Source organism: Pongo pygmaeus, chromosome 12 (genome assembly GCF_028885625.2).
Source record: "Pongo pygmaeus isolate AG05252 chromosome 12, NHGRI_mPonPyg2-v2.0_pri, whole genome shotgun sequence".
NCBI classification, from domain to species: Eukaryota; Metazoa; Chordata; class Mammalia; order Primates; family Hominidae; genus Pongo; species Pongo pygmaeus.
In genome coordinates this window covers 44,851,162-44,923,250 of record NC_072385.2, presented here as the reverse complement: position 1 = coordinate 44,923,250, position 72,089 = coordinate 44,851,162, and the positions used below count along the sequence as shown (strand labels likewise).

The 72,089-nt window shown below is 41.5% G+C and overlaps 1 protein-coding gene, 1 pseudogene and 4 gene segments (V, D, J or C); all 6 read right to left on the bottom strand.

Annotated features, from left to right (window-relative positions):
• LOC129026530 (uncharacterized) overlaps positions 1-785 on the bottom strand; it is a 4,259-nt gene extending 3,474 nt beyond the window's left edge. The window contains exons 1-2 of the mRNA XM_054473722.2: positions 713-785; positions 108-283 (exon numbers count right to left, since the gene is read on the bottom strand). Of these exons, the coding sequence (XP_054329697.1) occupies positions 108-283; positions 713-761 (225 nt within the window). The 5' untranslated portion in view covers positions 762-785. The remainder of the gene's footprint in view (positions 1-107; positions 284-712) is intronic.
• Positions 786-21,715: 20,930 nt separating this feature from the next.
• LOC129026644 (immunoglobulin kappa variable 1D-33-like) lies at positions 21,716-22,222 on the bottom strand. The segment is given in 2 exon segments: positions 21,716-22,023; positions 22,148-22,222. Coding segments are annotated over 2 exon segments (363 nt in total).
• A 5,840-nt stretch (positions 22,223-28,062) lies between these two features.
• Positions 28,063-37,434, bottom strand: LOC129029990 (immunoglobulin kappa variable 2-28-like). The segment is given in 4 exon segments: positions 28,063-28,300; positions 33,027-33,102; positions 36,645-36,995; positions 37,367-37,434. Coding segments are annotated over 4 exon segments (714 nt in total).
• Positions 37,435-43,450: 6,016 nt separating this feature from the next.
• LOC129026704 (immunoglobulin kappa variable 2D-29-like) lies at positions 43,451-44,346 on the bottom strand (annotated as a pseudogene).
• A 7,142-nt stretch (positions 44,347-51,488) lies between these two features.
• On the bottom strand, positions 51,489-52,013 carry LOC129026615 (immunoglobulin kappa variable 1-6-like). The segment is given in 2 exon segments: positions 51,489-51,835; positions 51,959-52,013. Coding segments are annotated over 2 exon segments (402 nt in total).
• Positions 52,014-56,235: 4,222 nt separating this feature from the next.
• LOC129026516 (immunoglobulin kappa variable 2-28-like) lies at positions 56,236-56,987 on the bottom strand. The segment is given in 3 exon segments: positions 56,236-56,490; positions 56,526-56,572; positions 56,939-56,987. Coding segments are annotated over 3 exon segments (351 nt in total).
• Between the last annotated feature and the right edge of the window lie 15,102 nt (positions 56,988-72,089).

The window sequence follows — 72,089 nt, the reverse complement described above, 5'->3', positions numbered from 1 at the left end:
TAAACCCCGACATCCTCAGCCTCCACCCTGCTGATTTTCAGTGTGAAATCTGTCCCTGCCCCACTGCCGCTGAATCTGTCTGGGACCCCAGAGTCCCGGTTAGAAACCTTATAAATTAGGAGCCTTGGAGGCTGGCCTGGCCTCTGCTGAAACCAATTCAAGTAGGTGTTTCCATCACTGTGTACGAGGCTCTGACTAGACCTGCAGGAGATGGAGGCCGGCTGTCCAAGGGTGACGGGCAGGGAGAGTGGAGACTGAGTCATCACTACATCCCCACTGGATCCTGAAATAAATAGAAAGAAGAGCAAGGTTATGTATAAACTTTATGCATAATTTTCATAAATTTTGGTTTGTTGTTTATTTCAGGCTATATATGTATTTGTTCATATTTCAAGAACATACAATTTCAAAATGGAACTCAAGGGATCCAAGGCTCAAAGAGGTCTTCAGAAGACCCCACACCATCCCCTCTTTCTGTGTCAGTCTTTCCCAGAGCATAGATCCTTGTTTCTTCTTGAATCTCCCTCACTCTCACAGATCTCATCATCACATACCCCATTCTGGAGGACAACATGTGCACGTCCAATACAGGAAAGGAACACACATAGGAGTGTAGTGAGACCCCCAGAGATCACTGCTGATAGAGGCAGTGGGGCCCCCAGAGCTCACTGTTCCATGCCATTCTCCTCCCTCATCTCCCTTCTGCCCTTACCTGGGACCCAGAGCATTAGCAGCCCCAGGAGCTGAGCAGGGAGCCTCATTGTGAGAAGGTGAACTGAGGAGTCCTGATCAGTCAAGGCAAGGTTAGAGCTGAGCTTTTATCTCAGACTCACAAGGAAATTCCTCCCTAAGGGATAATATGCAAATCACCTGGTGGGTGCAGTGGGGTGGAAAGAGGCAAGGACAGGGTAGAAGTCTCTCTTGTGAGCAAAATGACTTAAATATCTTCTCTGTTTGGAGGGAAACCAATAGGCATAAAATCTATGCTGCCTATGTGGGAGAAATTTAAGTATTTCCTTCTGTCTTCTCTAACAGATTTCTTGTTTCATAGCACTTTCCCAGGCACATTTTATACTTCTTGTTAATAAGGCCATGTTTCCACAAATATTTACTAATTCTTATGTTTTTGTTCATTTTTGTTTAAAAGAGTTCAGATTTGGCCCTTTCAATTTTTAAAAAATTTAAATAAAACACACACAAAGTAAAGGACAGAAATGTTAAAAAGTGCAACTGAATAAAGTTTTACATATATTCTCCGCTGAGATTAAACTGTAGAATACTTCAGAATCTCCAGATTCTTCCCTCATGTACCTACCTTTCAGGAAACAGCTGTTCCCCCAACCCAGTCAAGGAAACTGGCATTCTGACATCTGTCCAAATAGATTGGATTTCTCTGCAGGAAACCTCATATAAACGGAAGTAAACACGTTTGTTTGGTCTAGCTCTTTTTTTTGTTCCCTTAGTACTTTTGAGGCCTTCCTTCCTCCCTACAGATTCAAGTTACTGTCCGCTGTCATTTTTTTGTGAATCTGAAGAATTTCCTAGAGAATTTGTTATACAGCATGTCTTTAAGTAATTATTTCTCTTCATTTTTGTTTATCAAGAAATGTTTTTACTTTACTTTTATTTTGAATGCATACTTTCATGGGATATTGAATCCTTGGTTTTGTTTTGTTTTGTTTTCCAGCATTTAAATATGTCATTCCACTGTTTTCTAGCCTCCTTTGGGCATGATGAAAAGTTAGCTGATGGCTTTATCACTGTATTTCTGTATATAGAGAGTCATTTTATGTTTGATGCATTTGAGATTTCCTCCTTGTCGTTGGTTCAGCATTTTAATCATAATATGTATAGTTATGTGTATCATTGTGTTTGTCCTGAATAAGTTCTTTCGATTTCTTTTCTCTATAGATGAATGAGTTTCATTGCTTCTTGAAAGCTTTTGTCATCCCTCCAAAATTTTTTTGGCCACTTTCTGTCTGTCTTCTCCTTTCTGACTCATTGCATATTTCTGGTCTTCTTCACATTGACTTGTAAACCTCTAAGGTCATGATTATTTTCCTTTAGTTGTTTTCTTTCTTTTTCAGATTAGATAATTTCTACTAAATTGTCTTTAGGCTCATTGATGCTTCCGCCAGCTTAAACTCCTGTTGCCCTATCTAGTGAATTTTCCATATTGTTTTTATATTTTTCATGTAGAATTCCTATTTGGTCCTTTCCCATAGTTTCCCTTTCTCTGTTGAGCGATCCCATTCTTTGAGTCATTGTCTTTATGTTTTCCTTTTTCAGTCCTTGCTCATAGTTTTGAATATTCTTTGAAGCATTTATGTGACAACCACTTAAAACTCTTAGCACAATCCAGTATTTAGGAACAGTTAAGAGTCAGCTTCCACTGACTGATTTATCTCAATATGGTTTATGATTTTCTCTTTCTTTTCAGGAATTTTTATGGAAAAATGCCGATTGATAATATATTTTTGCATGTCTCACAAATAATATATAATTCTGCATTCTGTTTTATTTTTCTAAGATTGTTGAATTTCCTCTTAATAGCTTGCCTGGTCTTATGCTGTAGAATCTATCCCTTACTAACTGTTCGGCCATTGATATTTCTGCTTTTTTTTCATTTTAAGTTTTAGCCAGAAGCCATACCTGTGTCTGCACAGTTTAGTAATCACCAATAACTTGGGCATTTGTGTTGCTCAAACTCCTTGAGCTCAATAATCTACTTTCTGCCAATGTATATGTGTGTGGCTTGAAGTGTGCACATAAAAGATACCTCCTTCACTTTTATTCACTGGGCCCACTTGGGTCTCTGTCACTCAAATACGCAATTTCTAAGTCACATCTGCTCATTCTAAGAATGTGTGCAGGGATGATCTCTATAATTCTATGACTCCATGGTTTCCAGTAATCCATTATCAAGTTTTAGCTGGTGTACCACTCTCCCCAACCAGGGTCATCACCTTGGACTTGCAAAACTCTGGGCCTTTTCTGGGCATTTCCTGCAGAGTTCAGCACCATTAGCTGAAAACACTGAAGGATCTTGTTCTACTCTCCATCTCAGCTCAAGTCAATCCCCTTTGGCAACAAGCTTCTAGTTGTTGCTACCATTTCAGCTGGTAAAACTACAGTTCTAAAATTCTTGTTGACGAAGCTTGGGTGAAAAAAAGCAGTTCCAGGCAAAAGGCCATAGACTTTTCCTATCTGTTAGTCCGAAGTGCACCATTTTGTAAGCCCCCCGCCATTTTGTAGATCTTGGTCAAAGTGAAACATTCCACGGGGGTTGGAAGTGTGAGAAACATCCTGCCTAACCACCTGACTACAGGAACATCCCTGTCGTCTTCTGCTGGATAGTGGGTCCAATAATTATTCTTATCACACCCTGCTGGGCAAAGGGCCCAAGGAACATCCTTGGCAAAACTGGCTGACCACAGGAACATGTTATCAACGTCCTGCCGGGCAGCAAGTAATACCGTCTAGACCCCTCCCGCCCATACCTATAAGTACCCCAGCCTGTAAGCGGCAGCAGGCTCTAGTATTAAGCTAGTCCCCCACCTCCACAGTCTTGTGCTGGACATAAAACCTGGTTTGCTGTAGAGCCGCCAACTCTCTCTCTGTCTTTATTTAACCCTTTCCTTCCCTTCAAAACCTAACACTGTCCTTACCCAAAGCTCTCATCCTTTTTCAAGATACAGCTGTATCTCCTTCTATTGTGTTTTGCTTTATTGTGCTTTATATGCTTTCTAGATACTGTGATTTTTACAGATTGAACGTTTGTGGCAACTCTAACTTAGTTAAGTCTTTTGGTGCCGTTTTTCCAACGGTAGGTGCTTACTTCCTGTCTCTATGTCAGTATTGTTCAGCAATAGTTTTGAAAAATTAAGATATGTACGTTTTTTAGGCATAATACTGTTGTACATTTAACCGAATACAAGATAGTGTCAGCATAACTTTTATATGCACTGGAAAACCAAAAAATGAGTGTGACTGCCTTTATGATGATATTCATTTTATTGCAGTGATTGGAAACTAGACCAGCAATATCTCTGAGGTATGCCTATAAACACGTCTCAATTTCTTTGATGTCTTTGGCGAGGGTGCACTTGCAGTGACAGTGGGTCTGGGGCTGGGCATGGGCTAGTCCACATAAAGGTGGCTTACTGTCTGAGTTGCCAGGGCAGGGTGAGACCCTGAGGCCTGGGTCTGGGGCAGTGCAGAGGGTAAGGTTGATGCCAAGGGGCTGGGAGGTAGCCCTGTCACAGGAGAGAAAATAATGGCTCCTCACTGCGGAGTGCGTATAGCAGCATCTCCCTCTCTGAGGAGTGCGCAACTATGGCTGCAGGTAACCGTCCAGGCAAAAGCACCAGTGGCTCCTGTGGAGCAGGCTGCTGTGATCCTCGACAAGAAACATTAAAGGGCCTCCACTAGGAAAGCTGAATGGTGGGGGATTGCCTGGGTGGCTGCTAAGGTTATCAGCAGCAAAGGCTGCAGGGTCCTCCCACAGAGCAGGCTATGGGGCCCACAGTGGCACCACCGCTGGCTGATAACAATTGCTTCCCCTTTCTTTGTTCCTAGAGGTATCAGGGCTCTCGGGTGTGCCATCAGCTTCCAGCCATCCTTTGCGTGTGCTTATTCTTGGCTTTTTACCCTATCATGTTGCTGCATGTTTGTAATTGAACTCTTCAGCCCTGCCAAGGTATTGGCCTTCTTGGATAACTGACTAATTGCTGGGTTTTGTGAGGGGTGAAGCCTGGTATCTCTTACTCGGCTATCTTACTGACATCAGGTCCCCAGGACATCATTTTGATGATGATACTTTGAATTTTGCCCTGACACTATTGTGGAATAATACTTAGGCTTGATGGGGTGAGAATTAGAGCATTTAACATGTAAGAGGGATATGAATTGTTTGGGCCACAGGGTTGACTGATGCCAGTTATATCCTTCAAGATGGCTGTCACAAGGCCTACCATTCTACAGGTTCCCCTAAAAGTGTGATCTCTGGGTGGGGTTTCCACAATGCCATATGCCTATCTCCCCCCACAGTTAATCAGAATTCTGAATCTCATATTCTTTATAATTTGACTTTCCTCTCTGTTAATTTATTCTATATGTATTCATCAAGTAATATTTTTAATTTATTTGTTTAAAACCCTATAAGAAGGAATTCATACAAATAAAAGCTAATTTATGAATCTTTGTCTTTGTGCCTAGTGCTTTGTGTGTCCTCTTTAAGAAATGTATTTCTGCATCTGTTTATCATATCTGTTTTTATGCTCTTTACTAAAAGCTTTATTATTTTGCCTTTATATTTCAGTTTATGATTCACTTAGAGTTGATATTTATATAATATAGAGTTGAAATGTAGAGGTCAGGATTCATTTTGATGTAATATAGATATCTTATTGATCCAATACTTTTCACTTATTGTATATTTTTCTACTGATTACTGGTATGAATGTCTGCGTCTCATCCAAGATTCCTGTTTACCCCATGCAACAGGATTACAAAGTGGGGCCTTTGGGAGCCGATTATTCATGAGGGTTCCACCCCTGTGAATGGGATGAATGCCCAATAAAAGTGGCTTCACACAGAGTTTGTCTCTTTTGCCCTTCCACCTCCACAACATGAAGACACAGCCACAAGCCACCATCTTGGAAACCGGAGCAGCCCTTATGGGACAAAAAGATTGCCAGTGCCTTGACCTTGGACTTCCCAGCGCCTTGACCTTGGACTTCCCAGCCTTCAGAACTGTGAGAAAGTACATGTCTCTTGTTTTAAATTACCTCACCAAGATATTTTTCTCTTTCAGTATGCATGGTCTGTGGTAACACTTTTTTTTTTTTTTTTGAGACTGAGTCTCTGTCATCCAGGCTGGAGTGAAGTGGTATGATTTTGGCTCACTGCAACCTCTGCCTCCCAGGTTCAAGTGATTCTCCTGCCTCAGCCTTCTGAGTAGCTGGGATTGCAGGCATGCACCACCACTTCTGACTAATTTTGTATTTTTAGTAGAGATGGGGTTTCTCCATGTTCATCAGGCTAGTCTCAAACTCCTGACCTCAGGTTATCTGCCCGCCTCGGCTTCCCAAATTGCTGTGATTACAGGAGTGAGCCACCGCACCCAGCCCGACCTGTTATTCTTAGGCAAGATTCCAATGGCTATTTTTGTCCTTTTTAAATGTATTTGTGATGTGTATGTATCTATATATACACACACACACACACTCTCTCTATATATATTATACACATACATATCACTATATATATATACGTACACCATATATAGTGTGTGTATATAGTGTGTGTGTATATATATAGTGTGTGGTATGTGTGTGTGTGTATATATATACTATATATATATGAAACATCATTTCAATTTCACAAATGTCCTCTGGGATTTTAATTGTCACTGTATTGAATTAATTAAGGGAGAATTATGTTACTCACAATATTAAGTTTTATAATGCAAGAATGTGGTATAAACTTCTATTTATTGAAGTTTCCATTGTTTTCTCTCAATAACTGAGCAGCCACCATAGTAGCTTCCCGTAAGTAAACAGAAGGCTTGAGGAAAAAACACCAGCCATCTTGTGGAGGTTTGGTTTCCTGTGGAATCACTGTGGAATACACACTACTATGCTGATAACAGTGTTAAAGTGCAAAATCTTCATGCTCCAGCCTGCTGATAATGAGACTGAAGTTTACCCCAAACCTACTGCCACTCCACCAGGCTGGGACATTGGTGGTCCTGGTGGATGCACCATGGATGAGGAGCCTGAGCGCCTGCCCAGGTTTCCACTGATACACTGCTAAGGAGCTGCTGATACTCTACTTGGCTCTGCAGGTGAGGGTGGCTTTTTCCCCTAGAGATAAAGACAGGGAGGCTGGAGACTGTCATCACAATTTCTCTGGTGGTATCTGAAATTGGAATAAAAACAGAAATGTCACACATGTAAACCAGATCATACCTATTGTCTTCCCAGTGCATCCAGGACCATTGATCTATATTGAGCTTTAATCATTGCGCCTTCCCAGCAGGTGGTGCCAGGTAACAGGACTCAACAACGTTGAGAAAGTTTCACTGACATGCAGAACCATCCAGTGTTTCCTGCACCTGGGAGCCAGAGTAACAAGAATCAGAGCAGCTGAGCTGCAGTTTCCGTGGTTCCCTCTGGTCCTAACCGAGCTGCTCTTTCACAGACCTACTCCATGCATTGATATGAGCTCTGGACAGCAGGGTGACTGGGAGAGACATGCATAATAGCCGCAGATGGCACTGGGCTTCGGAACTGCAGAGACCACCTGCCTCCTCCATGCACTAAGCAGCCCATGCCGAGGTGGTCAGGTTAGAAAAGGCTGTTGTTCCAGCCCTTAGTGGAGCATTCAATGCACAAGAAGTCTTCAAGATTTCAGTAGATGGCAATTGGTATTGTAGATGGTGTTTCTGTTGTTGCTGTTACTGTTATGATTATTATTTCCTTGGATATGGGCTCTTTTTTATTTGCTTAGTTCTCTACCTTTAAAAACACCTCCTGTAGAGAATAGATTCAAAGATTATACTCTGGATAAAGTCCTTTACAGGCTTGAGCTAGAAATATCATTTCAGAATGAATTTAAGGTTTGAGAGATTTGTGTCGTGAAGAAAAGTTTTCAAAGGACTGAAGTCCCATGCAGGACTCCAGCCCTGCAAAATGTTCCTGGAAATAGACTACATTTCATAACAGACCACAGAGGAGAGTGCAGCTGCTGGCACTACCAACCCTCACTACAAAACCAGCCTAGGATGAGGGCTTATGCTCAGGGCTTTACCACCATGCGAGAGACTGTGTGGTCCTGCTGGCCCACTGTAATCAACTTCACCATGGTGGTTAGTCTGATCTCTGATGTGTGTTACAATGTTAGGTGCTCAGGACAGGTTGTAGTTCTTGGAAAGTTGGATGCTTAGAAGTGCCAGTAGTCATGTGAGCCTCCTTAGTTGAAATGCATATTGCTGAGCCCATGCAGGGACCTCAATGGGATAGCTGGGAAGGTGACTGACCGACGTCCATGTGTTGGATCATCTTAATTATCCTGAGTCTCCTGCTCAGTAGTGGCCTTTAGATGGGTATTAACTTGGAAAACCACTGTTTTCAATCTGGGTTCATTTTGAAGGGTCCAGTCATAGCTTTTCTAAAGTAATTTTGTCTGCAATCCTTCAGCTATGTTTCTTGTAAGACCTGATAAGCTGTCAAAACCAGCAGTCAACTTCATCAAATTGCCAATCGCTCTTTGCAAAGTGACCATGAGATGTAACTCTTGAATTTTACTCAGTGTTGTGATTTCCATTCCGCCACGACATCCTTGACCTAGCAGTGATATGATAACAGTCAAGTATAAATCTCATAAATTGTGTCTCCAAATGCAGAAATAATTCAGAAACATGCGGAAACACCTCAATTAACCTGGAATTGTAACCTTATTTAGACATGAATACATACAAATATAAATATGTGCAGCCAACGATATACCAAAAAATATACTGCCTATGTACCTACATGTATATTATAAACACGTGGAGATTTCTATAAATGATGTAACTATTTTTACTCAAATGATGTTTATGATGTTCCTTTTTTCTCAAATATTACTGTTTTAATTTCTTTTTAAAAATCTTTATGATGTACTGCTAAAATTTAGACAAAGTCCATACATTTTAATAAAATACATTTATCTATGTGGGCAGATGTGGAAATATTGTAATAGTGAGTATTTGCACAATAATGGTTGGTAACTAACCACTCAAAACTCAGTAGCTTATAATATTAAGCATGCATTTTCATGTTCATGGATTTTCATGTTAATGATTTTGGCTGATCCAGGCAGAGCTCAGCGGGCTGTTTCTACTGCAGCTTGTCTGAGCTGCACTGAGCTTATCTCCAGTGTTTGAATTGTGTTTCATTTGGGCTCAAGCCTGAAGGGCAGTGATGGCTCAGTACACATTACAATGTTAAGTGACAGGACTGAACAAAATCCCCAAAGCAACATGCACAGGCAAATATTTGATAATGATATTGATAAATAATTATGTTTCTTATTCTTGACAATCTCTCAAATGCTTTCAATTTTAACTCTTCATTAATTAGGAAGTAAAGATGGATGTGTTTTTTCAACATGTGGCTTTAAATAGAAATTTCCGTAAATCTCCTCATAGGGGGAGAAATCTCTTTACCTAAAGTAAATATTCCTTAAAGCGCAGTTCTTAAACTTTGCATGAGTCACTTGTTAGCTTCCTAGAATGTAGGTTTTCATTCTGTTCATTTAAGGTGGTGCTGCATTTTGCATTGTTTTTATTTTGTAAATTGTATTTGCTTACTTGCATTTGTTTATTTTGTTTCTCAAATGATAGTTATATATATATTTTACGCAATAAAATGAAATAAAACAAACAAAAAAAACCTCTTCATTTTTCTGTTGACTCTGTGACCTAATGAAGTTTTCTTCCTATGATCCCAACTTGCTGATGACACTTAGAAGCACACCCTAACCTGTCTGGGGGCCATCCTCTAAGTGGGCTAAATTTGAGAGCTGGGGAACTAGTGACCATACTGGGCTGTCTGCCGTTAACGCTTCATTATTATCATTGCTTTTTTTTCTTTTCTTTTCTTTTTTTTTTTTTTTTTTTGAGATGGAGTCTTGCTCTTGTCACCCAGGCTGGAGTACAATGGCATGATCTCAGCTCACTGCAACCTCCACCTCCCTGATTCAAGCGATTCTCCTGCTTTAGCCTTCTGAGTAGCTGGGATTACAGGCACCCACCACCATGTCCGGCTAATTTTTGTATTTTTAGTAGACACGGGGTTTCGCCATGTTGGCCAGGCTGGTCTTGAACTCCTGATCTCAGGTGATCTGTCTGCCTCGGCCTCCCAAAGTGCTGAGATTACAGGCCTGAACCACCATGCCTGGCCACCATTGCTTCTTGAAGTAGATTTCCCAGCACTCCTTTTGCCTTTCTGGTTTCCTAACCATTATATCTTCTGGTCTTTGAAAAGTTGTAATTTAGACATGGGTTTCCTATATTAGGAAAACCTTTCTATTTAGGTGACCTACAATAGCTTATCTTTTGTTATGTTAACCTGGACCAATGCTGTAACCCAGAGTCCTCATAGGTAATGACTCTTTTATGAAATTAGGAGAGGCATTGCCATGTCTGCTCCTGGGGGCTGAGGAGGATAAAAGAAACTAAGGATGTAGAGACACCTCCCTTACCCCTTCTATGAAAACTGCTCAGTGACCTTCAGAGTGTGGCTGCATCTGAGAAACACTCTCAGCAGATCACCAGGAGAAGCAGCTGGGGCAGCCCAGCCTCATATATCTGCTTCCTTGGGGAGCTTATTGGGTTTGTAACACTGTGAGAGGGTCACTTTTATACTGTTGATCAATAATAAGAAGTTGCAGCAACTTCAGGCTGCAGGCTGCTGATGGTGAGAATAAAATCTGTCCCGGATCCAATACCACATATCTGCAATGGGACCCAGGTTTGCAAATTGGATGCATCATAGATCAGGAGCTCAGAAGCTTTCCCTGGCTTCTCTTGGTATCAGGCTAAAACATGGCTAATGCCCTGCCTGACTTGCCTGGCATGTGATAGTGACTCTCACCTAGAGAGGAAGACAGCAAGGATGGAGACTGGGTCATCTGGATGTCACATCTGGCACCTGAGATGGGAAACAAAACTATTAACACTATTAACCATGTTATGAGAGGACTTTCCTGAATAGCCAGGTAGTACTGACCACACTGGCTCAGTAAATTCCTAGTGTTCTCCTTATTTATTTGGGAGCCAGAGCAGCAGGAGCCCCAGGAGCTGAGCAGGGACCCTCATGTCCACACGGTGTCTTGACTGGGACTGACTCTTGCAAGTGGTATGACCAGCCTGTGTACAAGTCTTCAGGAAGTTGGCTGTGTTTTTTTGAACATGAAAATTTCAGCAGATGCAAGAATGACTTTATCTCCATAATATTGCACAGGCCTAGTGTCCCCCAGGGGTCCTAAGATTGATCAGGCCTGCATACACTTGTCAGCAGAGAACATGTTTCTCTCTGGGGGCCACAGAACAGAATCTGTCTACTGTTCTGCAAGGAGATTGCTTTTCTGCTCTACTCATAGGTCATGACCTACTTTTCTTGCTATCTTCCCATCTAAGACCTGGCTTGTTGGAGAAGCATACCTCCAGAATCTGCAATAAATTTTACAAGTGTCCTGTGTTTGGTACTGATGAATATTATTGAGGCCAGAGAGACTTCTTCTTTGCTCTGATCCTCTAGAGCCCTTGATGTTGTAAATCATCAGCACTATCAGCCAGAGATACAATGACGAGGTATAAGAAAGATGGATGGATACATAGATGGATGGATAGAAGGACAGATTTATTTATTAAAAATAAGGAAAAGGAAAATGTTAACACAAAATATGTGAAAGTAGTGTAATGCTTTGCAAGGATTGGGTAATCCTTGTACACTAGGTAAATGACATGGCAAATCTCTTATCTCAGACACGTGATTGTCTTCCTCTATTTCTACATTTTCTTTCCTACTTCTTTCATCTAGGCCAACATCAGAAATCTTCTCCCTCCACTTCTGAAAAGTGTCAGCTACTCTCTAGCTCTGTGTGTCATCATGCATTCCCATGCTGGATGTTTCCTGAGCTCCTTGGATTAATATGTGTGCCTTCCGTCATTCTTAAGCTAATATCTTCCGGAAACTGAGATGTTATCTGGACCCAGTGCTCACATCTACTCTTGAATCTACTCTGTTCCATAAACTGTTTATCTCCATATTACCAATCTCTTCCAGTTTTTAAGAGAAAGCAGTTCTTAATGACTGGGTTTCGGGCATTTGACCAAAGTAGGTTCAGAAAGAAAACCATGCACCAAAATGAAGGGGAAACCAAAATATTGCACAGGGTGTGAAACCCACGTGGCATATATATGTGCTAATATAGAGCCAATTTTCTTCTACATCACACCCTGATACTTGAGGTCCTGAAATTACCAATTCAAATGCTCTAACCCTAACTCCCAGGGACCTGGCCCCTTCTCTGGGCTTGTTCCCCTGAGAGTAGCTACGCAGTAGGCATTCCCCCGTCAGACACAAGGTGAGGCCAGGTTTCTGCTTCTGGGAGGTGGGATGGCATGTGAATGTGTGTGAAGTGTCTGTATATGTGTTCAGGAGACCTTGTGTGGTGTGGAAAAAGCAAGAGATGAGGTAATGGCAGTAAAGTCCCAATTGCAACCCTAAAGCACGACCTGTTATCCTCACACTACCAGGTGCTGGTGAAGAACCTTGAGGAGCAAAAAATATCTAAATTCAGACGTGGGCTTCCAGATATTCAACCTGTAGCCAAAATAGATTAGAATGAGCTAGATTTACACTCCTCTCTGGATTAACTAAAACAGGGGACACAATACATGAAGCGAATGTTTTCAAGAAATTGGACGTTAGAAATTAAGAATATTGAGCCCAGAAGATTTTAAACCAAAGGAGATGAAATTTGGATTGGTCCATCTGAGACCCTGAGGAGAGTTGCCAGAGCATTGTGCAGTAAAAGGAAATCCATGAGGTGCCTGGGAGTGTCCCTGAATAGAGGAAAAAGAATTGGAGGTCCAGAAAGACAGAGAAACAAAGGAGGGAGTTCAGAGAGAGCCCAGGCTATCCCCAGATGCCTCCCTCAGTATTCCACAGAGCACTGATGAGTACATGCACGTGGAGACCTTACCTAAGGCTGCAGAAAGACTGACTGAAGGATTACAGGAAGATTCCTCAGTCTCCTCTTTTCATGTCACGAGACACTGCAGATGACTGGGAACCCAGTGGCTCCCCAGAGCTGATTTGTCATGCACTTTTGATGACATGAAGGTTATTCATGTTGGCCTTCTCTAGTAGGTTCACCTGGAAAGCATTATATTTAGCAGGAAAAAAGGAGGCAACCATGCCCTCAGTGTGGAGTGGTCATTAGTATTGGTTACAAATGTGAACTGCACTAAGCATAAAGGGATTCATTATGGGATATTAAATAGCTCAAAAATTGTTGGAAAGCCTTAAGAATAGGCTCCAGGCAAAGCCTCTGGAACAATCTCACAAACTGCACTGCCGATTCAGGCTGCTGAGGAGTCCTTACTGCCTGGGACCCCATATTCAGACTGCCTCCTGCAGAGAAGACAGCTCTTCCTGTCACTACAGCCCACAGAAGGACAGCATCCCTGCCAGCAGCTACCAGAGATTTGACCCCTATCCTGCAGCTCTCCTTGTGTTGATAGTATCCCTAAATTCAGTCCCTTTCATATTCATTGCTTTTCATGGCTACGTGTCTTTTTCTATCTCCATCCACCCTTGTGGCTTGACATCACCAGTACACACTTTCCCACACTTGAATTCCTTTTTCACACATTAAGAGCAATGTGTTAATACCTAACATATTGCAAACGTTGTCTTTACAAGTAACAGCAGGATCACTTCTACCTAAAGAATGGAGACATCCAAGACTGAACCAGGAAGAAGTTGAATCCCTGAATAGACCAATAACAAGTTCTGAAATTTAGGCAGTAATAAATAGCCTATCAACCAAAAAAAGCCCAGGACCAGATGGATTTACAGTTCATTTCTACCAGAGGTACAAAGAGGAGCTGGTACCACTCCTTCTGAAGCAATTCCAAACACTTGAAAAGGAGAGACTCCTTTCTAACTTATTTTAAAAGGCCAGAGTCATCCTGATACCAAAACCTGGCAGAGATTTAAAAAAAAAAAAAAAGGAAAAAAACTTCAGGCCAATATCCCTAATGAACACTGATGCAAAAATCCTCAATAAAATACTGGCAAACCATATCCAGCTGCACATCAAAAAGCTTATCCACCACGATGAAGTTGGCTTCATCCCCGGATGCAAGGCTGGTTCAATATATACATAATTCATCACATAAAGGGAACTAGAGAAAAAACCCACATGATTATCTCAGTAGATGGAGAAAAGGTCTTCGATAAAATTCAACATCACTTCATTTCAATAAACTATGTATTGAAGAAATATACCTCAAAATTATAAGAGCCATTTATGACAAACCCACAGTCAATATCATACTGAATGGGCAAAGCTGGAAGCATTCCCCTTGAAAACCGCTACAAGACAAGGATACCCTCTGTCACCACTCTTATTCAACATAGTATTGCAAGTTCTGACCAGGGCAATCAGGGAAGAGAAAGAAATAAAGGGTATTCGAATAGGAAGAGAGAAATTAAATTATCTTTGTTTGCAGATGACATGATTTTGTATCTAGAAAACGCCATTGACTCAGCCCAAAAGCTTCTTAAGCTGATAAGTAACTTCAGCAAAGTCTCTGAATACAAAATCAATGTGCACAATTGACAAGCATTCTACACACCAACAACAGACAAATAGAGAGCCAAATTATGAATGAACTCCTATTCACAATTGCAACAAAGAGAATAAAATACCTAGGATAGCAGCTAACGAGGAAAGTGAAAGACCTCTTCAAGGAGAATTACAAACCACTGTTCAAGAAAATCAGAGAGGACACAAACAGATAGAAAAACATTCCATGCTCGTGGATAGGAAGAATCAATATCGCAAAAATGGCCACACTGCCCAAAGCAATTTATAGATTCAATCCTATTCCCAATAAACTACCATGACATTCGTCACAGAATTAGAAAAAACAATTTAGCCGGGTGCGGTGGCTCACGCCTGTAATCCCAGCACTTTGGGAGGCCGAGGTGGGCGGATCACAAGATCAGGAGATCGAGACCATCCTGGCTAACACGGTGAAAACCCATCTCTACTAAAAATAGAAAAAATAAGCCAGGCGTGGTGATGGGTGCCTGTAGTCCCAGCTACCCGGGAGGCTGAGGCAGGAGAATGGCGTGAACCCAGGAGGCGGAGCTTGCAGTGAGCAGAGATGGCACCACCGCACTCCAGCCTGGGTGACAAGGCGAGACTCCGTCAAAAAAAAAAAAAATTTAAAATTCATATAGAACCAACAAAGGTTATGTAGCCAGGACAAGCCTAAGCAAAAAGAACAAAACTGGAGGCATCATACTACTCAACTTCAAACTATGCTACAAGGATACACTAAGCAAAACAACATGCTACCGGTACAAAAACAGACACATAGACCAATGGAACAGAATAGAGAATTCAGAAATAAAACCACACATCTACAGCCATCTGATCTTCAACAAACCTGACAAAAAGAACAAAAACAAAAACAAAAACACAAGCAATGAGGGAAGTACTCCCTATTTAATAAATGGTGCGGGGAGAATTGGCTAGCCATATGCAGAAAATTGAAACTGGACCTCTTCCTTACGCCTTATACAAAAATGAAGGCAAGATGGATTAAAGACTTAAGTATAAAACCCCAAACTATTAAAACCCAAACTATAAAAATCTAGGCAATACCATTTAGGACATAGACACAGGAAGAGATTTTATGACAAAAATGCCTACAGCATTTGCAACAAAAGGAAAAATTGGCAAATGAGATCTAATTAAACTAAAGAGCCTCTGAACAGCAAAAGAAACTATCATCAGAGTGAACAGACAACCTACAGAATGGGAGAAAATTTTTGCAATTTATTCATCTGACTAAGTTATAATATCCAGAATTTACAAGAAATTTAAACAAATTTACAAAAATAAAAATAAAAAAATTAAAAGGTAGGCAAAGGACATGAACAGGCACTTCTCAAAAGAAGACATACATGTGGCCAAGAAACATGAAAAAAGCTCAACATCAATGATCATCAGCGAAATGCAAATCAAAATCACAATGAGATACCATATCACTCCAGTCAGAATGGTGATTATTAAAAAATCAAGAAACAACAGATGCTGTCAAAGTTGCAGGGAAATAGAAACACTTCTAAACTGTTGGTGGGAATGTAAATTAGTTCAACCATTCTGGAGGACAGTGTGGTGATTACTCAAAGATTTAGAACTGGAAATACCATTTGACTCAGCAATCCCATTACTGGGTATATACCCAAAGGAATATTAATCATTCTACTATAAAGATACATGCATGTGTATGTTCATTGCAGCACTATTCACGATAGCAAAGACATGGAATCAACTCAAATGCCCATCAATGATAGAATGGATAAATAAAATGTAGTATGAATACACCATGGAATACTATGCAGCCATAAAAAGGAATGAGATCATGTCCTATGCAGGGACATGGTTGAAACTAGAAATCATCATCCTCAGAAAACTAACACAGGAACAGAAAACCAGACACCAGATGTTCTCACTTAGAGGGGGAGCTGAACAGTGAGCACACATGGACACAAGGAGGGGAATGACACACACTGGGGCCTTTCAAGGGAGGGTGGGTAGGGGAAGAGCACTAGGAAAAAATAGCTAATGGATGCTGGGCTTAATACCTAGGTGATGGGTTGATAGGTGCAGCAAATCACCATAGCACCTGTTTACTGATGTAACAAACCTGCACATCCTGCACATGTATCCTGGAACATAAAATAAAATAAAATGAATGGCAAAATCCAAAAACCTTCAGTCCAGAATCCAGCATTCCTCATGGGTCACAAATTTAACCTAAGGTCTAAATTACAAAGGAGACCAGACAACAACACTTTATAAAACTTTAAAGAAAATGGTGACTGTAAAAAGAAAATTTTTCAACAAAATGTATGCATGCCTCACATGATGTTTTGATATCTGTTTTATTAAAATTCTTCCATCCTCTGAGTACTGTCTGTAACCTAGGGTCTAGAAGGGCTAAAATACATTTCCTTGGCACTGTGATAATTTTGTATATATGCTTGTAGCTTGTGTGTATGTGTGTATATACACACATATGTGGTCATATAAATTTGTTAAAACATAACTGTTTATATAAGTTTATGCAGAAAGCAATATCTAAATACATATGCAAATGTATATATCATATATAAAAACATACATACACATATATGTATAAACATATGTTTTATTCCTGGAATGTCAACCTAATGATTTTCAACAATCTGCAGTGTATATGTAGAGTTCCATTCTGATTATTCTGTTGAGTATTGCTACATATGTGTATCCTTGATACTAACTATTCCTGTTAGATGTTTCCATAAATGAGCTAAGTTGTATTTTATTTCTTCTGATTTATTTAAGTATTATTTCTTCTATGCTCTTATTTCTTTATGATTTTCTAAGTATTCATATTTATGCAGTCAATTTTCATTAAATGTATCTATATATGTGAATGTTTAATAATGTATTAGCTTTTCAACAATAATAGTTTGTAACAAACCACTCAAAATGCAGAGGCTTACAATACTAGTATCTATTTTCATGTTTACAGATGTTCATATTAACAATAATTTAGCTGATCTAGGCAGGGCTCAGCTGCGTGGTTGTGCTGTAGGTCGCTGAGCTTATCTCTAATATATGGATTTTTTTTTAATTGGGGTCAAGACTGAAGGAGCAGTGATCAGCCAGGGCAGTTAACAACATCCTGAGGTCAAGCTACATAAGCAAATTTAAGTCCCATCACCCCAACACAAGTATACAATATGTGGGTTTCTTCTTTTGCTTTAGCAATTACTCAAGGTTCTAAAACCTTTTCTCCAATTAAGTTTCAAGGTATGTGATCATGCCACTGACAAATAATTAAGTTTTTCAACCTTCAGCATTAAAAAAGCAAATTTAATCTTAAATTAATTAAAGTTAAATCAAATCAAATTGTGTAAAAAATAAAATTGGATGTATTTTCAACATGTGACTTTAATCAGATTTTCTTAAATTGACATGTTGGATAAAAACAACAAAAATTTCTTAGCTGAAGTAAACATTCCCTAAAACATAGCTTCTTAAACCTTCAATGGATCATCTGTTATCTTATGAAAATACAGATTCCCATTCAGTTGATCTAAGGTGGTTTTGCTGTTTTGAATTGGTAACATGCTCTCAGTGTTGCTACTGGGTTCTGGACAAATTTTGAGTAACAAGGTTTTTATATTAAAAAAAGAATAAGAATGTTACATCTGTGTGTATACACACACACACATATATATATAAACACATGTAAACAAATGTACACACATATATGTATGAATATATTTTATTTATGGAACGTGAACTTAATGATTTTCAATAAATCTATATTATACTATAAAATCCCATTCTGATTACCTATATATATGCATACACACACAGACACACACACATACATATTATATATATATTATATATTATATATTATGATATTATATAATATATTGTATATATTATATATGCATATAATATAATACAGTATTGTATATAAAAAATATATAATATATAAACATATATATTATATATAAAATATTTATGTGTGGGTGTTTGTGTATATATAGGTGTGTGTCTGTGTTTGTATGCATATATATAGGTAATCAGAATATATATATATGTATATACATATATACACACACACATACACATACAGGTATTCAACAAAGGTTTTTTTTGGTCCAATGATTGCTATATTATTTAGTGCAATTTCTATTTTTCTTTTTTTTAATATGTAGCTTTTTATTCCTCACCTCCTCCCACCCTCTCCACTTCTGTCTCCAACGTTCATTAGACCACTCTGTATGCCTCTGTGTACTTGTAGCTTAGCTCTCACTTGTAAGTGTGGACATAAGGTATTTGGTTTTCCATTCCTGAGTTACTTCACTTAGAATAACGGCCTCTAGCTCCATGCAAGTTGCTGGGAAAGACATTATTAAATTCATTTTTATGGCTGAGTCATATACATATATATATAGACTCAGCCATATACATATATATATAAATGTTTATATATATACAAAGTTATGTTTATATATATATAAAATGTTTATATATATAAAATGTTTATATATATATAAAATGTTTATATATATATAAAATGTTTATATATATATAAAATGTTTATATATATATAAAATGTTTATATATATAAAATGTTTATATATATATAAAATGTTTATATATATAAAATGTTTGTATATATATAAAATGTTTATATATATAAAATGTTTATACATATATAAAATGTTTATATATATATGTAATGGTTTTTCTCCCTCAATTTTTACTTTAAGGTCCAGGGTACATGTGCAGGTTTGTTACATAGGTAGACAGGTGCTGTGGTGGTTCACTGCACAGATCGTCCCATCACCTCAGTATTAAGCTCAGCATCCATTAGCTATTCTTCCTAATACGCTCCCTCTCTTCCTCTTTCTCCCTCCACCACAGACCTCAGTGTGTCGTTTCCTCCCCTGCGTCCATGTACTCTCATTGTTAGGCTCCCACTTATATGTGAGAACATGCAGTGTTTGGTTTTTGGTTCCTGCGTTAGTTTACTGAGGATAATGGCTTCCAGCTCCATCCATGTCCCTGCAAAGGGCATGATCGCATTCCTTTTTATGGCTGCATAGTATTCCATGTGTATATGTACCACATTTTCTTAATCTATTGTAACATTGATGGGCATTTGAGTTGATTCCATGTCTTTGCTATTGTAAATAGTGCTGCAATGAACATACACATGTATGTATCTTTATGGTAGAATGATTTATATTCCTTTGGGTATATACCCAGTAATGGGATTGCTGAGTCAAATGGTATTTCCAGTTCTAAATCTTTGAGGAATCACCACACTGTCTTCCAGAATGGTTGAACTAATTTACATTCCCACTAACAGTGTAAAAGTTTTCCTATTTCTCCACAACCTCGCCAGCATCTGTTGTTTTTTGATTTTTTTTTTTTTAAATCTGAGAAGGAACATCGTTCTGTCACCCAGGCTGGAGTGCAGTGGCATGATCTCAGCTCACTGCAACCTCCGCCTTCCAGGTTCAAGTGATTCTTGTGCCTCAGCCCCTCAAGGAACAGGGATTTCAGGCATCCACCACCACCTCCGGCTAATTTTTGCATTTTTAGTAGAGATGAGATTTCACCATATTGGCCAGGCTAGTCTTGAACTCCTGACCTCAAGTGATCCACTTACCTCAGCTTCCCAAACTGCTGGGATTACAGGTGTGAGTCACCTTGTCTAGCTTATTGTTTTTTGACTTTTTAATAATCGCCATTCTCACTGGTGTGAGATAGTATCTCATTGCGTTTCTGATTTGCATTTCTTCAATGATTAGTAACGTTGATCTTTTTTTCATATGATTATTGGCCTCATGCATGTCCTCTTTTAAGTGTCTGTTCACGTCCTTTGCCACCCTTTTAATGGGGTTGTTTTTTTTTCTTGTAAATTTGTTTAAGTTCCTTATAGACTCTGGATATTAGTCCTTTGTCAGATGAATAAATTGCAAAAATTTTCTCCCATTCTTAATGTTGTCTGTTCACTCTGATGATAGTTTCTTTTGCTGTGCAGAGGCTTTTTAGTTTAATTAGATCGCATTTGTCAATTTTTGCTTTTGTTGCAATTGCTTTGGGCATTCTCGTCATGAAATCTCTGCCCGTGTCTATGTCCTAAATGGTATTACGAGATTTTCTTCTAGGGTTTTTATAGTTTGGGGTTTTACACTTAAGTCTTCAATCCATCTTGAGTTCGTTTTTGTATAAGGTGTAAGAAAGGGGTCCAGTTTCAATTTTCGGCATATGGCTAGCCAGTTCTCCCAGCATTATCTATTAAATAGGGAGTACTTTCCCCATTGCTTGTTTTTGTCAGGGTTGTTGAAGATCAGATGGTTGTAGGTCTCCAGCATTATTTCTGAGTTCCCTATTCTGTTCCATTTGTCTGTGTATCTTTTTGTACCAGCACTATGCTATTTTGATTAATGTAGCCACGTAGTTCTATTTATCATATGACTAAATATCATTTTCATGCTATGATTTCAAACTTACTCATAGTATATGGAAGTACATCCAAGTGTATTATGAGGCCATTACTTCACTGAAAAAATCCTGAAAGTAGAGATACATGACCACACTAGGATGTCAGCTGTCACTTCCCCATCATCACTATCATTCAGGAAGCACATTTGCCAGAAACCCTATTCCTTCTCTGTTTTTTGGTAGAGTTGCCCAGTGAGGGGCCCGCCCTGAGATTGAGAAGTAAGAAGAGGAAGATTCAATACTATCCATCAACACCTGCAGCAAGACATATGGACCGAGGACTGCAGAAGCACCTGATGAAGTCCTCCAGGCAGCTGAGAGCATCTGCACCCCCACCCATGGGCTTCTCAGAAAGGTCTGAGGACCACATGACTGGCAATTGTACCTTCTCTATCAGATGCATTCTGGATTCTGGAATAAAATTCCCCTTTTCTAGTATTTGTGTCTTTGACTATTATACTTGCAAGCCATTAAAAGGCTGTAGTTTAGATTCTCACATCTTGTATTAAAAAAAATCCTACTTGGAAGACCTAGAGTGGCTCACTATTGCTGCATGAATTCCAACTGATGCTACAACTCAGACTCCTCATGTGTAATCATTTCTTCTCAATGAAATCAGGAGAGGCATTGCCCTGTCTATGATACTGGGGATTAGGACAAGGAAAGACAGCTACGATGAAGTAGGCCTTCATGGCCCATTTACAAAAACTCTCCAGTGAACTTCAAAGTGTGACTGCAATTTGACAAACATTCTCAGCAGGTGAAGGCACCAGAAGGGGCATCTGGGACAGCTGAGCCTCACACATCTGCTCCCCTGGGTGGTTTATGTTATGACTTGTTACACTGTGGGAGGGAGATTATCATACTGTTGACAGTAATACGTTGCGATATCTTCAGGCTGCAGGCTGCTGATGGTGAGAGTAAAATCTGTCCCAGATCCACTTCCACTGAACCTTGATGGGACCCCTGTTTGCAAATTGGATGCCCTATAGATCAGGAGCTTAGGGGCTTTCCCTGGTTTCTGCTGATACCAATTTAAATAGTTGCTAATGCCCTGACTTGCCCGGCAAGTGATGGTGACTCTGTCTCCTACAGATGCAGACAGGGAGGATGGAGACTGGGTCATCTGGATGTCACATCTGATACCTGAGATTGGAAACATAAACACAAATATTCATATTATTAGTCATATTATGGGAAGGCTTCCATCAAGAGCCAGGCTGTACTGAGCACACTGGCTGAGTAAATTCCTAGTGTTCCCCTTCCTTACCTGGGAGCCAGAGCAGCAGGAGCCCCAGGAGCTGAGAGGGGACCTTCATGTCCATGCTGTCTTGACTGTCACTGACTCCTGCACAGGGTGTGACCATCCTATTAAGGAGACTTCAGGGCAGGGGGCTGTGCTCTGGGAACATGCAAATCAGCAGGGGATGGGGCAGACTGGGCACAGCTGCAGGGCTGGCTCATCTCAGTAACTCAGCATAAGGGCAGTGCCCCATGTGTCCCAGGTCAGACCAGGGCAGCACAGATTTGTCTGTAAATAAGTGTTTCTTCCCGGGGGCTGTTTTATTACAAAGAACTTTTTTGAGTTAATTGTCAAAATTTGAAATATTCCTGAGGACTAGATGGAGTAGTGTATTTTATTTGTGTATGGAGATTATTTTTTTAAAAATACAATATGCACTCAAATGGAAGAAAGCACTTTGTGCTGTGCTTACATTTCTGTTAGTGTGAAATTATTCTCTTTTGGGAAAGGAAATTAAATAGAAAATGTAACAAGATTGCAATCCCTGTCTACACGCTATGCCTTTCCCTTTCATTGTACTGCTGCTGACTTCCAATGGCCATCTATGCCCCTCACTGCTCTTTCTGAAGCTGGAGAAGGCAACTCTGCCTGCATGCATAGCAGACCATAGGGGCTCGAATGAGCGTCTCTTTGGACAGTGTTATGGTTTTACTGTGTCCCTCAAAACTCATCTGTTGTTAACTTCATCTCAATGCAACAGAATTGGGAGGTGGGGCCTAATGGGGAGTGTTGAAGTCATGAGAACTCTGCCCTCATGAATGGATAAAAGCCACTATAAACAGGGCTTGTGCTATGGAACCAAACTAGAGTCCACTCACTCAGCTCTGTCAGATCAGATATTTACACTGAGTTTGCAGCAGGAGAAAGTAAGGGTTTGTTTGTTTGTTTGTTTGTAGGGCATCAAGTACAGAGAATCAGGCAGTTAACACTCAAATCCTGGCCTCGCTGATGGCTTGCAGGTAAGGGTTTTTTAAGGCAGGAGTAAATTTCAGGAAAGCAGAAGTTACAGGTCAAATTGAAAATTAATACATGGAGGTCACATATTGGTTTTGGCCTAAAAGGGCAGGATATCTTGAAACAGGGGCTTACAGATCAAGAGTAGATTACAAGATTTCTAATTGGCAATTGGTTAAGGAAGAAAAGCTTTGCTTAAAAATTTGGGCTCAGCAGAAGAGAACATTAGCTCAAGTTTGTGGATATGACTTTTACCAGGTCCCTCTGTAAGATATTTAGAACAAAGAACTATGGTTAGAGCTCAGTCCCCAGTTCACCATTTTGTGAGGTCTATGTGCTGGCAGATTCATTTGGAGGGGGTCTTGTTCTCTCAAAAACACCTCAGAGACATATATTAAAATGTCAGCTTCAGTTTCTGTAGGGGAACCCACCATCCCATGAGTCCAGCTTATTTGGCTATTGTTTTAGGCTTTTATTACTTCCTTGCTTATCATGTTACTTACTTACTTCTTAAGGCTAGGTAGGTGCTTGGAATTTCCTTTGAAGAGACTCAAGATTTTCTATTCTTTCCATGCTTGGGGTGTGGGGGTTGCAGACTCCTGAGAGTGAGTCCCTGCTCTTCCCCATTTGTGGGAGTAGGCTTTCTCTCTCTCTCTTTTTTCTGCTCTTCTGTCATGCTAGGACATGGACTTCCTCCCTTCTGGAGGACTCAGGATTCATAGTGCCATCTTGAAAGTAGATAAACCGAATCCTAATCCAACAGTTCCTTGATCTTAGACTTCCCATCCTCCAGAAATGTGAGAGAATAATTGTCTGCTTTTTATCAATTACAGTTTCAGGCATTCTGTTATACCAAGACACAACAGACTAAAAGAAGCAACATCAGTAGATGATAACAGGAGTAGGAGTATACATACCCCAGCTCTCTCTCCTCAGATGGAATAGTCCAGAGGCATTGTCCCCATGTTTCCACATGGGATGGAGCTTCAGTCATCCTAAGAGTTAGGTGGCTTTTGGGGGAGACTTTTGCCACCCATCTTCTATTTCCTGCTACACTTTCCTCCTTCCCTCCCAGTGTAAATAGGCTGCGTGCACATAGTTTCTTCTTGCTGGTGAACCCAGTTCAAGGTGGAACAAACCCCTACTCTTGGAAGAAGGTATCTCTGCTCTAAATTCTTATCACTTTTCCTTTCTTGGTGCACAAGAAAATCCAGCAAGCACTTAATTTTTCTTTACCAATCTATCTTGGATTTGATTTATGCAGTTAATTTCTTTTGACTCACAAAACAAAAGGAGCCTTTAAAAATAGCTACACACAGCCAGGTGTGGTGGTTCATACCTGTAAGCTCAGCATTTTGAGAGGCTTAGATGGGCTGATTGCTTGAGCCCAGAAGTTCGAGACCAGCCTTGGCAACTTGGTAGCAAAACTCCATCTCTACGAAAAATACAAAAATTAGCCAGGCTTGGTGGCACGTTCCTGCAGTTCCATTTATCAGGAAGCTGAGGTGGGAAGATTGCTTGAGCTCAGGAGGTTGAGGCTGCAGTGAGCCGTAATTGCACCAATGCACTCTAGCATAGTCCACAGAGTGAGATCCTGTCTCAAGAAACAAAACAATACAAAAAGTTCCACAACGCTACATACCATGAATTCCACACTGGAGGCAGTGGAATAAATAGGTCAGAGGGTTCCCAAGTCTCAATTTTTTTCCAGCTCTCTTACCTCATCAATCAGCCTTGTGATTTTTTTATTTTACTTTGAGAACAGTTGTGGAAAATCATGTGTTGTTAACACAATAAATATTACCACAACCCAAAGACATTCACGTCCTCATATCTGAAACCTATGAATGTTACCTTGTATGTTGAAAGAAACTCAGCAAAAGCGATTAGATTAAGGATTTTGAGGACAGGAGAGGATCCTGGATTATCTGGTTGAGAGAGCAGAATCACAAGATCTTATAATAGGGAGGGAGGAGGGTCACAGCGAGACAGCAGGTGGGACTATGGAGAGGGATGCCTGAGTAATGGGGGATGAGGCTATAGAACAGACAATGTTGGGGCATCTTGAAGATGAAAAGCAGAAAATCACACTTTCCTCCTTTGGAATCTCCAGAAGGAATGGAGCCCTATTGACTCCTTAATTTTAGCTCAGTGAGACTTCTGACCTTTAGAGCTGCAGGATCATAAATTTGTGTTGTATCAATCCAGTATTGTTATGGTAATTTGTTTCATCAGCAATAGAAAACTAAGGCAAGGGGAAGAGATGGCTTCTATCCTTCTGAGAGAATGGCTGTCCTCTGTTCTCCAAAATATTTCCACGTTGCTATCATTTGTTGTCAATTTTAACAAGAGTTGGAGAACACTATATTGTAACAGGAGGTAGCATCAGAATTCTTCTAAGATAGAAAACCTCTGGGGTCAAATCCCTTGATTAGCTCTTGTACAATATGTGTATCTGAGAGCCTAGGGGTCAGCTCTCACAGTAGATGAGAAAGGCAGGGGTTATTCGTTTTCATATTCAGAGGGCAAATTAAATTTGCATGACACAGTCTGAGAGGGAAGAATTGAGTCAGAGAGATTGGAAGAGAAAGAGGCATTTTGGAGGTCAAGGGAATCAAGATGTGTCCCAGCTCTGAAATCTAAAACAAAGTCATTTGCAGTTTGTAGAGGCTCAGAGAGACTTGTGTTTTGATGAGAAAACTGCAGATAAAGCTAATTTAAGATTAAGGTGAGCACAGCATGAGTCAGAGGCAGCAGGCAGCTGTGGATTCCACACTGTCCTTATGGTTTCTTCTTCCTTTTTACAGGCTGTGGGCTCTTCTATGAGACAAAAGTGGTCACATGGAAGGAACACACAGAGGACAGATGTAGATTCAAAGCCCAGCCCACGCTGACCGTGTGACTTTGGGCAAAACACCCATGAACTCTGATAATTGTTTTTTTCAGCTGTGCAGCGCAGCACTGTGTACACCATGAAGTGTCCTGAGGGTTGAACCAGATGATTCGCTTTGAAATGTGTGTGTGTGTATAATACAAATACATACATATATATATATATATATATATATATATATCTCCAGTCCCTTTTTATTTTATGCACTCTTGAGTGTCATAGGATTAAGAGGCTTAATCCTATGATATCCTTGAGTATCATAGGATTAACATAGCAATATGTTACTAGTCAGATGTTTTTAAAATCAAATTTTTCAGTAGTTATTCTATAACTAACAGGTGCCTCACTATAGGCAGTGGGGCTCGTTGTGCGTTATTTTCACCATAAAATCTCCCACCAATATTTATGTGTAGCATTTGAAAGATAAGATTACAGTTGACTATAACACCTTTAGTCTGGGTTTTCCCCAAGCCCCTTTATGTTAGTGTCCACTCTTGGGTTCCTAAGGCTGTGACCACAGGTCTGAGTTTTAAGTCCTTTCTTCCCACACTAGAGCCTTTCCAAGGACTTGTTCTGTCCTCCTCCATGCTGGAAATCCAGACCCACCTTCCACTTACCCTCCTCAGAATCCAGAACTCACACTCTGGAAGCTTTTCTTTGTAAACCTTCCAAATGCAACCTCTGACAGGAACCCCGCAGCCAGGGTAAAAGTCTGAGAGACCAAAGCCGTAGGGGAGGGCCTGGGATCCTAGGCCAGCTCTCCTCAGTTCTGTTCTCACTGGTTCTGAGTGGCGGGGACCCTGCTAGTGCAAAAGAGGGAGGGTCATCAAATGTCTCCAGAGTCTTTACTCAGCCAGACTCTGTTACAGTTAGAAGGAAAAGAAGCACATGCTAAATAAATAAACATAAATTATTTGTACTTGTATATATGTATTTGTAACATGCCTTACAAATTAAATATATATCTATGATATTTCAGATATAAGTTGTATTAATACATTTGTATATACTGTGCATACACAATAAATAAATATAATATGTCATTTCATGTAAATAAATATAATATTAATTGCTGTTATAAGGTATGGTTTTAAACTTTGATAAGTTGAGCTTGAACATGAAAAACCAGCGATGGTGCCCCACCCCATGGCCCCTTCCCCACTATAGAGCCCAAAGTTCAGGAGGCTCAGGTCCCCCCTCATTTCCTTTCTGGGTCAAGCACTGACTCACAGATGGCTTTGGATGCTGAGGGATCCAAGGGGTGTCTGGGGAACATGAAGCAGCAGGTGTGGAGGAGGCAGGGAGTGGGCCTCGGCTCCCGGTAGACGGATGTTTTGTGCCCAGAGCTCAGCGTGGACTTTTCCTGCCCTGGGGACCCCTGAAGGACAGAGCAGCACATGTGGCTCATAGAATTAGGCCATGTGTGGCTTATAAGACAGGATTACAGGGGCGGTCACAGGACAAAAGCACTCCATGGCTCGTTGGCAGCCTTCCCTCTGACTGGAGCCATATGGGATCTCTTTGCCAAGCTTCTGTGGCTCACCCAGCTGCTGAGATTCTGTTCAGAATGGGTCATTTCTCCCCCATGCACAAGCTTCTGAATATTTGTTATTTTATTGCCATTATTCAAGGACCACAGTTTGTTGACCGTGATCTCTCCAAAAGGATTCATGGAGTGAAGTGAGGGCTAAGGTGTCAACACTGTGCCAGGATGTGAGAGAAACAAGGATCGCATCCCTGAAGACAAGGGCAGCTTATGTGTGAGGTGAGGATGAACTGGCCTCATAAATTCAGAGCAGGATGTGGGAGAAAACACATTGACATTCTCTACTCTGTGATGCTCACCAGATGCACTGGAGGTTCCCATACAGAAGGTGGGAAGCAGGAGGGAAGAGAAGGGAGTTAGCATTTTCAGAGCTGCCTCCCATTCTGCTCCACTGAGAAGGCCCCAGATCTTTAGCAGCACCCCAGGCAGAGCAGCAGCTGGGGAGATGTTTGTGCACCAATAATGACAGGAGGACGGGGTACGTGTCCCTCAAGGCAGTTTGGATGCTGATAGCCAAAGTGACATCTGTCCAAGCCCATGGCCCTTGATCAGGGCAGGCATGGTCTCCAGGGGGCAGCAGGAGCTCAGAGCCAGGCCTCGGTTCTGCTGGAGCTGGGCTAGGATGCTGTTCATACCCTGGTCACGCCTGCTGGTGACAGTGACCTTCTCATCTGGGCCAGAGGGATAGGGGCTGGAGACGGGGTCCACACAATGTTGCCACTGGCATCTGAGTGGGGAACAAACATGAACATTCCCAAATATTAATACCAAAGAAGTAGTTCATTCAGTTTGATTAAATTTCAATCAGAAAGCAAAACAGGCTGACAGCAAGTAAATCTTTCTGCTTAATGCAAACAAACCAAACTGAGGATGAAACCGGAGTCCTCCCTCCTCACCAGAGAGTCAGAACAGTAGCAGGAAGAGAAGCAAAACTGGGCCCCAAGTCCACGAGGGCCTCCTGAGGCTGATCCTGCTCAGAGAGGGTGGGGAGGGTGGATGAGTCTGCAGGGATTTTGACACCAAAATGGATGTGGCTGAATGGCTTAAACCACAGAAATTTATGTCTAACAGTTTAGGAGCCTGGAAAGTCCAAGATCAAGGTCCAGAAAAGTTTTCTTTCTGATGAGGACTCTCTCTTTAATTTGCAGATGCCACCTTCTGGCCATGTCCCCACATGACCGTCCCTCAGGGCATGCAGGGAGGGTGGGGGAGGGAGAGAGGGCTATGGTGTCTCTCTTTATAAGGACGCTAATCCTGTGGTATCAGGATCCCGCCCTGATCACCTCTTTAACCCTAATTACCTCCTTACAGGCTCCCTCTCCATCTGCAACCACATTGGAGGTAACAGATTCCAAACAGGAATTTGTGAAACATAGTTCCGTCCATAAGAGGAAGGCTTTGGGGACACAGCCAAGGCAGTAGGGCGGGGCAAGATCAGGCTTCCAGTCTCAGAGCACAGGGGATTTTCCCACCACTAAGCACACTGGCAACTCCTCCCAGGCGAAGCATGTCACACAGGAGACCCCAGTCCAGCCTTAGGGGCTCCCTGTCCATAAGGAGACATGATCACTTTTACTTCCTCATTACTTCTCGGATCAGGCATCTATCTTTTGTTTATTATGGTGTTTGTCTGCCGTCTATTGGCCAGTTTCTAACATAGCATCTTACAGGATTTTAGGTTCTAGGGTCCAATGAGCGTTGACTATGGATGAAATCTTTTCATGGATATTCATGGAGTTGATCCTATGACATCCATCACTAGGACAGATTTTGTAGAAAACATGAAATGGCCCCTCCCCTCAATAAACCAGTCATCTAGTTGAGGACAAACGGTATGCAAGAAAAATATTTGTCACAAAACAATTAGGGTGGCTAGATTCTGGGATCCATGTGATATGCCAAAGATGTGGTTTTGGAAAAAAGAGTGGGCTGTAAAGGACCCTGTAGGGCATAATGGCAGGGACTGGGGTGAGAAGCTGAAGGCCCCTGGTTTGGATCTGTCAACCCAGCCTCATTCCTCCCATCCCAGAAACACTTGCAGAACAGCTCTGAGAACCACAGCAGCTTTCCGAGCTGAGGAAGCATCCGGGGACACCTGATCTTCTAAAAGAACAACTGCTGAGGTTTGTGCTCTCAGCTATAGCACTGCGAGTAATCAGATGTTATCATTTACATCTGTGCTAAGCAAAGTCATTTTCTAAGATGATGAAAATGTCTGTATTTATGAAGTGCAATAGGCTAGTCATTAGTCATATGTGGCTGCTGAGCACATGAAATGTACCTGATGTAACTGAGAAGCTACATTTATAATTTTAAGTATTTCTAATTGACACATCTGTGGCTATTACTGCTAGTGTTTCCCACGTGGAACAGCACAGTTGTAGACAGTAATAACCAGTAATATCATTGGGACACCCAAGCTTCTAACTGTTAAACAAAGATGTGTCCCAGGACCACTGTACCAAGCTGCGATGTACCATGGCCAAGGTAGACAAAGCACATGGGTGGATATCAGGAACCTTCCAGGCTGGTGATGGAAACTGTCTCTCTTGGAGACACTGACTGGGAAGCTGGAGATTGGGGCCCACATAGTTGCCTATAGAATCTGAGGTGGAAACAAAACACAGATCTTCCCCAGTTAATGATGTCCCTCTCCATAGGCTTCCCAGCAGACTCCTGCTGGCTGATCAAGTGGGAGGTGAATGCTGGGCTCCCTGAGCAATGGCCTCAATCTGAGCCATTGTCCCATCTTTTTTTATTATTATTATTGTTCTTTAAGTTCTAGGGTGCATGTGCACAACGTGCAGGTTTGTTACATACGTATACATGTGCCATGTAGGTGTGCTGCACCCATTAACTAGTCATTTACATTAGGTATACCTCCCAGTGCTATCCCTCTCCCCTCCCCCCACCCCACGACAGGCCCCGGTATGTGATGTTCCGTGCCCTGTGTCCAAGTGTTCTCATTGTTCAATTCCCACCTATGAGTGGGAACATGCAGTGTTTGGTTTTTTGTCCTTGCGATAGTTTGCTAAGAATGATGGTTTCCAGCTTCATCCATGTCCCCACAAAGGACATGAACTCATCATTTTTTATGGCTGCAAGTGAGGACTGAGTCAGAGAGATGGGGATGGCAGAGGAGAGCAAATGTGGTCAGGGCCATGTAAGATGTGACCCTGCTGCCATATCTGAAGGAAAGGTTCTTGGTGTTTGTAAAGGCTTTGGGCAAATTGTGCTTTATAGACAAAACTGTAGAAGGGTCTGGGTTTAAGCTTAGTGTCAGCGTGATGAGGACTAGAGGTCGCAGTGAACTTGTGTTAAGAAACACACCCTGCACTTCTGGCTTTGTCTCTTCTCAGGTTTTATAGTCTGTGGGTTCCTCTATGGAATGAATGTGGCTCTGTGGAAGGAACATAGTTAAGGTCAGACAGACCTAGATTCCAAGTTCAGCTTCAACAACTGCTGACCAAGTGACTTTTATGCAAATCAGCCATGTGCTCTCGTGAACAGTTTCCTCATGTGTGAAATGGGGCACTGAGGATGTGAAGGGGTGTCCTGAGGGTTCCGCCAGCTGATGCACCTTGAAGTGTACATACATGTATAGACAGACACACACACATACATGAGAAGAGTATCTAGTGCCCCTTTTATGCATTCTTGAGTAACTGAGAATGTTATGTGAGATATTAACAGTCATATGTCATTTTCAACTAAAATTATCAATATTTATCTTATAACTAACAGATGCTTCTCTGTACACTGCAGGTTTCATGTACGTTTCTTCAATCACAAAATTTTTCACCAATCTATTTATGTCTAGTATCAGAAAGTTAAGCAAGGAGATTGCAAACCAACACAGCACCTTTAGTCTGGATTTTCTCGGAGCCCCATTTGTGTTAGTGTCCTCGGGCTACTGTAACAAGTTCTCAAAAATGTGGTAGCTTCAAACAACAGGAATGGAATCTCTCATAGTTCAGAAGTCCAGAATCAGTTTCACTGGGCTAAGATCTTGGAGTCATCAGTTCTGGCTCCTTCAGAAGCTCTAGGGAGCAGTCTGATTTAGCTCTTCCAGTTTCTGGTGGCTTCTCTCTCCTGGAATGTGGACACATCACTGCAATCTCTGTCTCTGTGTTCACATTGCCTTCTCCACTTCAGTCTATGCTAAATGTCTCTCTACTTCTTGTTTTTTTTAGGACACTTGAGTTCGCATTTAAGTCCCAGTTGATTAATCTGAAACCATCTCCCTGTTTCAAGCTCCTTAATTTACACCTGCAAAAGCCATTTTCCCAAATGAGATACATGCATAGTCTTCTTGGAATGAAACCTCACTATTTGGGGATGATACTCAGTACTACACCATTACAGAACCAGGTCTCAGTGTTAGTCCTGTACATACATCACAATCTCTCTCTCTCTCTGTCTCTCTCTCTCTCTCTCTCTCCACACGCCCTGGCTTCCTCCTTTTCTCAATGTTATAAATCTCTTCAATTCCTTAAGTGTATCCAGTGATACCTATAAACAAATAAGTATCTGAGAAAAGTCTCAATCAATTTAGAAATTTATTTAGTCAAAGTTAAAGAAATATTAGTGAAACAGCCTCAGGAGGTCTTGAGAACGTGTGACCAAGGTGGTCGGGCTACAGGTTGGTTTTATACTTTTTAGGGAGACATAAGATATCAATCAATATGTGTAAGCTGTACATTGCTTTGATATGGAAAGGCAGGACAGTTCGAAGGAGGGGGGCGGTGTTGGGGACTTCCAGGTCACAGGTGTATTCGAAGATTTCATAGGTGGTAGAAAGAGTTTATCTAATGACCTGTAATCAACACAAGGGAGTTTCTGGGTTTAGAAAAAGGGTTTTGGAGCCAAGGTTTCATCATGCAGATGAAGCCTCCAGGTAGCAGGCTTCAGAGAGAATAGATTGTAATTGTTTCTTAGCAGACTTAAAAGGTGCCAAACTCTTAGTTAAATCTCTCTTGGTCAGGAAAGAGACTTAAAAAGGGGTAGGAATCTCTACAGAATGTAGATTTTTCCCACAAGAACCAGCTTTGCAGAGGCATTTTTAAATACATTAAATAAATATATCTTGGGGAAAATACTTTGATTTCTCCTAGGGCCTGGTATCTGTCATGTTGGTATCTTATTGCTATAAAGAGTTTGCTTTGTCAGTCTCAAGGTCTCTGTCTTAATATTAAAAGCTGGTCAGTTGTGTCTGAATTTTAAAGGTAGGATGGTCAGTTAAGGCATATCCAATCATCCACTCCCATCATGGCCTGTACTTGTATTTCAGGTTGATTTTGGTGTGTCCTTGGCTGACAGGAGGAGTTTATTCAGTTGGCTATATATTCAGGGAGCATATAGTGTTATTTTTGGTTTACACACCTATGTCCAGGTAAGAGGGCCCCACACAGGAGGGCTTGCTCAGAACTTGGCTTGCAGGGCTGCTTACAGACCTGCTGTCTCCTGTTGTCATGCACAAGGAAGGACACAGCCAATGACAGCCCTCAGCCATCTGGGGAGAATCTGTGTCTGCAGAGGACAGTCATAAGCTATGAGTCTAGAGGCTTGTGATTGTCTTCAGGGGCCTTGGTCCTCAGCTTTCATGGGAGTTGTGTGGGCACTGGCTCAAATAGCATCCACCAGGATTCTTATCAGAATATCTCATTCACAGAAGGCAGTGGGTAATATGACAGCACAGAGGGACTCTGTGAGGCCAGCTGCACGGAACACTCTGGGAGAGGCCCTGGCACCTTGCAACTTGTGAAGCACATGGATTTGCATCTGTTAACATCATTGTGAAAGATCATTTATTATTGTGATTAACTAAGATAACATCTGTAATAGCTAGGAATAAAAATGTGATATTTTATTGCTAAGATGATTACAAGAAAACAAACAAAAATAGCATGAAGGAAAAGAGCAACACTAGACTGAGGGCTTTGGGTAAGAGGTTGAGACTCAGTAGCGAATCCCCTGGGCCATCTTCTGTCAACAGAGAGGGACAATCAGGAAAGGGAAATGTGCAGTAGAAGCAAAACCTTGGTTAGTAAAAGAATCCTAAGAGAAAACAAGAAGTCTCCTTCCTGAGCATCCTGTTGGTGTCGGGAAGATGCACATAATCCCCCCATTCCATGTCTTACACTTTTCAGTAATTAGGGCTCAGCATGAATTTAGAAGACACCATTCACTTCACAGCAGATGGGGACACAGTCGAGGCAGCAGTGAGAGACAAGGCTGGGCTTTCAGTCTCAGAGCACAGAGCAGGTTCTCCACAATTCCACAGCCTGGTGTCTCCTCTCAGATGTTCCACCTCATTCTTGCCTTAAGGGCTCCAAGTTCTTAATGGGACACCGGCCTTCTTCCTTTCCCAGGGTTTCTAAGAACTTGGCTCTCTTTTGTGTATTGTGGGGTTTGTTTGCCATCTAGAGGCAAGTTTTTGGCATAGCAACTTATGGGCTTTTTCTACTTGTGATATAGAAAATAATTACATAAATAAATTCATCATAAATAATAAATTGACTTAATGCATCAAATCACTAAAAAAATAAGATGACTTTAAGAACTTAGGAGTCTGATGAGGTTAAATAGAGAAATTACTTTCAGTGGAGGACAGAGCAACAGATGATTTTTTTTAAAGTGATGACGTTTTGGGAGTAATTATCATATGATAAATAACAACTTGAAATACGCTGCTAAAATATAATTTTATGCTCAAAAAATTATTTCCAAGAATCATGTAAATACATGTTTAGATTAAAACATACCAAAAATGTGGGTTTATCATCAGGTCCACTCAATGGAAGATTTCTCAAGTGTGTACTTGGAGCATAAATAACATTTATTTCTATTTGCAAGTTCAAGATTTTCAATCTTTAGAAGAAAACAACTTTCCCTTCACTCTGTTCCACTCATGCTTCTGAGGATGGGTGTGGGGGCAGCGACCGTGAGGAAGGAGGAAGCTGTGGGCTGAGGGTGGTCGTGCCTCCTGCCCACCTGAGTGACCTCATGGAGCAGAGCCACCACCACCACTAAGGCCACCTGCCTGTCTCTGCACTGCCATGGCACAGACATAGAAACGTTGTCACGTTTGCTCAACTGCAACTAGTGGCTTTTTTTACCAGCCAATTTTGATTCTCCTCGTATCTTCTTTCAGGTTTAGGAGATTGTTCACCTTTCACCATTTGTTTTCACAGTGTAGCCCTTTGTTACATCAGCATTATATAAGTCATTTGTTTGTTTGTTAAATATATCTAACCATCTTGAATGGGTTGGGACTAATCTTGTGTCTCATGGCAAAGCAGAAATTCAAGGTCGCTAGATGCTGTCAATCACATGAGGGCTACAGAAGGCAATAGCATCGCTTAGTTCTGGGTCATACTACTTACAGTTTGTGTTTTTTTGTTTTTTGTTTTTTGTTTTTTTAAACAGAGTCTCACTCTGTTGACCAGGCTGGAGTAAAGTGGCATGATCTCAGCTCACTGCAACCTCCGCCTCCTGGGTTCAAGTGATTCTCCTCCCTCAGCTTCCCCAGGAGCTGGAATTACAGGCGCATGCCACCACGCCTGGCTAATTTTTGTATTTTTAGTAGAGACAGAGTTTCACCATGTTGACCAGGCTGGTCCTAAACTCCTGACTTTAGCAGATTCACCTGCCTCAGCCTCTCAAAGTGCTGGGATTACAGGCATGAGCCACTGCACCCCACCACACTTTGTGTTCCTTAACTGCATTCTGCATAATGCCTTTTAAGCTCAATGATGCATTTATCAGTATTTTTTAAAACATACTGTGTCACTTTTTTTTTCATTTGAGGGCGCCACTGTGATTGATATCTGTAAAAATTTTGCCATACAATTTTTAAACCTAACAGAAATGGAACTTTGTCATTTTAATTGCACTTACCATGGAATCCTATATCTTGGAATAAACAATCTTCCCAAGTGTTACTTTGTACCTTTAGCCTGAAGCGGATCTTCTTCTGTTGATTCTGCCATTATTTTGTGTCTATCACACGTTGTTATGCCGTGTAGCTCACATGACTCATTATTGGGTTCAATATCATTTAGAACATTATATTTAATAAAATCTATGAAAAGCAGAGATGCTCCATGCATTTACAATTGAAACATAGAATTCGGATTCATTTTCAGGTAATGATATAATCATGTGAAAAGAATGTATTTCTGTATTCTTTGAAATTTTTCTTATGAAAACACAGTAATGAATTTCTACTCTAAAATAGAAATTAGCCTGAATATCTTCAAAACTTTTAGAATTTGGAAGAGAAATAAAAATTTCACATAATTCTGAATGTTTTCTTTGTACTTGAAATAAACTTCATTTTTTTGTCTTTGAGTTTATGCAGTTATTTCTAAAGGACACTTCTGGAATTGTGAAAACTTGCTTTTCACTTGGCAAATAATAATTAAGAGTAATCAATTTTTGACATTAGGATCTCATACCTGCCATGAGTTTACAAAGTCTATTTGAATAATCCAACATCAAACATTTTTACTCAGTGTCCTTAGCTGTACTCCTCTGCAGACAGCTTGTGTAGAATGCTTTCTCCTGTAAGACACTGGAAAGGAGGGTTTAGTGGGAGTCGGAGAGCAGAATTAGGGAGATGGGAGACTATGAATTTCCCAATATGACTAAGTGTCATCATGTGTGAAATAAACCCCAAGCTGGTCATTTCCCGTATGTATTCTACTTGTGTTGTCACTAAACTGCATCCATGGTCTGGTTATTCTGACAGTTGCATGAACTTGACAAACTTGGGCAAGACAGGGAGGGTGAGGATGTGAGCTTTCATTCACTCTCCCTTCATCATAGCTGGTTGCTCCCAGGGCATGTGGCCCCCATGAATTCTCATCCTACTGAAACCTTCCCCAGGCTGTGGCAGCTAGTGGGGCCTTAACATGTGGGATCTGAGGTGCTGCTGAAGCTCTCATGGACCAGAATCCTCAGCAGCAAATGCCGCCCTGACATCTCCAACAGCCTTCTCTTCTGCAGACTCAGAGACTCTACTCAGCTGCTCCCCAAGACAAGCAGCCCATGTGGGCAGCTGGGCCAACCCAGCAGGGAGGTTTCTGTTCGAGGATGTAGCACTGTGGGAGGAGCTTGTAGAGCTTGCATGCAGTAATAAACCCCAACATCCTCAGCCTCCACCCTGCTGATTTTCAGTGTGAAATCAGTGCCTGACCCACTGCCACTGAACCTGTCTGAGACTCCAGAGTCCCGATAGGAAAGCATATAGATCAGGAGCTGTGGAGGCTGCCCTGGCTTCTGCAGGTACCAATCCAAATAGGTGTTTCCATCACTATGCAGGAGGCTCTGACTAGACCTGCAGGAGACGGAGGCCGGCTCTCCAGGGGTGACGGGCAGGGAGAGTGGAGTCTGGGTCATCACAATATCCCCACTGGTCCCTGAAAAAGTAACAGAGTAGTGCAAGTTTATATAGATACATTATGAGCAACTTTCTTAATTTCTCTTGTGATACTGATTTACAGGTACATTTTTAAAGTTTTGATTTATATCATGAAAAGAAGACTTTCTAAAATAAACCCATTATTTATTAGCCACAAGGGAACTCTTTATTTTCAAGTTCTTAATCAAAGCACTGGTCATCATTCCCTGGAGGTGAATCCTGATTATTCATAAGACAAACATGAATTCCATTCCCTGGAGCATAGACCATGTGACTCTATCACATTATTGGAATAAACATGGGAAGCTGTGGAGCCCACAGAGCTCAACTCCCACCCAATTGTCCTCCCTCATCTCCTTCTGTCCTTACCAGGGAGCCAGAGCATTAGCAGTCCCAGGAGCTGAGCAGGGAGCCTCATTGTGAGAAGATGAACTGAGGAGTCCTGATCAGTCAAGGCAAGGTTACAGCTGAGCTTTTATCTCAGACTCACAAGGGAGGGTCCTCCCTAGGGGACAATACGCAAATCACCTGGTGGGTGCAGTGGTGTGGTAAAGGTTGATGGGGCAGGGGGAATGTCTCTTCTGTGAGCATTAAGATATAAATCATCCCTCAGAACAAAACAAAAATAGATTCAGTCAAGTTTGCCCACAATCAAGGGAAGAAGGATCTGAAGGTGAAAGTTAGGACCTTTTATAGGGACACACTGTGTAGGGCATGACTATAAGAAAGCACCGGAACCCTGACAATGTGGAAATGTGTGTCTAGGATGCATCTCTGGGAGGTGAATGCCATCTGGCTTGAATCCCTCTCAGTCAATCTAGAGAATGAAACAGCCCCATCCCCACAAGCACTGCTGGACTGAGAGCCTGCAAATAAAAAGCAGCCTGGAGCCAGTTCAAGGGCTGTCTGGTATCTGCCATTTCCAGGATAACTGTTCAAGAACTTCAGCTCAAATATTAAAATCTACCCTGCCCTGGCACCTGGTGAGTGAACCACACAAGAGCTCTCTGTCCAAGTGCCTCACAGGGAGAATGATGTGAGCCTCTACATTTAGAGCCAAGAGCCCAGTGTAAGAAAAAGGAAAGAGAGACAAAATTTTGTGCCTCAGACAGTTAATATAAAAGTCCTGGTGACCAGTTATTCAATCTGGGATCTATCTCATCATAATCATCTCACAGACACAAGGTTAACCAGAGGGCTTTTTTTTTTTTTTTTTTTTTTTTTAGTAGAGATGGGGTTTCACCATGTTGTCCGGGCTTGTCTTGAACTCTTGACCTCAGAAGATCTGCCTGCCTTGGCCCCCTAAAGTGCTGGGATTACAGGTGTGAGCCATTGTGCCTGGCCCAGAGGACTCTCCTAAGTGAAGAATCTTCTAGGTTAACGACACAGAACAAATAAGAAATAACTTTGCATGATGTTTTTTCAAGTGGTGATTAGAAAAGCTCTTCCCACGCAGTCTCCCTGGTCATGTGGAATCAGGTCCTCTCACGGCTTCCAGGTTCTTATCAACTCTGAGTGAGACATGAGTCTCCCCCAGCCTGGATGTGGTGCAGCCACAGCCATGAGTCCACAGATCCAAAGGAAATTCTCTGTGTATAAAGAGCAAGAACTGCATTCACAGTTTTACATCTCTGGGTAACCTGTACCTGTAACTGATATTTTCTTGACTTTATGTAAAAATGCTCACAGCAGGTCTCAGTATCACTCCTGTATATACATCACTCTCTCTCTCTCTCTCTCTCTCTCTCTCCACACACCCTGGCTTCCTCCTTTTCTCAATGTCATAAATCTCTTCACTTCCTTAAGTGTATCCAGTGACACCTATAAACAAATAAGTCTCTGAGAAAAGTCTCAATCAGTTTAGAAATTTATTTGGTCACAGTTAAAGAAATATCAGTGAAACAGCCTCAGGAGGTCTTGAGAACGTGTGCCCAAGGTGGTCGGGCTACAGGTTGGTTTTACACGTTTTAGGGAGACATAAGATATCAATCAATATGTGTAAGCTGTACATTGCTTTGATACAGAAAGGCAGGACAGCCCGAAGAAGGGGGGATGTTGGGGACTTCCAGGTCATAGGTAGATTCAAAGATTCCATAAGGGGTTGAAAGAGTTTATCTAATGACCTGTAATCAACACAAGGGAGTTTCTGGGTTTAGAAAAAAAGGTTTTGGAGCCAAGGTTGCATCATGCAGATGAAGCCTCCAGGTAGCAGGCTTCAGAGAAAATAGATCGTAATTGTTTCTTAGCAGACTTAAAAGGTGCCAAACTCTTAGTTAAATCTCTCTTGGTCAGGAATGAGCCTTAAAAAGGGGTAGGAATCTCTATAGAATGTAGATTTTTCCCACAAGAACCAGCTTTGCAGAGGCATTTTCAAATACATTAAATAACAATATCTTGGGGAAAATACTTTGATTTCTCTTAGGACGTGGTATCTGTCACGTAGGTATCTTATTGCTATAAAGAGTTTCCTTTGTCAGTCTCAAGGTCTCCGTCTTAATATTAAAAGCTGGTCCATTGTGCCTGAATTTTAAAGGGAAGAGGGTAGGTTAAGGCATATCCAATCATCTGTTCCAATCATGGACTGCATTGTATTTCAGGTTGATTTTGGTGTGTCCTTTGCTGAGAGGAGGAGTTCATTCAGTTGGTTAGGGAGCTTAGAGTTTCATTTTTGGTTTACACACCTATGTCCAGGTAAGAGGGCCCCACACAGGAGGGCTTGCTCAGAACCTGGCTTGCAGGGCTGCTTACAGACCTTCTGTGTCTCCTGTTGTCATGCACAAGGCAGGACACAGCCAATGACAGCCCTCAGCCATCTGGGGAGAAGCTGTGTCTGCAGAGGATGGTCATGAGCTGTGAGTCTAGAGACCTGTGATTGTCTTCAGGGTCCTGTGGTCCTCAGCTTTCATGGGAGTTGCATGGGCACTGGCTCAAATAGCATCCACCAGGATTCTAATCAGAATATTTCATTCACAGAAGACAGTGGGTGATATGACAGCACAGAGGGACTCTGTGAGGCCAGCTGCATGGAGCACTCTGGGAGAGTCACTGGCACTCGTGCTAGACATAGCTTCATGCAACTTCTGGAGCACATGGATTGAGATCTCTTTACATCATTTTGAAAGACCATTTATCATTCTGAAGGAAACCACTGTAATTAACTAAGGTAACATCTTTAATAGGTAGAAAGAAAAAAGTGATTATTTTATTGCCAGGGTGATTACAAGAAAAGAAACAAACAAAAATAGCATGAAGGAAAGAGCAACACTAGACTGAGGGCTTTGGGTAAGAGGTTGAGACTCAGTAGTGAATCCCCTGGGCCATCTTCTGTCAAAAGGGAGGGACAATCAGGGAAGGGAAATATGCAGTAGAGGGAAAATGTTGGTTAGTAAAAGAATCCTAAGAGAAAGCAAGAAGTCTCCTTCCTGAGCATCATGTTGGTGTCGGGAAGATGCACATAATCCCCACATTCCATGTCTTACACTTTTCAGCAATTAGGGCTCAGCATGAATTTAGAAGACACCATTCACTTCACAGCAGATGGGGACACAGTCAAGGCAGCAGTGAGAGGCAAGGCTGGGCTTTCAGTTTCAGAGCACAGAGCAGGTTCCCCACTACTCCGCACCCTGGTGTCTCCTCCCAGATGTTCCAGATGTTCCATCTCATTCTTGCCTTAAGGGCTCCAAGTTGCTAATGGGACAGTAGCCCTCTTCCTTTCCCAGTGTTACTAAGAACTTGGCTGTCTTTTGTGTATTGTGGGGTTTGTTTGCCATCTAGAGGCAGGTTTTTGGCATAGCAACTTATAGGCTTTTTCTATTTGTGATAGCGAAAATAAATACATAAATAAATTCATCATAAATAATAAATTGACAATGCATTGAATCAGTAAAAAAAAAAAAAAGGTCAGTTTGAGAGCTTAAAAGGAGCCTGATGAGGTTAAAAAGACAAATTACTTTTAGTAAAGGACAGTTGGAACAATAGATGATTCTTTCTTTAATCGATGACATTTTAGGACTAATTATCAAATGGTAAATAAAACTTGAAATAAGCTGATAAAATATAATTTTATATGCAAAAAAATATTTCCAAGAATCATACAAATACATTTTCAGATTAAAACAAACAAAAAATGTGGGTTTATCATCAGATCCGCTAAATGGAAGATTTCTCAAATGTGTGCTTGGAGCAAAAATAACATTTATCCCTATTTGAAAGTTCAAGATTTTTGATCTTTAGAAGAAAACAGCTTTCCCTTCACTGTGTTCCACTCATGCTTCTGAGGATGGCCTTGGGGGCAGCGACTGTGAGGAAGGAGGAAAGCTGTGCGCTAAGGGTGGTCGTGCCTCCTGTGCACCTGAGTGACCTCATGGAACAAGAGCCAAAGACACCCTCAAGGCCACCCACCTGCCTCTCCACTGCCATGGCGCAGACACAGAAACCTTGTCACATTTGGTTAAGTGCAACTAGAAGCTTCTTTGTACCAGCCACTTTTTATTCTACTTGTATCTTCTCTCAGGTTCAGGGGATCGTTTACCTTTCACCATTTTGTTTTGAGAGTGTAGCCCTTTGTTACATCAGCATTATATAAGTTGCTTGTTTGTTTGTTTAAGATATCTAACCATCTTGAATGGGTTGGGACTAATCTTGTGTCTCACAGCAAAGCAGAAATTCAAGGTCGCTAGAGGCTATCAATTACATGAGGGCTAATGATGACAACATCATTGCTTAGCTCAGGGTCATACTACTTACATTTTTTTTTTTTTTTTGACAGAGTGTCACCCTGTTAACTAGGTTGGAGTGCACTGGCTGATCTCAGTTCACTGCAACCTCCACCTCCCAGGTTCAAGCGATTCTCCTGCCTCAGCCTCCTGAGTAGCTGGAGTTACAGGCACATGCCACCATACCAGCCAATTTTTGTATTTGTAGTAGAGACAGGGTTTCACCATGTTGGCCAGGCTGGTCTTGAACTCCTGATCTCAGGGGATTAGCCCGTCTTGACCTCCCAAAGTGTTGGGATTACAGGCATGAGCCATCACACCCCATTGCACTTTGTGTTCCTTAACTGAATTCTGTATAATGACTCTTAAGATCAATGATTCATTTATCAGTATTTTAAAAACATATGGTGTCACTTTTTTTTTCATTTGCAGGCTCCAGTGTGATTGATATCTATAAAAATATTGCCACACAATTTTTAACGTAACAGAAGTGGAACTTTGGAATTTTAATTGCACTTACCATGAAATTTGTTACATTGGAATGAGCAATCATCCAAGTGTACTTTCTACCCTTAGCCTGAAGCAGAACTTCTTCTGTTGATTCTGTCATTATTTTGTGTCTATCACACAGTGTTATTATATGTACCTCGTGTGACTCATTATTGGGTTCAATATCATTTAGAACACTATATTTAATAAAATCTATGAAAAGTATAGATGCTCCAGGCATTTACAACTAAAACATTGAATTCAGATTCATTTTCAGGTAATGATATAATCATGTGAAAAGAATGCATTTCTGTATTTTTTGAAAACTTTTCTTTTGAAAACATAGTAATACATTTCTACTCTACAATAGAACTTAGCCTAAATACTTTCAAAACCTTTAGAATTTGGAAGAGAAATAAAAAGCTCACATAATTCTGAATGTTCTCTTTTTTACTTGAAATAAACTTTATATTTTCCATCTTTGAGTTTCTGCCGTTTATTTTCAAAGGCCACTTTTGGAATTGTGAAAACTCTGCTTTCACTTGGCAAATAATAATTAAGAGTAATCAATCTTTTGACATTAAGATCTCATACCTGCCATGAGTTTACAAAGTGTATTTGAATAATCCAACATCAAACATTTTTTTCTAAGTGTTAGCTGTACTCCCCTGCACAAAGCTTGTGTAGAATGCTTTTACCTGTAAGACACTGGAGAGGGGGGTTTAGTGGGAGTCAGAGAGCAGAATTAGGGAGATGGGAGACTATGAATTTCCCAATATGACTAAGTGTCATCGTGTGTGAAATAAACCCCAAGCTGGTCATTTCCTGTATGTGTTCTACTTGTGTTCTCACTAAACTGAATCCATGGTCTGGTTATTCTGACAGTTGCATGAACTTGGCAAATATGGGCAAGACAGGGAGGGAGAGGATGTGAGCTTTCATTCACTCTCCCTTCATCATAGCTGGTTGCTCCCAGGGCACATGGCCTCCATGAATTCTCCTCCTCCTGATGCCTTCCCCAGGCTGTGACTGCTTGTGGGGCCTTAACATGTGAAATCTGAGGTGCTGCTGAGGCTCTCATGGACCAGCGTCCTCAGCAGCAAACCCTGCCCTGACATCCCCAACAGCCTTCTCTTCTGCAGACTCAGAGACTCTGCTCAGCTGTTCCCTCAGACAAGCAGCCCATGTGGGCAGCTGGGCCAACCCAGCAGGGAGGTTTCTGTTCGAGGATGTAGCACTGTGGGAGGAGTTTTTGTAGCTTGCATGCAGTAATAAACCCCAACATCCTCAGCCTCCACCCTGCTGATTTTCAGTGTGAAATCCGTGCCTGACCCACTGCCACTGAACCTGTCTGGGACTCCAGAGGCCCGGTTGGAAACCCTATAAATCAGGAGCTGTGGAGGCTGCCCTGGCTTCTGCAGGTACCAATGCAAATAGGTGTTTCCATCACTATGCAGGAGGCTCTGACTAGACCTGCAGGAGATGGAGGCCGGCTCTCCAGTGGTGACAGGCAAGGAGAGTGGAGTCTGGGTCATCACAATATCTCCACTGGAGGCTGAAATAATGAGAGAGAAGTGCAAGGTTACATACAAATATTATATATCATGTTCGTAGTTTTTTATTTGTTATTTCAGCCTATATATAGAAGTAATTACGGGTTTTGCCGTTGCTTTTAATGGCAAACAAAATGCAATTCCTTTTGCACCAATCTAATAATTTCTTTGCAACTTGTATTCATACTCCAAGAATATTCAATTTCAAGAAAGCGCTCTACAGATGCAAGGCACAAAGAGGTCCCCGAATTCATCGTCCTCTTCCTGATTCAGAGTTTGTCTAAGGCACAGGCCCTTGCTTCTTCTAGAATCTTCCTCACTCTCACAGATCAGGATATCACCTGCCCCATCCTGGAGGACGAGGTGAACACATCTAACACATGCACAGAACACACATGGGAGGCAGTGGGGCCCCCAGAGCTCACCCTCCAACCCGATTCTCCTCCCTCTTCTCCCTTCTGTTCTTACCAGGGACCCAGAGCATTAGCAGCCCCAGGAGCTGAGCAGGGAGCCTCATTCTGAGAAGATGAACTGAGGAGTCCTGATCAGTCAAGGCAAGGTTGGAGCTGAGCATTTATCTCAGACTTACAAAGGAAGGTCCTCCCTAGGGGACAATATGCAAATCACCTGGTGGGTGCAGTGGGGTGGAAAGAGGCAAGGGGGGTGTGAAGGGGCCTCTCTTGTAAGAAAAAGAACTTAAGTATCTTCTCTGTTTGGAGGGAAACCAACAGAGATAAAATCCATACTGCATGAGTGGGGCAAATTTGCCTATTTTTTAGCTCTTCCCGGGTGCATTTTTCACTCCTCCTTAGTAAGGCTGAGATTCCATAAATAATTGATAATTCTTCTTTCTTTATTCTTATTTGTTTGAGTCCAGAATTAGCTTTTTCAATTTTTTTATTGAGGTAATACACACACAGAGCAAAGGTCTGAAATGTTAAATATGCAGCTAAGTTTTATGTATGTTCTCCATTCCAAAGAATCTATAGAATATTTCAAATTTTCCAGATTCATCCCTCGTGGACCTTCCCAGGCAACAGCTGCTCCCCCATCCCAATCAAGGTAACTGGAATTCAGACATTCATCATAATAGCTTGGTTTTCCCTGGACTAGAGTTTCATATAAATTGAAGGAAACACCTTTTTTTGTTTGTTTGATTTTCCTTGCCTCTTGCTCTTTACTTCACCATTTGTGAAATCTTCATTTATTTCTGTGCATTCGGCTTACTATCTACTGTCATTTCCTGTGATTCTGAAAAATTTCCTCTTAAGTATCCTATAGAGCATATCTGCAAGAAATCATTCATCTTCATTTTGTTCATCAAGAAATGTTTTTACTTTACCTTTATTTTGGAAGCATATTTTCACTAGATAATGAATCCTTGGTTGAGTCCCCTCCACCCAGCATTTAATTGTGTAATCTCATTTGTCTTCTTGCCTTTATTGGTCCCATGAACAGTTAACCAAGGATTTTATTACTGTTTGCCTGGTATAATGAATGAAACTGTATACATTTGAGATTTTCTTTTCGTATGTGATTCAGCATTTGAACTATAATCTGTATACTGATGCATGTCTTGATGTTTATCCTGAGTAAGTTCCATTTTTTTGATCTTATGGACTAATGCGTTTCATTACTCTTGACACATTTGCCAATATTTCTCAGGTCTCTCAGGTGTGCCACCTCCCAGAGATGCTTTCTGTGTGGTTATTCTCAGCATTTCACTCTACTGTGTTGCTGTACATTTTCTATTTATGTTATGTCTTAGGCAATTTCCAGAGCAGCCTCAGGGCCAGGCTCTGGAGTGTGGGTGCACTTGTAGTGACAGCAGCTCTGGGCCAGGGGCGGTGCTGGTCCACGTGGAAGTGGCTCAGGGTCTGAGTTGCCAACACAGGATGAGGTCCTGGAGCCTGGGTTGGGATGACGCAGAGTTGGGGCTGGGAGGCAGCCCCATCCCAGGCAGCACAACAGTGGCTGATTCTTGGGAGGATGTGGAGGGAAGGTATCGCAGGATCTTCCTCTCTGGGGTGATTTACATGCCCGTGGCTGCAGATATTTTTAGTGCCAAAAGCACCAGTGTCCTCTATGGAGCAGGCTGCTGTGATCTTCAATGAACGCTAAGGGGCCTTCATTAGGAAAGCTGTAGACTGGAGCTGCCCTGGGAGATACTGAGGTCCTCAGCTGCAAAGTCTGCAGGGTCCTCCACAGAGCAGGCCGTGGGGACTGCAGTGGCCCTGCCTCCTGGCTGGTAACAATTGCTTCCTGTTTCTTTGCTCCTAGATGTCTCAAAACTCTCAGATGTGCCATCTCCCGGCGATCTTTTCTGTACGGTTATTCTGGGATTTTCATCCGCTGTGTTTCTGCACTTATTTAATTGGACACTTGAGGTCTCCAAGGGCTATTTTCTTTCTTAGATAGCTTTCTAATTGTTGGTTTTGCTTTTTGTATGTGCGTTTATGGTTTCTTTTGTTGGTGGGGGGAGGTGAGCAGATTAAGGCTGGTATCCCCTACTCTGTCGTTTTGCTAATATCACTCCCCCAGGACATCATTTTGAGGGTACCTTAACACTATCATGGAATAATGCTTGGGCATGTGGAGCTGAGAGTATTTAGCATTTGGGAAGAATGTGAATTGCTTTGGTCACGGGTGCACTGATACCTGTTGTATTTTCCAAAATGCCTGTGACAAGAACTCTTATCATGCAGTTTCTTCTAACAGCATGATCTTGATGCTCCTCCCATTAAGCCTACTGCTTTACACTTCATTTCTGTTGACTCTTGGCGGGGATGTGACTGTAGTAGAAGTAGCACTATTTCCCTTGTGAGGGTATAAGAGGACATTTAGTCTACATAACTTCTGTCTACTCCTGTGGGGGAAGTGTTGTGGGAACCAAGTAGCCATATGAATTGGCAAACAGCCCCATCTGAGAACCCTGTATCCAGTGTCAACCACCTTTGAGATGACACCTTCCCCACCCACCCTCTGACTACATCCTTAGGAAAACCTGGCAGAAGCTTTTTTGAGCCCAGGCAACACCCAGAAGAGCAGAGATGATAGGCAGATGATTGCACTTTTCATGTGTCATTAAGTTTGGGGATAGTTTGTTTTGTTTGCATCAATAGTACCCAGAATACCAACTTATAGAAGGAATATAGAATTAGAAAGTCAACTATTGATACCAAATGAACCTGGGTCCATTTTATATTTCTTACAATATTTTTGCAGTGTGTCTCTGTTTGACATTATGGTAAAATAAAAAGTTATAAAGAGTCTGTGCAAATGTACAAAAGGTAATGGAGAGAGACTCAAGGAGACCTGATAAATGAAAACTGATTCCATGTATGCATATTAGAAAACTTAATATCGTAAACATAATAGCTCTCCCCAAATTAATTCAATACAGTGACAATCAAAATCACTTGGGATTTTTGTTGAAATTGAAAAGATGTTTCTAACTTAGATGGACAAGCGAAGAGGCAAAAAACAGCCATGGTAAATTTTACATAAGGAGAAAGAGATGGAAGGACTCAAAATGAAAACCTGTATTACATACCAACACTGTGGCTGGGTGCAGTGATTCACACCTGTAGTTTCTGCAGTTTGGGAGGCTGAGGTGGGTGGATAGCTTGAGCTCAGGAGTTTGAGATCAGCCTGTGAAATATGGTGAAACCCAATTGCTACAAAAAGTACAACAAATTTGCTGGGCATGGTGGTGCACACCTGTGGTCTCAGTTACTTGAGAGGCTAGGTAAGAAGATCTGCCGAGCCTGGGACACAGAGGGTCCAGTGAGCTGAGATTGCAGCACTGCACTCCAATTTGGGAAACAAAGCAAGACCTTGTCTCAAAAAATACTAAATTAATTAATTAAAAAATTTAAGAAGTATTGTTTTAGTGAAGGGTGAGACAGATAACATAGTGCAATGAGTTAGAGAATCTGAAACCAGTTCTGCGTATATATAGTCACTCAATTTACAATAAAAGTTCTACAACAATTTTTGCAAAACACTTGTACTGAAAACAAAAACACCTTAAACTGGGTATTAATTAAAAACACAAATTTATTTCTCACAGTTCTGGACACTGGGAAGTGCAGGGTAAAGCCACTGGCAATCTTGGTGTTTGGTGAGGGCTGCTCCTGCTTCCAAGGTGGCACCTTAAATGCAGCTAGAGAGAAAGGCCAGCTCACATACAAAGAAAAGCCCACTCGACTAACAGTAGATCTCTCAGCAGAAATCCTGTAAACTGTAAGAGATTGTGGGTCAATATACAACATTCTCAAAGAAAAGAAACTCCAACCCAGAGTTTTATATCCGGTCAAACTAAGCTTCATAAGTGAGGACAAACAAGATCCTTTTAAGACAAGCAGATGCTGAGGGAATACATTACCACCAAACCTGCCTTTCAAGAACTCCTGAAGGAAGCACTAAGTATGGAAAGGAAAGACCATTACCAGCCACTACAAAAACACACTGAAGTACTCAGACAAGTGATGCAATAAAGCAACCACATAAACAAGTCTGTGAAATAACTAGCTAACATCATGATGACACGATCAAATCCACACATATTCATACTAACCTTAGATGTAAATGGGGTAATTGCTCCGATTAAAAGACATGGTGTGGAAAGCTGGGAAAAGAACTAAGATTCATTGGTATGCGTTTTCAAGGGACCCGTGTCACTTGCAATGACACATATAGGCTAAAAATAAAGAAATGGAGAAAAATCTACCAAGGAAATGGAAAACAAAAAAAAAAAAGGAGGGATTGCAGTTTCTGACAGAACAGATTTTAAAGCAACAAAGATCAAAAAGACAAAGCAGTGCAAAATCTTCAGGCTCTAGGCAGCTGATGGTGATACTAAAGTCTATCTTGGACCCAAGATCATTAAACCCCTCTGGGATGATAGTGGCCCTGTTGTATCCACCATAGATGAGGAACCAGGGGCCTTCCCAGGTTTCTGCTAATACCAAGATAAGCAGTACTCTGACTGCACCCACAGATGAGGGAGTCCCTGTTCCCTGAAGACAAAGACAAGCAGTCAGGAGACTGCATCAACATAACTTCTCTGGAGGAACTGAGATAGGAATAAAACAGGAAAGCCACCCACATAAACCACATGAAGTGCACCATCCTCATAGTTTAGCCACAATCACTGATCTACATTGAATTATAATTACTGTTCTTGCTCAGCAGGGATGCCAGGTCAGAGGAACCAAGAAGGTTGAGAGAGTTTCAGTGCAGAGCCATCTAATCTTTCCCTCACCTAGGAGATAGAGTAACAGGAGGCAGAGAAGATGAGCTGGGGCTTCTGTGAGTCTTTCTGGGTCTTACCTGAGCAGCTCTTCCCCTGAGTTCTCACCCAGGCATTGATATGGGCTCTGAGCAACAGTGTGGCTAGGAGGAACATGCAAAGAAGCATGGGAAGGTGCTGAGCTTCCAGCTGCAGAGACCACCTGCCTCTTCTTTGCACTGAGAAGCCCCTGCCCAGGTGGTCAGGTCAGAAAGGCTATTGGCTCTGCATGAGTGTAGACCTTCTCCCCTCAAGACACATAATTTAATCCCTGTCCTCCTACCTCACCAAATACCTAGGTTCAGACAGATGGTGTTTAGTACAAAACTCTTGGGAGAAAAAAATAAAAATCTGTGGTTTCTTTTTCTCTTTCTTCCCCCAACATGCCCAGTCATTTTCCTGGCTACATGATTATAACTGGCTGAAGTCATTGATCAGAAATTCATCTTCCATACACACATTTCCTTCGTGGCTTAGACAGTTTTTCTATGAGCTCTGAACATATTCCATTCTTTGGAAGAATTAGTAAAGAACATCACTTTGTTAGGCCAAGCACTGTGGGTGCATGAGTGACCACAGCTGCAAAGATAAGCAGACTCCAGGCTCAGACTCATTGTTGTGTGATTCCACCCCCTGCAGAGTGATGATGGTGCTGTCCTGCTGGCCAGGATAAATGGGGTGGTATCTTCTCTTCTCTAGAGCACTCCATTCTACACAACACAGCCATTCACCCAGACTCAGACTCTTTTCCCTTTAACAATTTTGAAAACCTCTGTTCACACCACTGATGGAAACAAGAATCTCATCTGGTGTTTTCTTGTTTTCCTCAGAATTGTGAACATGTAGGGTGAGTGAGATTCCCCTGAACAGGCTGAGAAGCTCTTTGAATTACATTCCATTTAAAATTATTAATAATAATTGTGGAAATTTGTTTTCTTTCTTATCTAAATAAGTAATGTATTCAGTTTTCTTTCTTGGCTAACAAAACTGAAATATCAATTATCTGACTATTGATATAATCTGATAAATTTTATCTTTTAAAAGGAAAGTCAATAAATTTACTATAGTTATAACTTATGCAGCATATATTATATATCATTACATATGGAATATAATGTAATCAATTGAGTATAATAATGTTATTTTATTATTATATGTTTTCAGGAAACACAACCTAAAATATCACTTGAGACAATTTATATAAATTCTGAAAATTGTAATTTTCCTTATTTCCTGAAGACTGAGTATGAAAAAGGAATAAAAAAAGGAAAAGGGAACGTTGTCCATACAACAAACAGTTTAATCCACTCTTTACAATTCTCCCAGACTTCTAGATATGCAGACTCCTGGGAAGAGTGGTCCCCTCTGAGCACCTACTGTTTGCCAGGTACAACCATTACACTGGGATGCAACAATGCAAATAATAGACAATGGCCCCTGACTCCACAAAGCTCAAATTCTACTAGAGGGAGTCAGCCTATCAAGTGTAAAATCATAAGGAAATAAATTATATCATGAGTCAGAACGTGAAAAGTGCTTCCAACAGAAATGTGGATTACAGTGTCTTATGAACACATACGGAGGGATCATTAAGATGGGAAGCTCTGGGTCAGCTTTGGGAGTGAGGGATGAAGCCCATGAGGGGTCTGGGGAAAAGCATCACCACTGAGAAAGCAATGAGAGTAGAGCTCCAAGGGCAGGACAGTGCAAGGCTTGTTTAGGGCAGAACCAGGAAACCAGAGAGATGGGAGCTCAGTGAGTCAGTGGACAGAGCCGTGAAAGGGTTTGTATAAGTAACAGGGAGGGTTCAGGGAAAATAGGGCCAGATAGGCATTGGAAGAAATTGGCCTTTAATCATTTTCTTTTGCTAGGTCTCTTTGCAATAGGACCCTGGCTGGTCAACTGTAAGCAGGTGCCTTAGAAAATCAGGCAGGTTTTCCAGACAGAGAGCATCAGCAGCCCCAAACCTGGGCTTCCCAGATATGTCTGAGGACGACATGATTGGCAATTATATCTTCTGTGGTAGATGCACTCTGGATTCATGGCAAGATCCAGAGAATCCTTCTTTTTCAGTATTTGCGTATTTACCCCCATGCCCCTAAGACTTTTAAAGACTACAGTTTAGATTCCTGTTTCCTGTATTGAGAAAAAAACTCTACTTGGAATTTCAAGAGTGCTGTCTCCTTTATGATATTAATTCCAACTCACACCATAACTCAGACTTCTCAGGCATAATCATCTCTCTTCTTAATGCAATCAGAAGAGGCTTTGCCATGTCTGTGTTGCTGGGGATGAGGAGAAGGAAAGACAATTAAGTTAAAGAAGAGGCTTCAGGGTACCTTGTACGAAAGCTTTCCAGTGACCTTCAAAATGTGGATGCAATTTGGGAGATGTTCTCTGCAGATAGAGGCACCAGGAGGAGCAGCTAGGGCAGTGCAGACTCACACACCTGCTTCCCTGGGGGTTTTTGTTATGGCTTGTAACACTGTGAATGGGGTATTATAATCCCGTTGACAGTAATAAGTTGCAACATCTTCAGGCTGCAGGCTGCTGATGGTGAGAGTGTAGTCTGTCCCAGATCCACTGCCACTGAACCGAGATGTGACCCCCGTCTGCAAACTAGATGCAGAATAGATCAGGAACTTAGGGGCTTTCCCTGGTTTCTGCTGATACCAGGCTAACTCATTGGTAATGCCCTGACTTGCCCGGCTAGTGATGGTGACTCTGTCTCCTACAGATGCAGACAGGGAGAATGGAGACTGGGTCATCTGGATATCACATGTGGCACCTGAGATTGGAAATATAAAACAAACATCCACACAATCAATCATGTTATGTGAAGCCCTCCCTGAAAATCCAGCCAGTACTGAGCACAGAGGTTTAGTAAACTCCCAATGTTCTTCTTCCTTACCTGGGAGCCAGAGCAACAGGAGCCCCAGGAGCTGAGTGGGAACCCTCACGTCCATTCTGTTTCCCGACTGAGACTTACCCCTGCACAGGATGTGAGCAACCTATTAATAAGTCTTCAGGGCAGGGGGCTGTGCTCTGGGAACATACAAATCAGCAAGGGATGGAGCCCGCTGGGAACAGCTGCAGGGCTGGCTTGTCTCAGTAACTCAGCACAGGGACAGTGCCCCCAGGGTCTCAGGTCAGACCAGGGCAATACGGATTTGTCTTTAATCCGTTTCTTCCTGGGGGCCAATTTGTAACAAAGAACATTTTTTATAATTGTCAAAATTTGAAATACTGCTGAGTACTTGAGGGAGTAATGTATTCCATTGGCGTACGGGGATTATTTGGGAGAATATTCTTCTCTGTAGGAAGCTCAAAGTAAAGTTTTTAGAGTGTGGAATCAGCAGGTCTTCAAAAAACTCTGAAAGGGAGGGGGGTACTTTGTGTTATGCTAACAACATTTATGTGAGTGTAAAATTATTCCTTCTTAAAAAAATGAAGGAAAACATTTATTGAGATAATACTAAGTACATTTGTAAGTATTTTATAATAACCTTAAGCCATTCTTATTATCAGTATAAGGTCAAGCAATTCACCGCTTGTGCACAAAGATGGTGCTATAAGTCCTCAAAGCATGTGTCACTCACAGTTCCACATTTATGCAAACCTATAGGCCTCAATAATGCCCAGAGATTATATGAGCTGCATCTTATTTTTGCTTTGGGGATCTCTATATTATACCTCCTTTTCTGTCATTGGGTATTTTCCCCAGGGTTTATCAGCAGAAAGGGCTGACTAGTGATGCCGGATCTGATTACTTCAAAAAAAGTTACTTGTTTCTTCCTCCAATTATAGGAGCATGGATTAAGATAAACTTGAAATTATGCAAGGATCAATTGTCTCTAAAGTAAGAAGACCAATATTATATCCACTTCGTAACACTCTGAGCGGCACTGCTCACCAGCATGACCCTGGGGGCTCTGGAGCAGCTCCTCTGAAGCCTGGATTTCTGAAGAGCACGTAACAGAGAGAACTTGGGGAAGATCAGGACAGTGAACCCTCTCTCCTAGTGAGGGCAGCTGCTGCTCAGTGCATGTCCCTGCCTTGCACGATCAGAGCCACTTTCCTCTTTCACTGTTTAGCAGTAAGTGGGGACATTCTGACCAAGATGCCAGCCTCCTGTCTGACATCCAGGGCAGAGAGTCTCCATCTCCTATCAAACAAATGCCCACGTATGTGGAGAAATCACTTGGATTTGGATAAAACTGGACATAGATTTGCACCCGTTATATCTCACATCATCTCAGCCTGGTTCAGCAGCAGAGGAAGTAGATCCACCTACATCAGCATCAGTGGCCTGCAGCCTGGGGTTCTGGGGAGTATTACTGATCTCTGAGTAGAAGTGGCCAAATCACTCTGGTGTAGCATCTGCACACACCCTCCTGCTGCCCATTCAGGGGCCTGAATTTTAAGGAAACTTGCTTGTGTAGGGTGAAATGTCAAAGTTTGATTTTGCCCTCTAAAGTTTGCTTAAAATGAGTAGACAAAAGACAAATAATAGGAGAAAAAGGCAAAGAAATTTATTTAACATGCAGAGGAAAAATCACAGGAGAGAGATTATCCAGATAACCTAGTGAGGTCCAGGTGTTTATATATCCTTTATAGGGAAGAGGGAGGTGGGGACTGTAACCAACCTAGGGGGAGTAAGTGATATAAAATAAAATAAATAGTTCCTCAAAAGAATAGGTAACAGCCTGTCTGGATGAAGTCAACTTCTAATCTCTTGAATTTAACTCCTAGTGCATGTTAATATTTCCTGATAGATCAACAATCCCAGGGAGGGTTTTCATGACAATTGGCTTCCTTCTGGAAAAGAGCCTTTGTCCAATTGATGTTTTCTAAATGCTTTCAGTTTGAAATAAACATTACACAAATGCAGCCTAACTGGAGATGTTATTTCCCAGATTATTTGACTTGCAACTGACCTGCCAAGAAACACCATTCCAGAGAGATGCCGCTCCAGGTGGAAGATACAGGTGCTTTTTTCTGGATGGATGCATCAGTCTGTGTCTGCACCCAGGCCTTTCCCTTTCACTGTGCTTCTGCTGATTTCTCATGGCCATCTCTGCCCCTCACTGCTGTCTCTGAGAAAGGCAGCTCTGCCTGCATGCATGGCAGACCACAGGCCGTGGAATGAGCTTCCTTCGGTCAGTGCTATGGTTTCACTGTGTCCCCTCAAATCCATCTGCTGTTAAATTTGATGGAAAGTTCAAATTTTCTTTTATCTTTAGAAGAAAACAGAGCCCCCTCCACTCTGTTCCACTCTTGCTGCTGAGGATGGGCATCGGGGCACCCACTGTGAGGAAGGAGGAAGCCTGTACTCTGAGGGTAGTCGTGCCTCCCGCCCACCTCAGTGACCTCATGAAGCAGAGCCACCCTCACCACCAAGGCCATCTGCCTGTTTCTGACCTGCCATGTCACAGACACAGAAACCTTGTCATATTTAGTGCACCATATCTTGAGGCTGCTTTGTAATTGGCAATTTGATTGTCTTCTGATTCTACTTGATGTCCACTTTCAGTTTTTGGAATCATTTATTTTTCAACACTTTGATTTAAGAGTATAGCCCCTGGGAATGTCACCATCATGTAAATTTTGAGCTTGTTCCTTTTCTAAGTGTGTCCAACCACCTTGAGTGGTTTTAGAACTTATTCCCTGTCTCACATCAAAGCAGATTCTATAGTGACTAGGTGCTGTCAATCACGTGAGGGCTAAAGATGATGATTGCTGCTCAGCTCCTGCTCTAGCTACTCACACTTTGTTGTCTCCCACTGCATTCTGTAATATTTCGTATCTTTTAAGCTCCTTGTTGCATTTAGTAGTACTTTTAAATAGCATATTAAGTATTGTGTTTTTTAATTTGATGACTCCAGTTTGGTTGATTTCTATTTATCCATGCATGTTTTAAATTTAACAAAAATGACACTTTGAAATTTTAATTGTGCTTGCCATGAAATTCATTATCTTGGAGTTGAAAATCATCTCAAATACACTTTAAACCCTAAGCCTGAAGCGGGAGCTTCTTATTCTGTTGCTTCAATCATTCTTTTGTTTCTATCACACCACGTTCTGTCATGGAACTGACATGACTTATCATTAATTTTGATGGAAGTTTAGAACACTATTTTCAGTGGAATCAATTGAAAGCATAAGTTTTTTGTGCTTTTACAACTAAAAGAAAGGATTTCTATTTATTTTCTGGTAATGATGAAGTAATATGAAGATAAAATATTTTTGTATTATTTGAAATATTTTTGTATTATTTGAAATATTTTCTTATGAGAGCATAATAGTGAATGTGTCATCTCTAAAATGGCACTTAGGTTAAATAATTCTGAAATTCTTAAAATTGGGGTGAAGAAGAAAAATGTCATACATTATTGCATTTAGTAAAATCTGTGTTCTACATCTTTGAATATGCTGTTTATGTTCAAAGCTCACTTTTGGAATTGCAAGAAATTTGTTTCACTGGAAACAAGGTAATTGAGGAAAATTAAAATATTTTGGCATTAGAGTCTTATATCTGCCATGAATTTACAAAGCCTATGAATAGCCAAAAATCAAACATTTTTACTAATTATTCTTAGCTATACTCCCCTGAGGACAGCTTGTGTAGAATGCTTTCTCCAGCATGACACTGGAGAGGGCAGTGTAGTTTATCATTGATAAAGGAGATACAAAGTTGGTAAAGTGGGACAAAATCAGTATCTCAATATGACCAAGTATTTTTTTGTATAAGATACACCCTAATCTGGCAATTTCCAAAATGTGTTCCCCTTGTGTTATCACTAATCTGCATCTATGGACTGGTTATTCTGCCAACCAAATGTATTTGAAAAATGAGGGCAAGACAGGGAGGGTAAGATTTTATTCACTCTTTTTTCATCATAGCTGCTTGCTCATAGGGCATGTGGCCAACTGAATTCTCCTACTGCTGATGCCATTCCCAGGTGGTGGCAGCTGATGGGGCCTTAACATATGAGATTGAGGTACAATGGAGGATTCATGGGCCAGAGTCCTTAGCATCAAACTCTGACCCTGAGTTCTCCAACAGCCTCCACTTCTGCAAACTCAGAGTCCCATCTGAGCTTCTACCCAGAAAAGCAGTGCATGTGAGCAGCTGGGCAACCCCAGCAGAGAAGTTTCTTTTTGAGGATGTAGCACTGTGGAAGGAATTTATAGATTTTGCATGTAGTAATAAATGCCAATATCCTCAGTCTCTACTCTGCTGATTTTCAGTGTGAAATCAGTGCCGGACCCACTGCCACTGAACCTGTCAGGGACTCCAGAGGAGCAGTTGGAAACCAAATAGATTAGGAGCTGTGTAGACTGGCCGGGCTTCTGCAGGTACCAGTGCAAATAGGTGTACCCATTACTCTTCAGGAAGCTCTGACTAGATCTACAGGAGATGGAGGCTGGCTCTCCAGGGGTCTACAGGAGATGGAGGCTGGCTCTCCAGGGGTGACGGGCAGGGAGAGTGGAGTCTGGGTCATCACAATATCCCCACTGGATCCTGAACCAATGAGAGTGAAGGACAAGGTCATGCACAAACATTATGAGCAACTTTTGTAATTTTGCTTATAATATTGATTTGTTTAAAATAATTTTGATTCACATCATAAAAAATAAACTTTTAACAATGAACCCATTATTTACTAGGTACAAGAGACTCCTTTATTTTTCAAGATATTATTCAGAGTACTGGTCGTTGTTCCTTTCAGATGGTTTCTAATTATTCACAGAGCAAATTATAAATTCCCTTCCCTGAAACATAGGCCATACACCTCTAACGCTTGGTTAGAATAAGCATGGGACACTGTGGAGTCCCAGAGCTCATCCTTCCACCCCATACCCTACACTCGTATCCTTTTGTCCTTACCAGGCACCCAGAGCATCAGTAGCCCCAGGAGCTGAGCAGAGAGCCTCATTTTGAGAAATTGAATACAGAAGTCCTGATCAGTGAAGGCAAGGTTGTAGCTGAGCTTTTATCTCGGACTGACAAGAGAAGGTCCTTCCTAGGGGACAATATACAAATCCTCTGGTGGGTGCAGGGGTTTGGAAGGAGCCAGTGGGGTAGGTGTGTGTTTCTCCTGTGAGCAATGTGACATCAACTGTCCTTTGAAGGAAGACAAAGAAAGATGAATTCATATTTGCCTATACTGATGTGAATAAGGATCTTGCGGTGGAAGTTGGAACCCTGGGCCGGGAAACACTGTGTAGTGCATGCCACACTGAGAAAGCAGAAGGACCCTGATGATGTAGAAATGTGTGTCTAGGATGCACCTCTGTAAGGTGAATGCCATTCTACATGACTCCCTTCTAGTCAGTCTAGAGAAAGAAACAGCCCCATCCCCACAAGCACTGACACGCAGAGAGCCTACGAATAAAAAGTGGTCTTGAGCCACTTCAAGAGCTCTCTGGTATCTGCTGTTTCCAGGATGACTGTTTAAGGATGTTCGATGCAAGTGTTGGGATCTTCCCTCCCCTGGCACCGGGTGAGTGAGCCTCATTAGAACGCTCTGTCCAAGGGCCTCACAGGGAGAAGGATGTGAGTCTCTACATTTAGAGCCAAGAGCCCAGCTTGAGTAAGAGGAAACGGGGCAGGAATTTTATGCCTCAGGCAGTGAATGTAGAATTCCTGATGAGCAATTGTTGAACCTGGAATATATCCCATTATAATAATTTCACCTATACCAGATTAACCAGAGGTCTCTCTCAAAAGAGAATTTCATAGGCTCATGATGAGAATGAATGAGAAACAAGTTTGAATGATGTTTTTCTGGGTGGTGTTTAAGAAAACTCTTTTTACACAGTCTTCCTCATTGTGTAGAATGAGGTCTTGTCAGGTCTTTGTCAATTCTGAGGGAGACCTGAGTATCCCCTAGCCTGTATGTGGTGTGGCCACAGCCACGAGTCCACAGTTCAAACAGAGAAGCTGTGAGAAGTACAAGAGCTGGATCCACAGTTTTATGTGTTGAATCACCTGTATCTGTTAACTGGCATGTTCTTTGCATTCATGTAAAGACAACCAAAGCTCAGGGATGTGAGTCTGCAACACAGCTAATCATTAACATAGGGAAACAACCTGACTATTCTTTATCTGTCAATACAGTGCTTAGTATTGCATTGAACAACTCCTGATAAATGGTGCCTAATTGCTTTCACAGGGACACTCACAGTCCTGCAGGGGAAAACAATCTAAGAAGAATTGAAATGATAGATTTCTGTGCTATGTAATCTTCGGAAATGTAACCCATAGTCATACCTGGTTGAAAAAATATACATAGCTGAGCACGGTGGCTCACGCCTATAATCCCAGCACTTTGGGAGGCTGAGGCGGGTGGATCACGAGGTTAGCAGATCGAGACCATCCTGGCTAACACGGTGAAACCCCGTCTCTACTAAAAATACAAAAAATTAGCCGGGCGAGGTGGCAGGCGCCTGTAGTCCCAGCTACTCGGGAGGCTAAGGCAGGAGAATGGCGTGAACCCCGGCGGGCGGAGCCTGCAGTGAGCCGAGATCGCGCCATTGCACTCCAGCCTGGGCGACAGCGAGACTCCGTCTCAAAAAAAAAAAAATACGTACAAATAAACAAAGTTTTAAGTATGATTCCACAAGAAAATTTGGTTTCTACACATTCTGAGGAATCTAGCAAAATAAGATATTTTTCACAAGGTTGGAAAAAATAATTAAGTAAAAATGATACTGGCTTTAAATGTTGAGCTCCATGGTGATAACCTGAGTTGATGATCACAGATTGTGATAAGGAGGTAGGATTAGAATGAAAGTCTCATATTTTACTATTTAATATGTTTATGATTTTCCTTCATTAAATTTTGTAACTTCTGTATGTAAGATCTTGTTTGCAAGAGGGTTTGAGGAGCTTGTGGGCTGATCAAGGAAAAAGAGATGGACACAAGAGTGTAGTAGTCCACACGACTTTTACTGGGCGAAGCTTTGATGGGTTTTCAGGGAGATGTTCCTCACAGCAGGAGTCTGAGCAGGGGCTAAGGTGCCAGGGTTGCTTCTCAGAAGGTGGGAATGAGGATTTACTGGAGAAGGGGCTATGTGTCCAGGGGATGTCACACAGCAGCACAGTGGGGAGATTCTGGGTCATACAGCTCCCAGGGCAGTAGCAGTTTGGGGTTTGCATAACCTGGGACTTATCTATTACCATCAAGTGTGGGTAAAATATCTTGGAATAGACAAAACAAGCATTTTTTAAATGGCTAAAAGTCTTCATTCAGCTATTTATGAAATTATTGTACTGTAAAATTTGAGTTTGTTAGATGTCATTGAGAAATAAGCCTGCAGTTTAGAAATAACACAGGGGCAGTTCACATAGATCATTGTTGGTTCATTAATATAACCCTGTGGCCCATTCTGTAGACTTCTTCTACAGACTGAATTAGTCCAGATAGCTCAATCCCACATTGCTATGGGTGAGATGGAGTCACACAGAGCCCTGTTCTCCACCTGGAACCTATTGGACAATTTTTCTGATTAAAAGTGAGTGTTTTCCTTGGGTGAGAATTGAGACCAAACCGACAGCATGGGGAACAGCCCTCTGTGTAACTCCAGATCATCTGGACTCAATTTCTGGCTCCCAGGCACCTCAGATTGGTGCTGGCCGCATTAGCTCACTAACTACAAACTATCGCTCACTAGAACATAAATTCGTGGATGAATATTCTGTACACAGGGGGCTCAGAGTAGGCTCTTTGAATGTGTTGTTTCTGAGAAAAAAATCTTTCTGAACTCTGGGCTAAACATGCTTGTTTACAGGCCTGACCTCTTTGGTTCTTCAAGATCCTTTTCTAGGTCTTCCTCATCTGAATCTGTTTTTAAATTTTTTAATTATTGTTTTTCTTTTTCATGGAAAATAGAGAAAAATATCTAATGTACAGATTTAGCTATGAGATTAGTGGAAACCTTTGTTGGCATGAAGGCTTTATCTCTATGCATGTTAATTTTTCTGTGGAGCCCACCTCTCCCACAATCAAACTGCACAACGTGAACGGATGGTTCCATTGCCTCTCTGAACATTCTCTGTTTTACACATTCTGTATTTTCTGTAAGATCCCATTACTTCTCACTCTTAAAAAAAGGAGCCTTGTTTCTGAAGTAAAGCCTCCATAAAAGCCACAGATTCTTCAATTGTTAAGCTGTGATTCTGACCACTCCTAAGAATTTTCATTTAAAATAAATTGCCTTTATTGCATCTTGAAACTATATGCCAGCTAAAAGAGGTTGCTCTTGTTTAGAAGTATACTCAGGAATATAATTTAGCAGCAAACATTTGCTTTAATTTTTTCACTTAATCAACAGAATTCTTTTTCTTTTGCCTTAGATGATTGTTGGTGCAATCAGAGGTCTTGAGTGAATAGGTTAAATAAATTCTTATATTTTGTTTCAAATTTCTTCTTGGACTGCTGTATTCCATTCTATGTGAAAACCATACAGTCTCTGGGTTTCAAGCTGGATATTTTCCAAAGCAAGAATGGAAAAGATGAATAAGATCTACCTAAATAAATAATTACCAAGTCATCATAGACTCCAGATATTTGTAAACTTTGTAATTTCATCCAATGGCTGTTCCAGAGAGTTCAAAAACATTTATTTTATTCCATTCTTTGTTGTTGTTGTTTTTGTCTTCTATTACCGATTGATATGGTTTGGCTTTGTGTCCCCACCCAAATCTCTTCTTGAATTGTAATCCCCATAATCCCCACCTGTCGAGGGTGGGACCAGGTGGAGGTAATTGAATCCTGGAGGTGGTTTCCCCCATGTTGTTTTCATGATAGTGAGTGAGTCTCACAAGATCTGTTGGTTTCTAAAGGGCTTCCCCCTTCTCTCAGACTCATTCTCACTCCTGCTATCCTGTGAAGAGGTCCCTTCTGCCATGATTGTAAGTTTCTTGAGGCTTCTCCATTCATGTAGAACTGTGAAATTATAAAACATCTTTTCTTTATAAATTACGCAGTCTCAGGTATTTCTTCATAGCAGCATTAGAATGAACTAATACAGTAAATTGGTACCGAGGTAGTGGGGCATTGCTAAAAGATCCCTGTGAATGTGGAAGTGACCTTGGAACTGGGTAATGGGCAGAGGTTGGAACCGTTTGGGGAACTCAGAAGAAGACAGGAAGATGTGGCAAAGTTTGGAACTTCCTAGAGACTTGTTGAATGGCTTTGACCAAAATGCTGATAGTGATATGGACAATGAAGTTCAGGCTGAGGTGGTCTCAGATGGTGATGAGAAACTTACTGGGAACTGGAATAAGGATGATTCTTGCTATGCTTTAGCAAAGAGACTGGTAGCATTTTGCCCTTGCCCTAGAGACCTGTGGAACTTTGAACTTGAGAGGCATGATTCAAGATATCTGGTGGAAGAAATTTCTAAGTAGCAAATCGTTAAAGAGATGACTTGAGTGCCCTTAAAAGCATTCAGTTTTATGCAAATATATGGTTTGGAATTGGAAATTATGTTTAAAAGGGAAGCAGAGCATAAAATTTCGGAAAATTTGCAGCCTCATGATGTGATAGAAAAGAAAAACCCGTTTTCTGAGAAATGCAAGGTGGCTGCAGAAATTTGCATAAGTAATGAAGGGCCAAATGTTAATCGCCAGGACAATGGGGAGAATGTCTCCAGGACATGTCAGAGGTCTTCAGGCAGCTTATCTGATCTCAGGCCTTGAGGCGTAGGAAGATAAAATGGATTCATGGGCTGAGCCCAGGGCCTTGCTGCTTGATACAGGCTTAAGACTTGGTGCCCTGCATCCCAGCCATGGCTAAAAGGGGCCAATGTACTGCTCAGGCCATTGCTTTAGTAGGTACAAGCCCCAAGCCTTGGTGGCTTACACGTGGTGTTGGGCCTGCATGTGCACAGAAGTCAAGAATTGAGGTTTGGGAACGTCTGCCTAAATTTCAGAGGGTGTATAAAAATGCCTGGATGTACATGCAGAAGTTTTCTGCAGGAGTGGAGCCCTCATGGAAAACCTCTGCAAGGGCAGTGCAGAAGGAAAATGTGGGGTAGGATCACACACACAGAGTCTCCACTGGGGCACTGCCTAGTGCAGCTGTGAGAAGTGGACCATCATCCTCCAGACCCCAGAATGGTAGATCCACCAACAACTTGCACTGTGCACCTGGAAAATCCCCAGAGACTCAACGCCAGCCCATAAAAGATTTAATGAATTCCCTATTAGATTTTGGACTTGCATGGGGTCTGTAGCCCCTTTGTTTTGGCCAGTTTCTCCCACTTAATACAGGCGTATTTACCCAATGCCTGTATTCCCATTGTATGTAAAAAGTAACTAACTTGCTTTTGATTTTACAGGTTCATAGGCGGAAGGAACTTCCTGTGTCTCAGATGAGATTTTGGACTTGGACATTTGGGTTAATTCAGGAATGAGTTAAGACTTTAAGAGAGTGTAGGAAAGGCTTGATTGTATTTTGAAATGTGAGGACATGAGATTTGGGAGGAGGCAGGGGAGGAATAATACGGTTTGGCTGTATCCCCACCCAAAATCTCATCTGGAATTGTAAACCCCACATGTTGAGGGTGGGACCAGGTGGAAGTGGTTAGATCACGTGGGCAGTTTTCCCCACGCTGTTCTTGTGATAGTGAGTGAGTTTCACAAGACCTGATGGTTTTATAAGCATCCAGCATTTTTCCTGCTTGCACTCACTCCATCCTTCCGCCCTGTGAAGAAGACGCCTGCTTCTCTTTTACCTTCTCTCATGACTGTAAGCTTCCTGAGGCCACCCCAGCAATGTGCTATCTGGTGGAAGAAATATACCTTGAGTCAAATATACTGCATTGTATTTCTTCATAGCAGTGTGAGGATGGACTAATACACTGATCTTTCATTTTCTGCTTGGCATAAGAAAAAGTTTAGAAGAGCTAACATGTATATTTCCAAAAGTACTAAAAGGCAAGGCCAATTGCCCTTCAGAGATTCTTAAGTTTTGGATTATCCTCTGTCCTGGCCAAGAAAAACTAATAAACAAAGCAAACATGGTTTATTGGTTTAGTGAAATTTATTATTATGCAACTGCTACTGTGTTAGAGCAGAGATTCATCATTTCCACCTGCCTTTGCAGAGCCTGTATTATTATTTAAGATGAAGAATCGTCACTGAATAACTCATTTAGTCCTTGACTCTTTGTTTCGAATTTTCAAATTGTTTTAACCGGGGAAGAAACTAAATCATTGAAAGAAAATTTTAGTTCATTTTAGAACTCAGCGTAAGTGACTTAATTTGGACTTTGATGTTTTCTGGGGGTGTCAAAATAGCCTTATTCAAAATCTACATAAGTGCTGGCCTGTGTTCACACAGAAGAGGAGCTCGTGCCCCTGACTGAGGCCTCACAGCCTCCTCCTCAAAGGCTTTCTCCAGCCACCATCACCTGATACTACTTTGTGTAGATGCGTCCTCTGGGCATCACAGCTGCTCCTGCTGCACTGAGAGGCTGACCCTCCTTAGAAGGTTTGTGTTTGGGGCCCTTATACTGTGCAGGGTCTTGGTGAGTGTCCTGCTCACAGGAGTCTGTGCACTGTCTCTAGGCTCTACACTGGCAATTGTGGGAGCAAAATCAATCCAGTTTTGGTTGAATATGTGCATGTGTATTCAATTTGTTTTTCCACAGATCGACCTGAGTCTTCTGACTGTTCTGCTGCCTATATTTGTTAGGCAGGTGCACACAGGCAGGGAGGATCAGGATTAGCTTTCACTTAGCCCTTCCCCTGGCAGGATGTGGCTCACAGACCACTGCTCCATCTGTTCTGCTGCTGTTCTGCCCTGCCAAGGCTGTTGCAGCTGAGGGGCCTTTAAATATGTCACATATTTTGAATATGTTCCTCCACTGTTTAATGTGAGATGTTTTGTTTGTTTTGCTCTGCAGGAAAGCTTGATTCATGGAAGATGGACAGTGAAAGTTTCTAAAGAAAGGATCCTAACCTTTTGATCTTTACGTTATTTTGTTATTGAAAATGTCTCTTCCTGAGAGTAAAAGATATATAATTTAATTAAAAACTTCTACAGTGTTAACATTTTCTGCCAATGTAAGCCTCCCAAAGAAAATTCTGGCATTACCCACGTCAACTAAATATTTTCTTGTGGATTACTAGTTTTACTCCATGTAATTTCTCAAAGAATCACACACACACACACCCCTGGAAGCCCACTAAGGATACATAAGTGCATCACTGTTTCTAAAACTGAGGAGATGGAGGCAACCTGGTTTTCTATTACCAGAAATGCAGGTCAAACATGGTTAATATTTGGTTTAGATTATCAGGCAGCAATGAAAAGTAACAGCAAGTTTCACCCTTACCAACATGGAAGGATTTTAAAACATACGTCTGAGTAAAAAAGAAGTAAGCATAATGATATGTTTCATAGGATGACATTTACAGAAAATAAACATAACTGCATATAGAACAAAAAAATATATTTTGAATGAACACATTAAAAGGAAAATATTCTAAAATCATAAGACCCTAAGTAAAGAGAAATGTCCACTTTCCTACTCTCACCCCAGCCTCTCCTTCTGCCCTGGGCTTCTCCCAGCCTAGAGCTGTCTATCAGCACAGGGAGGAAACATTCTGGGCTAGGCCCTGAGCACTGTGAGCTTTGGAGACAGGTGTTTGGGGATTGCCTGGAAATGCCAAGGACCTAGCACCTGGGGACCTTGGAGCTATGGAAAATCACTGCACCTCCTGCCAGGGAAAGAAGCATAAAACCCCCAACCAGTCTGTTACCAGGCAACTCAGAAACAGCTCCAGGATATTTTCAAGCAATCCCTGAGCTTACACTCATCTTAGGAGGATCTAGGAGATGATAGTCCATTTCTGACCTTCTTCTGTGCCTTGCCTCCTTCTATCAGATCCTTATTCAACCATGTGCCAAGACAAGTCAAATGCTTGTGGGGGGTGGGATATGAATCATATTAATCTAGTTTCATAATATTTTGTCCATTTTTTTTCTAAGAATGAGTCCCTCTTTAAAATTTGCAATCTAGTGCCTCACTTGCCCCAGCCCTACATGTAAGTCTGATATTGGCCAAGACACAAGTTTTTACCTGTCCCAGGGATGTGCCCACTCTAACAGGTAGGCTATGTTGACACTTCAGATCCCTGGGAATCAATGTCAGCTCAGACTTTGCACTCAACTGCTCTCACAATGTTTGGGTACAGGCCTTTTCCTGGTGTACGGCACCTGAGTAAATGGCTATGGGCATGGGAAGGACTGGGGGCACCATTGCATCACACACTGGTGGTGCTTGTGCAGGACCCACCTTAGTGAAAACCAGCTACTTCTTCGAAAGGGAGATTTGGACCTGACCCAGACTCAGGACAGGGCAAGAGATTGTGACTATTGGGGCCACTGCCCTCAGCCTTCTGCTCATCCACTCTTGCCTTCTTTGCAACAGATACATAATCCATAATCTCCTCATTTCCTGGACATCTATTTTTCCCCTAGTGACACACTAAACTGTTGATCATCTGCACAAATCTCTGCAGGTTCAAGCTCCTTTGCTGGTCTTGCCTGCCATGATCATTGAGATCCTCTGGGTCTGTTAGTTAAGTGCTGCCACGTGGGCTTTACTCCTTTGAGTCTCAATTATCCCATGGTTAATCCCAGATCTGTGACAGTCTTTCTGATTCTCAGCTCTAGTCTGCAGAGGAGATGCTCCACCGTCAATGTTGCTTGTGCCCCATTCACCAGCGCAGTCTTCATGGTTATAGTGAATGGTCTGTCCTTGGGTCATTCTGTGGAGAATAATTCTGTGAAGAATCTTTTGGCCCCACGTTATATACCCACTCCAGCATACCCACCCCCTCCGCTGGCTGCCAGGCTCAACCTCTTAGTCTCTTCCTCCACCATCTCCTACGGCAATCCAGGCATGCCAACCAGACTCAGCATCAACCATGACTTCCCCAGGCTTCTAGCAGTCACCTCAGCAGTGAATTCTTGTCCTCCCATTGGTCCACGGCAGGATGTATAATTACTCCAAGAAAAGTCCTGGTTTCTAGCCTCTTTGACTTTCAAAACACCCCCAAGGCTACCCTCTGGCCTCCTACAGTACATGCTAGCTAATTCTTGTAGCCACCATCGACACTACTAACTTGCTTTCTGTCTCTATGGATTTCCCTATTCTGAACATTTCATATCAGTAGAATCATATATATGTAGTCTTTAAGTCTGGTTTCATTCACCTAACGTAATACTTGCCACCTTCATCCAAGCTGGAGCATGTCTCAGAACATCATTCTTTTTCCTAGCTGAATAATATTCCCCTGCCTGTTTAAACCACATTTTATTTATCCAATCATGATTTGCTGGACATTTAGGTAGTTTTCAACTTTTGGCTCTTATGAAAACTGATGCCATGAACATCTACACACAAGTTTTTGTGTCTTATATATGTTTCCAGATATCTTAGCTATAGATATATTATATAAATATATATTTGAGATCTATCATGAAGGACTGTTTTATACAATTATGGAGGCTGAGAAGTTCCATGATCTGCTGTTTGCAAGCTGGAGGCCCAGAAAAGCCAGTTGTTTGTAGTGCCAGTCCAAGCCCAAAGGCCTGAAACCATGGGAGCCAATGGTATATGTCCCAGCCCCAGTCAGAAGGCCTGAAAACTGGAGGCCCGAAAACTGGAGGCCCAATGGTGATAGTCACAGTCTGAGTGTGAATGCCCAAGAACCAAGAACACTGATGTTTGAGGACAGAAGATGAATATCACATTTTAAGAAAATACTGAATGTACATTTCCTCCACCTTTTTCTTCTATTTGGGCCCTGAAGGTATTGAATGATTTCTGCCCACATTGCTGAGGCCAATCTTCTTTATTCAGTCTACTGATTCAAATGCTAATCTCTTTGGAAACACCCTCACAGATTCATCTGGAAATAATGTGTTACCAGCTATCAGGGCATTCTTTAGCCCAGTTATGTTGATGCATAACATTTATTACTACTGGCTGGGTATGGTGGCTCATGCCTGTAACCCCAGTACATTGGGAGGGCTAGGTGGGCAGATTGCTTGAGCTCAGGAGTTCGAGATCAGCCTGGGCAACATGGCCAAACCTCGTCTCTGAAAATAAAAATAAGTAACTGTTACTGTTCCAATCTCTTCACATCTTCAAGAACACTTGACATTTTCCAGTTTATTATTATGATTGCCATCTCACTGTATGTGAGGAGATATCTGATTGTGGTTTTTCTGTCATTTTTCCAATGGCTAAAGATGTTGAGTCTCTTTTCATGTGCTTATTGACTCTGTATATATCTTCTTTGATAAGTGTCTGTATAGATCTTTTTTTTTCCCAGTTTGTAGTTGAGAAGTGTTTTTTAATGTTTATTATTGAATTATAAGATTTCTTTATATATTCTGGGTGGTGGTTCCTCATCAGATATATGATATACGGGTTGCTTTTTCACTTTCTTGTTAGTGTCCATTAGAGCATAAAAGTTATTACATTTGATAAAGTGATATTCATCTTTTTTTCCTTTGATTGCTTGTTTTTTTGGTGTCATATGTAAGAAACAACTGCCTCATTCAAAGTCACAAAGATTGACACCTCAGTTGTCTTAAAAGAACATTATTATTTTACCTTTCACATTTAGGTCTTTGTAGCATTTTGAGTTAGTTTGTGTATATGATGTGAAGAAGTCCAACTTTGTTTATTCTTTATGTACAGATATTCAGTTGCTTATACATGTATGTAATTATATTATTTAGATGTGACTACATATGGAACTATGTGCATCCAACTATTTATCAATATGTATGTATATACCTATACACATGTATATACGTATATATGTGTATATATACATATATATACACGTGTATATATATACGTATATAAATATGTGTATATATGTATACATGTATACATATACATATGTATGTGTATATACGTATACATGAATACATATACATATGTATGTGTATATATGTATACATGTATATGTATACATGTATGTATACACCTATATTCATGTTTTAATATATGTGTGAATTTCTCTAAATAAGGTAAATTTTACTATTTTTATTTAAATATTATTTTTTAATTTTCTTTTTAAATCTCTCCTTGGTAGCTTTATAAATAGATTATTAAATATTTATACTTATGCCATTAATTATAACAAAATTTATATGGGTAAATACGTAACTATTACATTTGTCAGTTTTTTGCACAATGATGATTGGTAACCAACTATTTAAAAGTCAGTGTCTTATATTAAGTTTTATCATGTTTGTGGATGTTGATTTTAATATTAACTTAGCTCTTCAAGGCAGGGCTCAACTGGGTGGTTCTGATTCAGGGAACTGAGCTTATCTCTAGCCTATAAATTGTGTTCATCTGAGTTCAAGGCTAAAGGGCAGTAACTAACCTGGTGCCATATTCTAATGCGAGTTTTGCAGGAGTGAGCAACCTCCCCAAACCAAGTTGAACTGGTGAATGAAGTCTAAAAATTCTGAACACAGATATACACAATCTTAAGTTATTCTGTCACCTTGGTAATTATTAAGGTTCCTACAAACTATTGCTCCATTTAAACATCAAAGTATTGTATTATTCCATGGACAGATAATTATGTTTCTCCACCGTTACAATCTTCCAAATGTTTTAAAATGTTATGTTACATGGATTAGAAAATAAAGCTGGGAATGTTTGCAATATGTGGCTTTCCATTGTAATTTTTTAAAATAGCCTCATTGGAATAGTAATGTATCTCTTTTCTTGAGGAGGGGATGGAGTTTTGCTCTTGTCACCCAGGCTGGAGTGCAACGGCGCGATCTCGGCTCACTGCAACCTCCACCTGCTGGGTTCCAGCTATTCTCCTGCCTCAGTCTAGTGAGTAGCTGGGATTACAGGCTCCCACCACTATGAATATCTCTTCAGCCGAAATAAAAATCACGTACATAGCTTCTTAAACCTTTTATAGATCACCTGTTACCAACTACCATGGCTAAATGAAAGTTCTCATTCAGTGAACTGAAGGTCGTTCTGCTATTTAGCATGTGTATTGTGCTCTCGTGAGCTAATGATGCTGCTGGATTCTGGATACATTCTGAGTAGCAAAGGATTTTCATAAGTAAGGAAATAATGCTGCATCCATGTTTAGGTTTTCTGTTGTTTTAGTTTTTGTCAAGAAATATTTTTCATTTGTTTGTAAAATGATTCTTATATATGTCATACAATTTCCTGATTTTTAAGCTGTGTCTATGACTTAATTAAGTTGTCTTCCTATGATCCAGCCTTGCTCATGATATGAGAAAGCACGTTCAAATGTATTCTGGAGCCATCCATAACTGGCAAAATTTTTCACTATTTTATGAAAATACTGACCATGTTGGGCTTTCAGCTGTCAGTTCCTCATCATGACCATCACTTCTGAAAACACATTCTTCAGAACCACTTTTCCCTCTATATTTTTCTGTAGAGTTGTTCAGTGAGTGGTCCTTCCATGAGATTTGGAAGTCGGAAGAGAATGATTCAATGCTCATTGACACCTGCAGACAGACAAGTGGACTTAGTTGAGAACTAGAGAATCACCTAGAGACATACTGCAGGAGGCTGAGCACATGAGCACCCACACTCTGGGCTTCTCAGACCAATCTAAAGACTATGTGGTTAGGGAGCCCACACCTGCAGGGTAGGGTGCACCCTGGTTTCTGGAGGAGAACCAGAGAATTCCCTGTCTCCAGTATCTGCTTCCCTGACTAACATTAACCAGGCCTTGAAAAGCTGTGGTTTAGACACAAATTCCATAAATTAAAATAATTCCTGCTTGGAACAGCTAGAATGGCTTCGCTTTTGCTATAAGAATTCCAACTATCCTGTAACAGAGACTTCTCAGGTGGTCAAATCTCTTTATTAAATCAGGACTGACAATTCAATTCCGTGCTGCTGGGGACGAGGAGGAAAGAGAGTAGGTTCAAAGGAGTCACCTCTGGCCAATCTACCAAAATTTCCCAATGACTTTTAAAACCTGGTTGCACCTGAAAAACAACTCAACAGATGGAGGCACCAGGAGGAGCGTCTTGGGCAGCCCAGCCTTACTCATCTGCTTCCCAGGGGGTTGATGTTATGACTTGTCACACTGGGAGTGGGAAACTACTCTCCTGTTGACAGTAATACATTGTAAAATCTTCAGGCTGCAGGCTGCTGATGGTGAGAATGAAATCTGCTCCAGATCCACTGCCACTGAACCAAGAGGAGACCCCCATCTGCATTCTGGACGTCCTATAGGTCAGGAACTTACGCACTTTCCCTGGTTTCTGCTGATACCAATTTAAATAGTTGCTAATGCCTTGACTAGCCTAGCAAGTGATGGTGACTCTGTCTCCTACAGATGCAGACAGGGAGGATGGAGATTGCGTCCTCTGGATGTCACATCTGGCATCTGCGATTAGAAACACAAAAACAAATATTTACACTTTTAACCATGTTATACGAGGATTTCCCTGAAGAGCCAGGCTGTACTGAGTACACTGGATGGGTAAACTGCTAGTGTTCCCCTTGCTTACCTGGGAGCCGAAGCAGCAGGAGCCTCAGGAGCAGAATGGGAGCCCTCATGTCCACTCTGTATCCTGACTGGGACTGACTCCTGCATAGGGTGTTGCCAGCCTATTAAAAAACCTCATGGCAGGGGACTATGCTCTGGGACATGGAAATCCGCAGGAGATGGGGCAGGCTGGGTGCAGCTGCAGCACTGGCTCATCTCAGTAACTTGGCACAGGGCCAGTGTCCCCAGGGTCCCAGGTCAGACCAGGGCAGCATAGATTAGCCTAGAGGGAATGTTTTTCTCTCTAGAGCCACTGTTGTGACAAAAGATATTTTTGGGGAAAAAAGTAAAGATTTAATAAAAACCTATGGACTACATGGAATAATATATTTTACAGTTCTATTTGGAGTATACAGGAGAGTATAACCATTTGTAGAGAATGTCTAATAAAGTCTTAAAGGGTGGATCTATCAGGTCTTCGTGTAACTTAAATGGATGTTGTGGGAGTGACAATCCCTTTGTTATACTAACAACACCTCTGTGATTGTCACATGTTTCCCATTGTATCATGTGGGAAAAAAATTTTTATGAGAAGCACATTTAATACATTCTAAGGTATTTTGTAGTGACCTTAAACATTTGTTATTACCAGTATAATTCCAAGCGATTCTCTGCAGATGCACAATAATGATGCTGTGATTCCTCAGTGCCTGTGCCACTCACAGATCTTCCATTATCCAGAGCTTTAGATCTCTTTAATACCCAGGGTCTCAATGGGCAGCAGCTTCGTCTTGGTTTGGTGACCCCCTTATTCTGCCCATTCTTCTGCCCTTGGGTTTTATTTCCCATAGGTCATCAGTATGAAGGGTTGACTAGTAATGCTAGATCTGTTTACTTCAAAAAACATCTGTTTCTTCCTCCAACTGTTGAAGCCTGAATCAGAATAAACTTGAAACTCTGGGTCAATCTACACCCTCATGATCCATTGTCTCCAAAGGAAGAAGACCAACGTGATGTATCTTGCCTAATGCTCTGATCTGCCTTTCCCACCAGAATGTTCGTGACTGTTCAGGTACAGCTCTCAAAAAACCTGGCTTTCTGGAAAGCAGGAGAGGGAGAGGCCCTAGGGAAAGGCCAGGTCAGTGAACACTTTCTCTTCTGTGAGGGTGGCGACTGCTCAGTGCATGTCCCTGCCCTGCACCATCAAAGCCACATTCCTCTTTGATTCTTTAGCAGTGAGTGGGGACATCATCCTGACTCAGACGCCTGCCTCCTTGCCTCATATCCAGGAAAGAGTGTCCCCGTCTCCTGCCAAGCCACCACCCATGTACATGGAGAAATACTTTGAATCTGGATAAAACTTGGAAACAGATTTGAACCCCTATACCTCACATGTCTGCCTCTGCCCAGGCATCACAGCCTGGTTGTGCAACAAGGGAAGTGGAATTAACTCCATCAACATGAGAAGACTAGAACCTGGGGAGTCCAGGGAG